The sequence below is a fragment of the Saccostrea echinata genome, unplaced genomic scaffold (assembly GCF_033153115.1).
Source record: "Saccostrea echinata isolate AGI-Se365-2 ecotype Australia unplaced genomic scaffold, CSIRO_AGI_Sech_v1 ptg000013l, whole genome shotgun sequence".
NCBI classification, from domain to species: Eukaryota; Metazoa; Mollusca; class Bivalvia; order Ostreida; family Ostreidae; genus Saccostrea; species Saccostrea echinata.
In genome coordinates this window covers 4,892,614-4,964,702 of record NW_026889762.1, presented here as the reverse complement: position 1 = coordinate 4,964,702, position 72,089 = coordinate 4,892,614, and the positions used below count along the sequence as shown (strand labels likewise).

At 32.5% G+C, this 72,089-nt stretch overlaps 3 protein-coding genes across 4 annotated transcripts; 1 reads left to right on the top strand and 2 right to left on the bottom strand.

Annotated features, from left to right (window-relative positions):
- Nucleotides 1-32,273: 32,273 nt before the first annotated feature.
- LOC133186373 (alpha-ketoglutarate-dependent dioxygenase alkB homolog 3-like) lies at nt 32,274-39,040 on the bottom strand. Its single transcript, XM_061321626.1, has 7 exons — nt 38,854-39,040; nt 38,434-38,468; nt 37,306-37,353; nt 35,737-35,932; nt 35,065-35,274; nt 34,132-34,230; nt 32,274-32,940 (listed from the first exon to the last, which is right to left on the bottom strand). Exons 1-7 carry the CDS (start codon nt 39,028-39,030, stop codon nt 32,866-32,868), a joined length of 840 nt encoding a protein of 279 aa, XP_061177610.1. The 5' UTR covers nt 39,031-39,040; the 3' UTR covers nt 32,274-32,865.
- A 92-nt stretch (nt 39,041-39,132) lies between these two features.
- LOC133186374 (BLOC-1-related complex subunit 5-like) lies at nt 39,133-42,537 on the top strand. 2 transcript variants are annotated; one of them, XM_061321627.1, is made up of 4 exons: nt 39,133-39,212; nt 39,856-40,014; nt 40,500-40,864; nt 41,350-42,537. In XM_061321627.1, the coding sequence occupies exons 2-4, from the start codon at nt 39,894-39,896 to the stop codon at nt 41,602-41,604; spliced, it is 741 nt and encodes a 246-aa protein (XP_061177611.1). In that variant the 5' UTR covers nt 39,133-39,212; nt 39,856-39,893; the 3' UTR covers nt 41,605-42,537. The 2 variants fall into 2 exon arrangements, with proteins under 2 accessions (XP_061177611.1, XP_061177612.1); XM_061321628.1 differs by lacking the exon at nt 39,133-39,212 and adding an exon at nt 39,337-39,389.
- An 855-nt stretch (nt 42,538-43,392) lies between these two features.
- LOC133186371 (uncharacterized) lies at nt 43,393-56,541 on the bottom strand. Its single transcript, XM_061321625.1, has 7 exons — nt 56,461-56,541; nt 47,026-49,336; nt 46,603-46,772; nt 45,607-45,634; nt 45,265-45,375; nt 44,855-44,959; nt 43,393-44,435 (listed from the first exon to the last, which is right to left on the bottom strand). Exons 2-7 carry the CDS (start codon nt 49,319-49,321, stop codon nt 44,239-44,241), a joined length of 2,907 nt encoding a protein of 968 aa, XP_061177609.1. The 5' UTR covers nt 49,322-49,336; nt 56,461-56,541; the 3' UTR covers nt 43,393-44,238.
- Nucleotides 56,542-72,089: the final 15,548 nt, after the last annotated feature.

Below are 72,089 nucleotides of genomic sequence, written 5' to 3'. Positions count from 1 at the left end.
ATAAACACTGGTTTAAAAAAGTGAGGTCAAGGTCAAAGGAAAAGTCAAGGTCAAAAAAGTTGATGCAATTGATAGCTCTCAGCAGTATGTATCAGTATATGAAGTTTGATAAATATATCTTGAATTGTTTATTAACTGATCTAGACACTAATTTCAGAAAAGTGAGGTCAAAGTCAAAGGAAAGGTCAAGGTCAAAAAGATTGATGCAGTTGAAAAGCTTACATCATTATGTATCAGCATATGAGGTTTGATTACAGTAACTTGAATGATTTCATTAAAACTAAGCTAAACACTAATTTAGGCCAAAAGAAATAAAAGTCTTGTTTCCTGCTACCAGCCTGAAAAAAAGGGGAGGGATTTTATTTTATTTTTTTCCAACAGTATTTTTTGGACATGAACTAATACAAAACCAAAATAAACCTGTCAGGTCAATATTATCTTTTAAGATTAAATTTCATGTCTTTCGATGCGCAACTCAAGTGGTATTTTATGAAAGTCAATATTTAAAACATAGAATTTCATGAAATATCACTTGAATATACATTTTTTTTTTCAGTTTTGGAACATGAAATTCCTGATTTTTTTTCCAAAACTAAAAAAAACTTTAGGGTCGGGTAAAAAAATAAAAAATAGGGTAGGTCGGGTAGCAGGAAACAAGACTATTATTTTTTTGGCCTTAAAGAAAAGTGAAGTCAAGGTCAAAGGAAAAGTCAAGGTCAAAAATGTTGATGCAGTTGAATAGCTTACATCAGTATAAATCAACATATGAAGTTTGATTACACTATCTTTAATGTTATCTTAAAAACTGAGCTAAACACTAGTTTAAGAAAAGTGAGGTCAAGGTCAAAGGAAAGATCAAGGATAAAAATGTTGATGCAGTTACATAGCTCTTATCAATATCTATCAGCATATGAAGTTTGATAAAAATACCTTGGATAGTTTCTTTGAAACTGAGTTTTGAACTGAGCTAAAAGCAAAGCGCGACAGAAGGACAGAGGGAAGGATGGAAGGACGGAAGACGGACAAACACTATATGCCATATTCATGGCGGGGCATAAAAAGCTTGAATCTACACTATATGAGGATGTTTCCATATCAAAATGACTAACAAGAAAATTCAAAGAATTGTGGTCCCCTGCTTTCCGTGTCTTAGTGGATGGTATGCCATTTTTTATGGCATATTGTTTCAAATATGCACGCCCTATCATATGTCATTCAAAAGTAATCACCAAAGTTAAAATTTTTGAAAATTAGCTAAAACATCAAGGTCAAGGGGTAAAAAATCATAGCATGTTAGAAACATCTTGTTACAGGTAATGTACATGTCAAATATAAAAGTCCTATCTCTTCTCAATCAAAAGTTATAATGAAATATAACATTTTTGAAAAGTAGGTTAAACTTCAAGGTCAATGTCACAGAGTCAAAAGTCATGATATTGTAACGTGCTGACGCTACACTCTGAACTGCCTGAGTCTGTCAGGATGGTGCAGTTCAAATTTTGAAGTTTAAATTTATTTCTTTTATTATTTAATTCTTTTTTTTCTGACACCAGGTACTATTTAAGTACCAAAGAAACAAAATGAAGAGTCTGCTTCAAGTTCCACAACTTATTTAGTGCAATAGTCCCTTTTAACAAGATAATAAATTAATAGCCTCCTCAAAATAACATGAAATTAATTCCTTTGTTTCTCAATTTCTCCCAAAATAAAATCAGAATTCAAGTAAATTCACAAACAGTACTTTAGTAAAGTCTGACTCAGAGAGAACTCAGAATATGTGACTTTAATTAAATTACTTGCATTAATTAATAAATTGATAAAATTCCCAACTTTCGTAAAGTCTGATTCAGAGAAAACTCGGAATATGTGACTTTAATTAAGTTATTCACACTAATTAACAAATTAATTGATCAGATTTCAAAATCATAGAAATATATATGTGATCAAATCTAAATCCCTAAAAATATTTCCTAGCAATTTCAATTAGCTTTACCCAGTAAAATTCCAAATGAATAAATAAACTCACATCTTTAAAATTATGCTAACCCCACTTGTTTCTCTAAAACCCAAAAGTTGCAGACTAACAAAAATTGACGTATTCGTCATATTTATACCCCGTCAAAATCCGTTTAACCAATTTACTCTAAAAATTCGTCTACTAAGAACAGATTTCGTTTACAGTAAACGGAAAATGTCTCGTGCAACATAGTTCCATTATTAAAACTTTCCAACAAATAAAATTATACAATTTAAATACTACTTTTCATTCAACATCTCATGTATAAAGATAAAAATATTAGTTTGTTTACTTACAATGTCACGTCATGAAATTCACAAGAGGCATGAATATTAATAGAGGTGAAATCTAAAAAACAGCAAATTGACCCGGAAGTAAAGGTCAACCTATGAACTACAAAAAAATAGTAGCTGACAACTTCCTTCAAAAAGTGTACAAATAATGGAATTAAGACAGTGCATATACCCTAACAATATAAGAAATGCATCATATAGCCTGGGAATGAATCAGTAAGTGTGTCAATTAAAGTATTTAATGATTTCCATGAAATGAAACGCACGTGTGACATATCAGTTCGAATTTCCTCAACATAACTAATACGTAAGATATGACATTACAATAATCTAGTAATAAATAAAATTACACACATTAAACTTTAAAAATAAGTACCTGAGCATAATAAAGTATTGTAAAATGCAAGTTTCCCGTAATTTACAACTATAAAACAAGTAAAGTTAACTCAAGTCAATCAACAGCATTTAGGGACCATCTCAAAATATAATGTTCAATATAACAACACAACATAACATTACAATATATTTAGAAAGGTCTTGTCACAGGTAATATACATATATAATATGAATGCCCTATCTTTCGTCTTTCAAAATGATCAATTTGAAATAATGTTAAATTTTTTGAAAAGTAGGTCAAACTTCAAGGTCAAGGTCATGGGTTCAAAAATCATAGTATGTTTAGAAAGTTCTTGTAGGTAATGTACATGTGAAATATGAAAGCCCCATCTCTTATTATTCGAAAGTTATGACCAAGGTTAAATTTATTGTGACAGACGGACAGACTGACAAATGGACAGACTGACAGACAAATGAGATTTAATGTCCCCTAGATCCCTTTCGCGAAAACGGGGGATAATAATACCCTTGCTGTTCTTGAGAAGAAGATTTATGATGGAAAATATCCCCGAAGATGCTTTGTGGCAAGGTTTGTTGAAATTGGCTCAGTGGTTCTAGTGAAGAAAACAAAAATGTGAAAAGTTTACAGAAGGACAGATGGATGACAGACAAAATGTGATCAGAAAACCAGAAAAACTCAAGTGAGCTAAAAACTTATGATCACAAGTACTTGGAAGGAGTTAAAGTATTTGAAAAGCAGTTTTTTTTTCATGCATTGTTTTCAGAAGCTGAAAATATATGACTTGTATCCATGTTGAAAAAACTGCACATTTCAGAAAATTAGTTAATCAAGGTGCTTTGAGTAGAAAAATAAGCTAAACTGGTATAGCTAATTCAACCACAGAGCTTAGTCAATTTTAAGATGCACAACCTTTTCAATTCTTAATCATTCTTAAAATATTTATATCATCATTTCTGATTCAAGGGAGACCTAGAGATATGACCAGAAGTATTATCTGTTGACTAATAAACATGTACATGTATATTGTGTTTTTCAAGTCATTTGTTTGTTTGTTGTTAAATGTCCCTCTTGGGAATTTTTCACTCATGTGGAGACACCACCATTTAAAAATAATGAAGACGTACAAGTCAGATTTGAGGTTAACATTCATTTTAGGAGTTTTCAACAATTCAACAAATAACTCCTTCCCCTTCCCCTTCCCAGACCCCTATTTGTTCATGTATGCAAACTAATACTCTGTTTTGACATGAAAAAATGTGAATATATACAAATAGTTTAATAGTCCATCTCTTTGAATGATTTTCATTCCTAATTCTAGGAGGGTACATGGGTTGACCCAAATTCATGAATGAAATGTCAAGCAATCTTATCATTAATGCACTTTTATTTAATTTGATGTAGTCATATTGTGAACATTTCCAGTTCATTAAGAGAGTGGGGATGACCTCCAGGGGTTCATAACCTTAAATCATTAGATGTACATAACATAATAACACAAGAGACAAAATTATGTATAGTCAAATGGAAAAGTTTTCTACTATTTTGGAGTCACATGATCATTTGTCATTTCAAGGACAGGGAGCGGCTAGGGAGATTGGACCCCCCACCCCACCCCACTCCCACCCCCCTGGAATTTGCAGAGTTATTTAAAAAGGACTATATACTGATTTACAGAAGCAAATAAAAAATGACTTTGGACGCCCTCCCCCTTTAAAAACATGGACCCCACCATCATTGTTTTTATTTTGTTTGTTTGCTTTTCTTTTTTCTTTTTGTTTTTTGTTTGTTTGTTTGTTTGTTTGTTTGTTTTGCTTCTCAGGAAATTCTGGGCTGGAAATTTTTTGACTGAGGTGTGAAACCCCCCCCCCCCCCCCCTGGAAAAAATTCCTGGATCTGTGCCTGTAACTGAATGTAATGTCGACAACGGGAGATAACTCTTCAGAATGTGAAATTCGTCTGTTATGGCATCCGGTGATCTTTGATCCTTTTTTAACTTTAACCTAACCATTTGCATTTCAGATTATTTTACCACAATCTATACCTAAACTTGTACTTACCGACTGTCATAGGTACTGTCAACTTCATGAAATATAATCCAATTAAAACACACAATGAATTAATTCCTACTGACATAGGCCTATGTAACGATGTCTACACCATGTGCAATCCAAAAGATAATGGTAAAACTAGTACTAGTAGGGTGACGCAAGTCCAATGTGATGTAGAAATTTTAAAATGTACACATGTACAGTACAAGGACAAATTTTAAATTATCATTACAAACGATGTTTTAACATAACTTTAATTGCTATCTATGCCTATTTCCAAAAAACAGGCAAATTGTGTGTGTGTGTGTGGGGGGGGGGGGGGGGGGGTGTGTGACAAAATTGATTGTGTGTGGCTTTTTGAGCAGGTTTTTGCCTACCCAAGTACTGAAAAAGTTTGCACCATTTGTTCAATACTGAAAGTTGGCACCTAAGTTCATCAAAAATGCTTTGCACTAAAATAATGTTATTTGATGTTGAGAAAATAAACGTAAAAAGTTCCAATTCTGGGCCAAAAATTTATCCCCCCCCCCTTTTTATCAAAACCTAATTATATAATTTACATCATTAAATGAATTCTGTAATTTCAGACTAGTAATGAATGAAGTACATGTATATGAAATGCGTATGAGAGGCTCATGGGTCACATGGTCACCTGAGCATTTTATGCTCAATTTGACAAATACATGTTTTGTATAAATTATAGAATTATTCTGGTTTTTTCCTTAGTTATCCCAGTTTGAAGAGGTGTGCATTTAGAGGCAAACACCTTAGTGCGGGTATTACTGTCTTATGACAGCATCTAGTTTTTTTATAATAAGTAACTTGAGGTCAATTTAAAATACATCAGTCATGTATCTTAAATTGAAACCTTTGAGGATGCTGAAATCCTCTTAGCACATCATATATGTATCAAACAGGGAAAAGGTTTTTTTGTTTTTTTAAGTTTTTCTTTGGAATAAGTAATAATAGTTGCAGGGGGAAAACAAATCTTGATTTCTATGGGATATCCATACCTGTTTTACTCTTCAGGGTTTTTAAGTTTTTGCATAGCGACGCCAGCTTGACGTCATAACATCATAGTGTAATTTTCTGAAGAAACTATTCATATTTAGAAAGCTCTGTAGGAAAAAAAGTTTGCGATAATAAAAAAAAAATAAATTAAATTAGGAGAGGACATCTTAGACATGTTTTCAAAAAACAAAAAAAAGAAAAATCATCAGATTTGGGACAGGGCCGATTTTGGTACATAACGTACCTTCTTCTTTGCAATTGACATGATACGTTATAAAATTTTATTGCGCAATGATTTACTTTGCATTAGCTGTCGTGTGATCGATAATTATTTTGGATTAGTTTAATTCGCATTATTTTAATTCACATCAATTTACTGAAATCAAAAATGTAATGCGAATTTGTGTGAACAAGGTATTAAATGAGATGCAGTGCACTGAATTTATTACCTTCTTTCTTTTATCAAATCAAGGTTAAATTAAAAAGTCGAGGCCATAACTTGTTCAATGAGAACCCTAATAAAGAAAATATGAGATATCTATGATGCACGGTATGCCCAGGTGGCACACGACGTAAAATGTAATATTTTTTTAAGATATGGATTTCAAAAGTGAACCAAAATTCAGGTATTTCTTTGAATTACAGAAAAAATATTTATGTACTTGAAAAGAATGAATTATTAGGTAAATCTGAAATTGTCAAATATCTGACGTCACTTTTTATGAAATAATAGGAGAGCCTATTATTGAGAAAGATGAAAAAAAGTTGACATTTCACGATGATACATCGCAAATGAATGCCATAAAAAATTGTTCAATCTGGAATAATGCCATTATCGATATTGAGAGTATGTAGAACACAGAAAAATATAAAACTGTTGGCATGAAATATTTCCAATGGGACTGCTAGAAATTATGCACCCCGTGGGCGATCACAACACAAAGACAAAACTTATTTCAACAAGTCATCGACGTTGATCTTCGCAAAACCGTAAGAAAAATAACGGCTGCAATAAGACCACTGTCCAGTGGATTTTGACTTGCAGAGGACATCGAATTTTTTTCGGGATCGGCGTGGTATTAAAGTAGCTATGATGGCATATATTACAGGAATTTAAATTCAGTTTGGTTTTATAATGTGTTTAACGGATGGGCATATCGCCATCAAAAATGCATTGTGCATGCTGGGGAAAACTTTAAAAAAAAATTCTGAAATTCTGGGACATCGCCCAAGAAAGTATTTCTTGCGCCGCGTGACCAAAAGGTGCGTAACTTTTTTCTTCGTAACTTTTTTAATATATGATGAGATATTGGATTGAGATTTGTATACTGTATAATTTAAAGTCATTATTGAATAAAAAGTAAGGACTACAAGAGAATGCATTCATTATTTTTTAATTATGCGGAAAGTATAGTACAATTTAGCAGGAAAAATCCTTGTATTTAGAATTCAATCTTACAAGATGATGATAAGAAAGGATGCTCTGTATGAAATGGTCTGATTTAATTGCCATATGAATCAAAACTTTTGACTCTGCAAAAATTATGTAGTAGTTTTTTGAGCAGTATGCAATATGGAGGATTAGCCCTTATTATTGCCAACATCACACCTTCTCACTCATTAAAGTCAAGATTTAGTAAATGATTAAGACTGTCTTTCTTATGCTAGATCCATTATGACGTCATCATAAATTCAAACTGACTTTTTCCCGTACTTTACAACTATAATAATGAAGCCTTTTTATAGAATTCAATTTCAAATCATGTCAAAAGTAACCCCGATACCTACATTTAATTTAATATCATTTTAAAGTAGAGGTCAGGAAGATACGAAAAACCGTTTCATGAGGGACTGTGGGCAATATTGATACATTTCCTTTTTCTGAGAAAGAAAAAATCTCTGAAATTTATTCCTGACTTCCATCATTTTTCATTGAAAATGACAGCTTAAAATATGTTTTTTCGTTGAGTTTACCTAAATTCATGTCCCGATGCACCTTATTTTACCTAGTTGTATTTGTACAGGATCATTAAAAGAACTCGTTTCTCAAATTTGAGAAATCTGTAGGTACCTTCCATTTACTAGATCTTGACCTTAAATAATATAGCTCATGCTAAGAAAACCAAACTTTGAAGGAAAAACATGTTCTTTGGTAAAAAACAAACAAACAAACAATACCCTTAGTTTTATATCGATCTTGTTCCACGATTAATTTCTGCAAGCAAACTTCTGAATAAACTTGATTTATGTCATTAAAGTGACTGTAGAGGTTAAAAACAGCATGTTATATCCTGCATTTTGATAAATCACAAATTTTAATTGTTCATAATGAATTGGAACAAATATTACTACTACATGTACGTTTTTCATCAACTGCACAATCCTTTCGTAAAAATGTAGAAAAATTTATCATCAATGGACGCAACATTTCTTAATTTGTAACTTGTTTCTATGTTTTAATGATATATACTTTTCTCAAATGCATTTCACCTATGTCATATACTTGTATTTTTCTGATTATTGTACTGTTGTATTTATATTTGTACTATACATGCATAGAGGGCCCCGAGGAAGACTAGTGCTTTGCACTAATCGGGTTACCCTCTTAAAATAGATAAAGTATTATCATTATTATTATTATTAATTGTAAGAAATTAATGCATAGAAATATTATTTTGGAATAAAGCATCATTTTTTATTGATCATAACAATGCAAATATGTCTCATTGGTGTAAATCGTAACGTTGCGGTAAATATAGTATTGATCAAATCACTTATTTAGCAATCAGGAAAAAATAAATCTTAAGCACAAATTGTTTACATGTATTTGAAGTCTATGGCGGTGATGAGCTCTGGTTCACCAAGCAATGGTTTGACTGGAGGACAGGATACAGCTTCTGGTGTCTTCATTGTGAAGTCATGTTCTTCTTCTGTAATGTATGATGGTGATAAGGAAGCAGATAAATGTAAAAATTGTCTTTAGTTTGACTATATTTTAGAGTACATACTGGAAACTCAACTTTCAATTAATGGATGGAAGATTTCTGAATTCTTCTGAAATGATTTCATATGAAAGTGATCTGGTAATTTCTTGATTGTAAAATATCTTCAGTTTCGGATAGAGACTGTTTCACATCAGCAACAAGTTTTTTGATATCATGTAAATGTTTATTCAGAGTATCCCTTCGTTGGCTTCTCATCTCATTGATTTCTACCTTGCTTTTCTGTGTGACAGTTTCATTTTCTCTGTGCCATTCTTCTCCATGTTTTGTGACCTCTGACTCAAGTTTTTCATACTTTCCATCAATTTCAGCTATTTGGGTTTCTATATTGGAAACCTTTTCTTTGATTTTTGAGTAAACTGTTTCTTGCAATCTTTTTCTTTCCTTTTCAATGTCTTCTTTCTTGTTCATTGAATCTTGTAGACTTCTGAAATGATGTTTCTCATGTGTCTTAGAAATAACACATTTGGCACATACTGGAGTGTTGCAATCATCACATTGCATTTCACAGTCCTCTTCAGAATGGGATTTACACTGAGGATGCTTAAGTTTGGATCTTCTCAAATCAAAAGGCAATACGTCATGTTTCTTAGAGGTATCAAAAATGTGCTTCCCAACACAACCCAAACACAGTTTCATGGAGCATAAGTTACAGTACATTTGTACAACTGTGTCTTTACAGAGGTCACACCTGATGATATCCTGGGCACAAAGTTTGAGGTCCATTTTTCAGAGTCTTTAAATGCTGTAAAATTTAATTATTGTAATTGAATATTTGATTATAAAGATGTTGAAATAACATGCTCTGTAAAAAAAAAAAGAGTATGTTAAACAAAAAGAATTTTTTTACCTGCTAAATCTTTTGTATCTCTGAAGGTAACTGAGAAAGGAACTGTGGCAATGTGCTTTAATAATGGTGATAAAACAAGTCATATGACTTTTTTATCATCAGTTGTACCATCTTCTTCCAATTGCTTTTAAAAACGTTGATATTAAAAAGACACAATCTTGATTTTATCTGTCTCAGTGCTGTTCTATTTCTTAATCCCAATTTGATAATATTTACATTTGACTTTTTTATCATCAGTTGTACCGTCTTGTAGCATGCTTTCTTAAACTTTGATATTAAAGATACATTTTATCTGTATCTTTGTTGTTCTGTTTTATGATCTTTATGTTATAATACATGTATTTATATATGTCATTTTAGATTTATTTATGACAAATGCAATTGTGACCTGAAATACACTTTTTTAGAAGTGTTTTTCCAAATTGGTTTTTATTATAGGTGCTCAACAAAGCAAGTAATTTACACAGTGAAAAACTGAGTACAAAATTTCACAGTGTGTGCATGAATTACAGTCTTGTTCTCTTTTGGAGCAATTTCACGAAAAAGTCAAGACAATATTTTGCAACATTCAAACCTTAAAAAAGGTTGTTTACTTAATGAGAAGAGTGGGCATTTATCTTTGTTAACCTTTGACTATTGTGCAAAAGATTAAAGACACTGGAATTCTTGTCTGCCTAGTCTTTTTTGGACATGAATTCAAAGTTTTCTTTTGAAATGATATGTTACATGCATAGGATATCAGTTAAAAATATGAAAATAATGAAGAGTGTCTTCTCATATATCCTGTAAAAAATACAATTTGTGAACAAAAACGCGGACCCCTGAAAACAACAGAAGTGGGATCAGGTGCCTAGGAGGAGGAAGCATCCCCTGTCATCTGGTCATAACTGCTGTGAGCCCTCTGTATTGATCAGGTAAACAGAGTAATCCACACCCATATTAAAATTAGTGTACATACATACATACATACATATATATATATATATATATATATATATATATATATATATATATATATATATATATATATATATATATATATATATATAAATTTCAAAAACAAAATGAAGAACTGATACAGTTTTATTGGGTGTATTAAAAATAAAAATCCAAACAAATCACAAAATATTTACTGCAAGCGCTTTCGCCCTTCAGGCTCTTCAGGCAGTTATACAAATGTCAGGTAGGTTACCTGGTAACGTCCAAAAGCAAAAGTTCATTGTGACGCAATAGATCAAGGTAGCGTAAAGTTGCCGTATTGCATAATGTACAAATATTGCATTAACTTTCACACATAATATACATATAATCTTACAATATGTTATAAAATAAAGTATCATTTGCGATTAACATGTAGATTTGGTTTAAAGAGCTTAATAAAATAGTCCTCTTTCGCCAAACGCAGATTTTTGTTTTCATTTGGAGGTTTATAAAAAGGGAAAATCCTAAATATTCCTTTGCCACATTTTGCAAAATGTTCATAACATGGTGTATTACGCACACTAGGGACTTTAATTTGTTGTTTGTGTATACGAACCTGGGCATTTAGTTTTCCCATTTTTCCAACATAGAATTCTTTGCACGTCGGACAGATTGCACAGTAGATAACGTTTTCGGATTTACAGTTCATTGGTGAGTTGGTTCGAATTTCCATTCCTGATTTATTTAAGTTGGATTCTATTTCCCTCTTCTAAATATGTACACGTTCCGCATCTTGGATCTCCGCATTTTTTAATGGTTGGAATTTCCTCCTGTGTAGTAAAACGGGCCTTGGTTAACATTTTTTTTAAGATTGGGTGCCTGTTAAAGTTAATGCAATATTTGTACATTATGCAATACGGCAACTTTACGCTACCTTCATCTAATATGACGTCACAATGAACTTTTGCTTTTGGACGTTACCAGCTAACCTACCTGACATTTGAATAACTGGCTGAAGAGCCTGAATGGCGAAAGCGCTCGCATTAAATATTTTGTGATTTTTTTTTTATTTCTATTTTATATATATATATATATATATATATATATATATATATATATATCAAAATATTGAAATATCAAAAGAAAGGCTTAATATTTTTAAAGACTTTTTGTTCAACAACCATTCAAAAATTTCTTTTTGTTTTCGAGATATGTAGAATAGAAATATTTAAAGGTTAAGCATAACAGTCCCTTTTGACCTCTTATTACGTAATATATGATCAAAATTTTTTTAATATAAAGTTGCAAATCGTTTAAATGAAAATTTTTGCTTCAGTAATTTATAACAAGATATTGATCGTTAAAGAGTTATAGATGAAAGATGTTTGGCTCCTCTAAGTCCCTTATTTGAGGGGTCAGCCCCTTTTTCTTGATATCAAATAAAAAATCTGGTGATTCTGAATACTTTTCGAATTGAAACTGTTCAGAAGTTTCTTTCCGTTTTCGAGATATGTAGAATAGAAATATTTAGAGGCCAGCCCTAATTCAAGTCCTTAATAGGGTCGTTTTGCAAACATTGAGAGGGTTTTCATATTGTTTAGAACATTATTCTTAACATCTATTTTTCAATACTGCATATTAAGATACTTACCCTTTTCGAGATATAAAGCTTCAATTATTTAGCATTCCGGCCCCTTTTGACGTAATATATGATCAAAATTTCATAATATATAGTTGCAAATCATTAAGATGAACATTTTGCTTCAGTAATTTATGACAGAATATTGATCGTAAAAGAGTTATAGTTGAAAAAAATTAGCTCGCCTGAGTCCCTGATTTGAGGGGACGGCCCTTTTTTTCTTGATATCAAATGAAAGCTTTTATCATTTTGCACAACTTTTGTTGTATTTGTTAAAGAGATATTGTAGAAAAAGTTTTAAAAATTCTGAAATTCTCGATATGACTATTTTTGGGCTATAGCAAGCGTCGACGTGCGGCATTTCCAGTAAAAATGAAATACCTTACGCTCCTTACGCTCCTCTACAGACATACCTGTAGCTCTATCATATCTGGAATTTTCATGTTTCTATCTTAGCAGTTTACGAGAAAATCTGCGGACAAAACGACCCTTGAAAAATCATTAAATCGATATCTCCGGACTGGAAGTGACGTCATCAAAAGGGGGAAAAACGCATAAGGCTCAAGTGATGTAGCATAAGCCCTGAAAGTTTCGTAAAAAATCCATTGAGCCGTTTTCGAGAAATCACGTGCTCAAAATCAGTAAGAAAAAAAACAATAATAATAACTAGAGCAAAGCTCGTTGCTGAAGCAACAAGCAGGTCATCCGTCCAAATCGGCGAAAAATTAAGGACGAAAAAGCAATTTAGTATGTAAAAGACCTGTTCTTCAGAGCATTTGACATTAAAAGCATATGAGACGTATTTAGAGACTTTGATAATTTCATTGCAAGGAGATATTTATAAAGAAAAACTGGAAAATACTTCCGATTTGACCGGAAGTGACGCCGATCGATAAAATGTATGCTTGGACGTCTCCAGTGACTTAAATCATTAAATTTCGTGCAGATACCTGGAAAAATATGCATTTCTAATTACTTTCGGTTTGACTGGAAATGACGTTGGAAATGAGGTTGGACGCTTCCGGTGACTTTAATCACCCAAAGTTATGCATTTTTTGACTACTTTCGGTTTGACCGTAAGTTACGTCGACTAACGTAAAATGAGGTTGGACATCTTCAGTCACTTAAATCTTTTCAATTTTGTGCCGATATCTGCCCAAATAAAACCTTTTATGACCACTCACGCCAACTAGTGTCGACACCTGTAAAAATATGCCATTTTCCGGATTGACAGGAAGTAACATAATTTGACAATTTTTGATGAACTAACAGCTGCCACTTAAATTCTAAGTAACTTTGCTTCTTTAATGTATTACAAATTCTCAATAGTTTTTGAAATATTGAGAAAAAACTTTCGGCCCCTCTAGATCCCTCATTTTAGGGGCCAGCCCCTTTTTGTTAATATCAGATGAAAGATCTTGCGATTTTGCACAAATTTTCTTCTATATCTTTAAACAAATCATTGACATGTAAAGAGATATTCTACAATAAGTTTTCAAAATTTTTGAATTTTCGACATGCCTTTTTCGGACCATAGCGAGCTCCAACGTGACTCATTTACAGTAAAAATTAAATACTTTATGCATATCTACATATAGCTCCACTATTCATGAAAGATTCATGTTTCTATCTAAAAGCGTGTATGAGAAAATCCGCGGACAAATTGACCATACAAAAATCACTAAATCGACGATATCTCCAGACAGGAAGTGACCTCATCAAAACCGGAAAAAAAAAATCAAAAGGTTCAAGTGATGTTACATAAGTCTTGAAAGTTTCAAAAAATCAATCAAACCGTTTTCGAGAAATCGCGTGCACAAAAGCGGTAAGGAAAAAACAAAACAATAATAACTTGAGCAAAACTCGTTGCTGGAGCAACAAGCAAGTCTTCCGTCCAATTCAGCGAAGGAAATGAAGGACAAAATTGCAAATTAGTATGATAAAAACACTGTTCTGAAGAACATTCAACTTAAAATGATGTGAGATGTCTTTTATCACTCAATTGCAAGGAGATATTTGTAAAAAGAAGCCACTGGTAACTACTTCCGGTTTGACTGGAAGCGATGTCGATCGAAGAAAAATAAGGTAGGAAGTCTCCAATGACTTCAGTGATTAAATTTCGTGCCGATACCTAGAAAAATAAGCCTTATCTGACTACTTTGGGTCGGACGCTTCCGGTGAGTTAATTCAACCAATAAAGTGTAGAAAACTGCAAAAATGTGCATTTCCTGACTACTTCCGGTTTTACCGGATGTGACGTCATTAGACGATTATTGATAATTTTACAAGCTGCCACTTGACATTTTGAATAACTTTGCTTCCATTATGTATATAACAAATTTTCAATACTTATTGAATTACTAAGAAAAACTTTTGGCCCCTCTAGATCCCTTATTTTAGGGGCCAGCACCTTTTTGTTGATATCGGATGAAAGATCTTGTGGTTTTGCACAAAATTTTATTCTTGCGTTTTAACAAATTATTTAGTAAAGAAATATTGTAGAAAAGTGTTGAAAAGTTTTAAATTTTCGCTATGCCTTTTTTCGGACCATAGCGAGCGCCGATGTCCGGCATTTTCGATAAAAACGAAATACCTTACGCATATCCACAGACATAGGTTTACCATACCTGAAAGTTTCATGTTTCTATTTAGAGCCTTTTATGAGAAAATCTGCGGACAAACTGACCCTTCAAAAATCATAAAATCGACAATATCTCCGGACTGGAAGTGACGTCATCAAAAAGGGAAACAACTCATAAGGTTCAAGTTATGTCCTGAAAATTTCATGGAAATCCATTGAGCCATTTTCGAGAAATCGCGTGCACAAAATCGGTAAGAACACCCCCCCCCCCAATAACTAGATTACATCTCATTAAGAGCAACGAGTAGGTCTTCCGTCCGATTTTCTATAAGATGAGATTTGATAATGACCAAGATCTTCATTAAAAGATGACGGTAAAAAGATTTCCCTCCTTAGATTCCATTCTGTTGATTTATATGACATAATTTTGAACATCTTTTGTTCAATACTGCTTATCAAAATGTTTTCCCTTTTTGAGAAATTAGCATCAAAGATTTAGCATTTTGGCCCCTCATGGCCCCTAATTACGCAACAGAGGATCAAACATTTACAATATATTGCAGCATATTGTTACGTTAAACATTTTTCCTTCAGTAATTTATATCAAAATATTAATCGTTGAAGAATTACAGATTAAAGTCGTAGACCCCTCTGAGACCCTTATTTGATATGTCAGTCCCATTTTCTTTAAACCAAATGAAAGCTCTTGTGATTTTAACAGATTCAACAACCATTTAGATTTTTTTTCTTTTTCGAGATATGCCGAACAGAAATATTTAGGGGCCAGTTCTTTAAGTCCTTTTTGCAAAAATCAAAGGGAAGCATATTGTTAAGACCATTATTCTAAACATATTTTGTTCAATATAGCTTATCAAAATATTTCCCCTTTTTGAGATATAAAGAGTCAAATATATAGCATTTTGACCCCTTATGGCCCCTAATTACGTAATATATGATCACAATTTTATAATATATCGTTGCAAATCGTTTAGATTAACAGTTTTGCTTCAGTAATTTATAACGATACATTGATCGTTAAAAGATTATAGATGAAAGACTTTTGGCCCGTCTTGCTCCCTAATATGAGGGGTCAGCTCCTTTTTTCTTGCTATCATCTTAAAGCTCTCATGATTTTGAACACTTTTTGTTCAACAACTATTCAGAAATTCTTTTTCGTTTCCGGGATATATGCAAAAGAAATATTAAGGGGCCAGCTCTTCAAGTCCTATAAGGGGACGTTTAGCAAAAATTGAAAGCTTGCATATTGTTAAGAACATTATTTAGATTGTCTTTTGTTCAGTATTGCTTATCAAAATATTCCTCTTTTTCGAGATACATTGCTCCAAATATTCGGCAAACTGGCCCCTAATGACCCCTTATTGCGTAACATATGATGCCAATATCATGTTATATAGTTAAAGAGTGTGAAGATGAACTATTTTGCTTCAGTAATTTATTTCAAAATATTTATTTTTTAAAGAGTAATTAATTAAAGACTTTCGGCTCCTCTCGGTCCCTTATTTGAGGAGTCAGTACCCTTTCCTTGATATCACTTTAAAGCTCTCATGATTTGGAATACCTTAGAGCTCTCATGATTTTGAATATTTTTAGTTCAACAACTATTCAGAAATTCTGTTTTGTGTCCGAGATATATGCAAAAGAAATATTCAACTCCTTAATGGTGACGTTTAGCAAAAATGGAAAGGTTACATATTGTTCAGAACATTATTTTGAACATCTTTTATTCAATATTGCTTATGAAAATATTTCCAACTTTCGAGATATTGAGTGCCGAAAATTTGGCATTCTGGCCCCTTATGGCCCCTAATTATGTAACATACGATGTGCGCGAGTATGTTAAGGCTACACCTAGAGATATCCTACTTGCCTCTACAATATAACGTCATAGTAAGCTGTATGACGTGAAGTATATAAATAATGATTTCTTAATATCTATATTTAAAGTTGAATTTCAAGCCCAAGAAATGAATGGAATCATTCAAAAACATAATATAAACAAAATCTTGTGGTTTTTGGGTGGTATAAATAGCTAAGTATTTATCACGGGGGTTAAATACCAAACCAATGACGTCATAACTATTGATCAAATATTTGCCGAGTGAAAATTAAACGTGACGAGAATTCATGTAAACAAATATATAAAATGGGAGTTTTAAAGCAAATGCCGTGAATGTTATGTGTGATTCATAAGGAATTAAAGATTAAGAACCATGTACGCTGATATTTTCTTATCATGTTTTCTTATAATGAACACAGGCAGTGCTTTGAAATCCCGATCAAACTTTCCTCTGTGGTTCTATAACAGCAAAGTTGCAAAAGTTCTACACTACGCCGCATACTTTTAGTCATAATTTTTGTTTGTATCGAAAGCTTGTATTCTATAGTACTTGGAAATTGCTGCTAGAATCGTGTGATTAATATGAATTGATGACAATTCCTTGATCGTTTGTACAAAATGTAATAATTTTGGTAAGGTTTTATGTGAAACTTTGGAATAATGTTTTCTATGTCGGGAGAGTAGGATTCTAGCAGCACTTTTCATGACCCAGTGATGTTTTTACATGATTATTTTCACAAAAACAAAATGAATTATACCCGGGGTAGTGTTGAACTTTTCACTTTTTCATTAAGGCAATTTTTCTATTTATAGACGTCACGTGATGACGTAGTAGTGGAGTGCTTCTTTTAGCCTAAGAAACAATGACGTCTATACAATGGATTATAATAGTAAATGTTTTATCTATGGCTTTTCCTATTTATCAATGTTACATTTTACGAAAAAAGTCTAAATTCGCCGAAATGTGATCTGGGTACTGCCTTAACATACTTGCGTGAATATCATAATATATAGTTGTAAATTGTTGAGATCAACATTTTTGTTTCAATAATGTTTTACAAAATATTAATCTTAAAGAGTTATTTATAAAAGACTTTTGACCCCTCTAAGACCCTTATTTGAAGAGTCAGCCCCTTTGTTCTTGATATCATCTTAAAGCTCTCATAATTTTGAACACTTTTTGTTCAACAACTATTCAGAAATTTTTCTTCGTTTCCGAGATATTTGCAGAAGAAATATTTAGGGGTCGGCCCTTCAACTCACTATTAGGAACCTTTAGCAAAAATAGAAAGGTTGCATATTGTTCAGAACATTACGTAGAACATCTTTTGTTCAATATTGCTTATCAAAATATTTCCCACTTTTGAGATATAAAGCGTCAAAGATTTAGCATTCTGGCCCCTTTTGGTCCCTAATTATGTAACATATGACGTAAATATTATAATGTATAGTTGAAAATTGTTAAGATAAACTGTTTTTTATAGTATTGTATAACAAAATATTGATCGTTAAAGACCGATGGATTAAAGACTTTTGACCCCTCTTGACTCCTAATGTGATACGTCAGCCCTTTTTCTTGATATCATATAAAATACGTTGTAATTCTACACAATTTCTGTTCAATAAATTTTAAGAAAATATTTATAGTTTAAAAGATATGATACAAAATGTCTCCAAATTTCACTCATGATTTGTGTCCTAAATTTCGATCCCCAGCGAGCTTCCATACTAGGCTATTCAGGAAAATTTGAAAACCCAGGTGCACCACTTCAACATGTCCTCTATAATCGCTTAAAATTTCTTCTCTACAGCTTAAACCATTTACGACTTCTGGATCAGACAAAATGACCCTATAAAAATAGATTAAAGGGCAATAACTTCCGACAGGAATTGGATTTTGAGATTTTGAACAAAAAAGGATCATCTTCATATCAGAACACATTATCACTGAAGATTTCGTGAAAATCGATCTGAACGTTTACGAGAAATCTTCTGCACTAAAATTGTAAAGAAAAAGTGGAATAATAATATTTTCTAGACGCGATCTCGTTGCGAACAACGAGTGGGTCTTCCGTCCGAATTTTGATATGATGAGATAAGAATTTGACTCATATTTTCGTTTAAATATACGGATATAAAAAATTGTTAAGATGAACAATTTTGCTTCAGTAATGTGTAACAAAATATTGATCAATAAAGTTATAAATTAAAGATTTTCCGTCCATCCTGGCCCCTAGCTAATTTAAGAGGTCAGTCCCTTTTTCTTGATATCATCTTAAAGCTCTCATGATTTTGAACAATTTTTTTTGTCCACAACTATTCAGAAATTCTTTTTCGTTTCCAATATATCTGCCGGCCCTTCAAGTCCTAACTGGGGATGTTTAGCAAAAATTGAACAGAAAAGGATCATCTCCAGATCAGAACGCATAATCACTGAAAATTTCATGAAAATCTGTCGAACCATTTACGAGAAATCTTCTGCACAAAATTTGTAAAGAAAAAGTGGAATAATAATAATAAAAGTGAAAAAGAAAGAATACAATACTAGAAGGGTCTTCCATTGGAGACGGAAGGCCATAACTAGAGCAGAGCTCGTTGCAAAGCAACAAGTAAGTCTTCCGTTGGAGCTGTGGACAGGAAGTAGGGATTTTGAGTCAAGGCTCTGCCACATTCTAACGTTACAAGCAGTCTTGTAAGGGGTATCAACCTGCAATGTTTTGCCAGTAGAAAGATAGTAAAGGAGTGAACAGTGTTGACCTTGAACTTGTCCAAATGACCTTGCATCAAGCCATGACACAATCTGGTTATAAGCAAACTCTATCTGGTGTTACCGACTTGATATATTCACACATGTTCTTTCAGACCATACATCTGTTAAAAGATCTAATCCTTAGTGACCTTGAACTTGAATCAAGGCCAAGACACACTCCGCATGATATCAGCTATACCATTTTTTGTGTTTCCGACTAGACAAGTTCACAAATGTTTTTTAGAGGATATATCGAATCAAAATATCGTCTAAAGTTGTATTTTTCATGTATAAGGTTTAACTCATTGGTTTAAAGGTTCAATGTAAATGTTTTATGTTCAATAAGGACACTAAAAAATGGCGGCATCTTTAGATTTCTGTACTGACCTTAAATCTGTAAATCCTATTGAACAAAGGAGTACAAGGTGCATTACGATACACAATCACATCATATGTTCCTTAAGGCAGGCCATACTGTCTGCGTTACAACAAGATACAGAAATATTTCATTCAGTATATAATTTTCTATGCCGATTTCACACGGAAATAGGAAAAAAATGATATTCAAATTAGTTATATTTTTCGATGATCAGAAAAATGTTTTAGAATTTTAATTCCTATCGCAATACACATCTTGAAAAATGTGTGTGTGTAGGGGGGGGGGGGGGGGTTGAGGGTAGGTCTTTCTCTAAGTTTTCAGTAAATTTTTGCTGGAATTTGCCTATGTATGACTGTACAACAACAGAGAGCGGAGAGAGGCAAGCAGCATCCAAATTAAAACTCACATATTAAAACTACAGCAAAAGACTATTCTCAGAAAAAGTATAGGGAACCCCTCCACCCTTCCTCCTCGTACTACACATCTACAGAAAAAAATGCTGACCCCTATCCAGAGTCATGGGGTATATGTTTGAGGAAAGAGTGACGAGAAAGAGGACTAATATCGATTTATATTTAAAATTTGTCTATAAGTCGAGTGAAAATATATATTCCTCAATATTTTTTTCTTTGAGTTCATCCCTTTGATTGTGTGATTAATGTTACTTTCTGTACTGGACTTAAAAAATGTCGACATCTTTGGGTTTATGTGATGGCTTTGAAGTCCGCAGTGAAGATTATATACTATTTTAAATACGATAAATTCAAATAATAATTTAAAGTTATATCTAATAGCGAACCGTCTCCTGTTATCTTTCCTTTAGGGGCGTCACAGGAAAACTCGGTTCTGAATCGGAATACCCTCGCGCTTTATCTAAAGTGAGTAATCTATAAAACATAAACAAATCGCTGTCAAACACGTTGTGAATCATACCTGAAACTTGTCATGCAAGGACAAATTCTTCTACAGTCTACCTGTATTTACGATATTCGTTGACTTAAACAATATTCGAAGAGTTTTTATAAGTTTGTTTGAATGTTTTGATAATTTTAGTTAAACTTTATCGATGTTTATCTCGATTACGTTTCATTTCCAAATAGCGACAAAAAGTATTCCTATGCTGTTGTACAGAAATAACGGATTGTATGGAGGCTCCAAAGAGAAATAATTTTATACTTCGTAACTGGCCATGGAATTATAAGAAGTAAACGTTCTTTTTGAAATTTTTTTCGATGTGTAAACTGTTGACATTTTACTCACAAACTTAACAATAAAAGTGCTTCGCACTTTTATTTAGTTTGTGAGTAATTGTCAAGAGTTTACACATCGATAAATTTTTCAAAAAGAACGTTTAATCCTTTAATGTCCAGACACAGACCCCACAGTATCCTCCAATGAGTGTAGACAATTTCATTAATGATGACGCTGGAGTACACTTTTACACTGGATTTGAAACATTGATTAAGTTTTATTTTGTTTTGAGAATCTTGGGGCCTGCTGCATATTGTTTAAATTATGTATATCGCTAAGTGTCAAATATCAGTGTCCCAGACCAGTTTTTTTATGGTTCGTTGAGACGTCATACTACCAATTTTGAACTCTCAAGACTTTTTGGTGTCTCTGAAAAAAAAAAAAAAAAACAGTTTCAAATGTTTTCTTTACCTGGATTCTTTTTATGAGTAACCAATAGCAAGAAATTGATATATGGCCGTCCAAACACGGTGTAAAGTATTTTCCATCAGACTTCAGAGCTAATTTTCCAAACACAGGAGTAATCATAGATGGTATTGAATGTTCTATTAAAAGACCAAAATTACCAAAATCACAGCAGGCTACATTTATAATTTTAAAAACTGTATTGTTCCATCATATGCATGACTTGAAATGTCTTCAATTACTGCTATGTCTAATTGTACATTTATAAGATAACAAAATAAACAGTCATATATATATATATATATATATATATATATATATATATATATATATATATATATATATATATATATATATATATATATATATATATATATATATATATATGGTTTATAATCATTTACTACAATTACATTGACCTTCGTAGGTTTTGTAGAATACCTTTTCAAGTAGAGCAGGTTTGAAGTAGCTTTCATAAAATGCATTTAAATTGTTTCTCATTTCAATAATGAAATGATAATTTCTTTCAATTGTGAAGAACAGAAAATCGTTAAACGTATACACAACAAACACGCAATTCTTGTTTGAACCTGATAATAATAATTATGTTTTTCATCAAGGAAAAACTTACTACCAGTCTGTCGGATATATGGAACAGTTTTAGATGTTATAATATTGTGTCTTGATACATAGGGGCATTTCACTTCAATAATTGTATCATCATCGATGATGCCAGATCGGGTGAGACAGCAAAATGTTGGGCTTCCAAACGAACACATATTCCACTGCTATAAACAGTTTTTCCAGTTATTTCCTGGTATTTCTTTAGGGTGTTTTTTTTCATATCTCTTTCCAATGGGATGAAGAATGGGATTTGTTGAAAGTTTTTTGCCCTTTTGAGTCAAAGTCTGGGCAAGTTTAACTTTATCTGTTCTGTCCGTTGCTTTACAAATCCTCCCATATACTGATGAGTGTAAACGATTGCAGGGTTCCTCATACCAGAGGCCACTGTTACCTTGGTTTATTGTTTTCAAGTGCAGTTGTCGCGCACTTTCCTCGGAAATTTCTGCTACATTCAGTATCTTCAATATTTGTTGGCTAAATGTATCACTAAAATAGTCATGGTCCAAGTCAAATGCCCTCATATTTGCTGGTTGGTAAATCTGGAATATGGGAGTTTTGCTTATGCCTTGAAAATTTAAGCATACATTCCTAAAATAAGACACATATCCTGGATATTTTTGAAATTCTGGGGATCGTGGGTCATACTGGGAATTACATATTTCATCACAGCCAGGCATATCAAGTTGATTTGCCTTCAGGGGAGTTCCTTTATGTGGTTTTGCACGATGAAATGTTTGTATTCTTTGGGCGCATGTAAGTTCCGTTTTTATAATTCCTCGCTTAAGAAAATCTGCACATGCAACCAACACGGCACATACGTGTTTACAGTGAGCATCTGGTCCTATACCTGCAGCACATTCACACTGACAGTGAACACTTTTGTCATGTCCTAACTTGACATCGACTACATACTTTACGGACTTCATCATCGACGTTTTTACTGTACTTCTTACAAACCAGTGTTCATCATGGAAAGTCACCCTGACATACTGTATAAATCCATCATTGTACATATCTGTTGCTTTCTTGTCCAAAGATTTATTGAACTTTGACAGAAAGGTTAAGATTTCTGAGTCAACGCATCCTGGAAATGTGCTGTCTTTATGTAGATCCTTGTATTCCTGGGGATCAGGGGTAATCATCGTAAATTCTTGCACAGGAACATTGTCGGTTTTTGCACAATGTGCATTTCTTCTGTATGCTTCAAGTCTGTAAACATCAAATAAAAATCCCTAATTTAAGCTTACAACAATCTATTTATTAGTCAGAACTCCTAAAACGTTTAAGCCATGACAATTATGTGTATAGGTTATAAAGAACTCATCATTTTTTTTTATTTCATTCATATTTTATGTCGATGATAAAAGTCGAGGAAATTCGGGATACATGATAAGTCGATAAACGACATTCTCTCGTTTTTATGATGGTTTAAGCATCAGGTTTTTTTCACAGAAAAGTTCAGTAACTAATTTTCTATCATTTTTGTTCTTTTTAATTAAAAGTGCAGTAAGCCCAAATATTTATTTTAAAGGTGCTTGGACACAGATTTGAAGTTAATATTTTCTCAAATTTTCTGTATAATTTTATGACTTATATGTTACTATTAGCATTTCATACTAAAATATAATAAAAATCTTGTTTCATCTCGAAGTTATTAAAACTTCGAATTTCTGGACGCGTTGGATTGACACATCCTTGCGCTTTCACAAATTTTAATTTTATTCTTAATTCTTAAGAAAAGTGGCAATTTTGTTGTGCATTAATGAAAAATATTAAAACTATAACCCAGAAAATTCAGAGTAGAAATGTTCGAAAGCAAAACCCACTCACAGTATTGTAAGTCCGTGCTCAGTAGTGTGTGCAGAGTTTAACAATTGAACACACCCGGTGAATCGTAAACATTAACAATAACAGAGCTCAGAGCTCGTGCCCTGTTTACAAAAACAGTTTACGTTTCACGGGTGTGTTCAATTTGTAAAACTCTGTACACATCACAGAGCACGGACTGACAATACTGGTGAGATGGTTTTGCTTTCGAACATTTCTACTCTGAATTTTCTGGATTATAGATATAATATTTTTCATTAATGCATAACAAAATCGCTTCTTTTCTTAAATATTGAGGATAAAGTTAAAATTTGTGTAAGTGCAAAGATGTGTTAATCAAACGCGTCCCGGAATTCGTAGTTCCAAAAGTTTCCAGATAAAATAAGTTTTTAATTATATTTTCGTGTGAAATGCTATTGCAATATATAAGTCGTGATATTATATAGAAAATTTGAGAAAATGTTAAGTTCAACTCTGTGTCTAAGCACCTTTAAAGGACAAATTCAGTTAAAAATCGAACTTTTGTTTACCTCTCAACAAGCTCCCATTTTCTTCCCGTTTTCTTAGCACCAAACTTTTCTAACTCGTATTGTCATAGCACCATATTTTGATGCCATACTTCAAAACTTATACTTGTACACGTCTGCTTTCTTCCATATCGAACTAGAGAATGATGCTGAAGATAAGCCATCGTTGCCATTGTGATAAGATTTGTGTTGGACCGCATTTTCCTGTGGCGACGTCTATCGGTACAAGATAAGTTAACTCACGCCAGTTCACCATTCCGAAACCTTATTGCACATCTACAGGATATCACCAATCATCTTCCGGGGCCTTTTTGTATAAAAAAAAGTCATTTTTCGACCCCCATTTGACCCCTTGGGTGAAAATGAAAATTCCGAAACCTTATTGCACATCTACAGGACACTACCAATCATCTTCCAAAAGATGATTAGGCTACTGCATAAAATGTAAGAGTAGTTCTGGGAACCAGGGTCTTTTTATATAAAAAAAAAAAAAACGTCATTTTGACCCCCGTTTTGCCCCCAGGGTTAAATTGAAAATTCCAAAACCTTATTTCACATCTACAGGACACCACCTATCATATTCCAAAAGATTAATTGAATTCTGCTTAAAATGTAGGAGTAGTTAGATTAAGAAGAAAGTGTGACAGACGGACGGACATGAGTAACAGCAATATACCCGAACTTTCTTTAGAAAGTGCGGGTATAAATATGATTCAAGGTCCTCTAAAGTCTTGGAAAGTTTTGGAAAATTTGGCATTTGTACCCCATAAATTAAAGTAAAAAAATAAATACATTTCTTGGAGACTTCAGATTTCCTTTAATTAACTTAATTTTAAATATCAATTCTTAAAAATTAGCATAAATTGAAATAAGAAGTGATCTTTGATGTTATGCAATGATAGTACTGGCATATAATACACTATGTGTTATATAACAATTGAAGTAAATAAACGATCTAAAATACATGCAATATAAGTATTTTAAAAATGCATCTTTATTACCATTTTTTGTACTTAAATATGTTGTAGAATTGAAGACATTCATGCAATATAATATTTTATTTTTGTCTGGATCATTTCCACCATTTAAAATAAGTATATTTTTCGTATCCTTCTATCTGACTTTCAAATATTTAAAAATTGCTTGTCAGCGTGGAGAGGGGGGCATTCGTGTCACATGGACACATCTAGTTTTATAATTACGGGAAAAATTATAATTTTGGAAAAATCTATGTTAAAAACTTGATGATTGACTGAAGTGATAATTTTAATTAATGATTATTTAAACTACACTCTACTGTTAAAATAAATGAAAAATTAAGATATTTTTTTTTTCAATCACCTGGTAACATCCTCAGAGAAAGTTTGTTAGGAATATTTTGATTCATGACGGTGATTTCCGGAAAAATATCTACAACTTATTTTTTCTGAAATTTTACATGTAGGAAATTCATAAATGATTAGAGGGTAAGATGTGTTTAGCTCTTAATTTTTAAACAGAAAGTGATTGTTTATATAGAAATATCAAGAGTTGTTCCCTTGAATCGTGATTTAAATATATGTCAATATCAATTTAATTTCTTTTCGTTAGCATAGGTGAACTTTTTTATTTGTAGAGTGTTCGATATGTTTTCACTTAAGCGTATGAATTAGATATACGCTTTAATATGTGAGTAAAAATGTCTTGGGTATTTAAACAATTGTTTGCTTATTCTATTCATTCGAGTTCATAATCAGCTAGAAAATACAATATTTGAAGAAAATCAGCACGAGCAAATTACAACAGAGAGAAATAACGACGGTAAAACGGATAAAGAAAATGACAGTGCTATTTCTATAGAAGAGGCCTTTTCCTTATTAAACGACGAACGGGCTCACTTGAGACAGGAGATTGAGAATAGAGTATCAGAAATTTGCAGGAGCTTTATTCTTAACAAAACGGAAGACAAAAAAACTTTCAAATATACTGGTTGCAAGACTCAGTTTGATTGCTGAATTGGATTTGGTAGACGAATACTTGAAGTTTTTGGAGAATTGAAGACGCAAAAGAAGATATCAAGTCGGCCAGAGACAAATTGACAGAGAAAAATACGCAACGTGCGTATTGCTGACAATTATGATTGGGATAGACTGGACGCGTATTTGGGCGATAATTTGGTGGATGGTCCTGACGAGGCAAATAAACTTAGGAAAGCAGAGTCCATGGCAGTCAAGCGTAGAAAGGAGAAAGCTGACAAGAAGCCATACGATAGAAATTGGGGCGCAATTATGCGGAACGATCTTTTTCGTCTCAACAATCCAGAAACTAGCAGACAGGATTTCGGTCAGTACACAGGAAACTTTATTCGCCCGTGGTCAGCACCGACACACGTTAACACATCTAGATTCCCCTTCGCTAAACCCACAGTCTGTTTCTATTGCTTGGAGGAGGGACACGTGTCAACCCATGGTTGGCATATTCTAATTCGAAAAGGGCGAATTGTTCTAAGGGCACGTTGTTGTAGAGGCGAACTCTCAAGCATTCTCGCGCATGCGTAGCCTGACGAAAGCCCATGGCATCCGGTTTAACCTCACTTATATATTTTCTGCGTGGACCTCAGGGTCCACGCAATGAGCATTTTTTTCTGACATATGTAAATGTAAAGCTGAAGTTAAGGGCAGTGTTTGAAATGTTAAAGGTAGATTAAGAGAACATGTATATTTTTGAAAAAACGTTCTTAGACCTAGCGATACAGTGTGCAATATTGTTTTTTCTGGATATATTGTACCTTTTTATCAGTATCCTGAAGCTAAATTGTACAGCAACAACAACTCAGCAAAGCAGCATTATGGTTTTGTAAGTAACAGCATTGATCATGTTGATGAATTGTTGAACAAGAGCATTGTTATAAAGGTTAATGACGTTCCGCATGTGGTAAATCCTCTGACGGTTTCGGTAAATGCTAAAGGTAAAGAACGCCTTATTTTGGATTTAAGGCATGTAAATCAGTATGTTATAAATTCTAAATTCTAAATTATAAATTCAAACTTGAAGGTGTGAAAGAGGCCTTAGACTTTGTGCAAAAAGACGGTTTTATGTATAAAATTGATCTGCCATCAGGTTGCTATCACATTGATTTACATCCTTCAGTGTACAAATATTTTGGTTTTTCTTTGAAAGGCTATTTTTATGTATTTACTTCTTTACTTTCGGCTTATCCTCAGCGCCATTTATTTTTACTAAAGTTCTGAGGAATTTTAAGTCAGATTTTGGAGAATGCAAGGTATTTACATTATTGTTTATTTGGATGATGGATTTGGTTTTGCAGATAAAGTTATGCAAATTGTGAGTGTTCAGCTGTATAAGACACATTGATTAAAGCTGGTTTTGTTATAAATACAGAGAAGTTAGAGTGAATCCACAGAAATCTTTGGTTTTTGTGAAACATGCATGAAGTTTATTACAAAAAATCAAAGTAGATGATCTTATTCATATTAGTCCCCTACCGGTGAAACTGGAGGGGGCTATAGGTTTCCTCTGAGTCTGTCCGTCCATCTGTCCGTCTGTCTGTCAGTCTGTCCCACTTGGTTTTCCGCACTTTTTTTCTTAACGCTTGCAGATATTGAGTTGATTTTAAGTATGCAAGTGTATCTTGATGGTTACAGATCAAGTTTGCATTTCGTTCAGCTTCAAAGATTTTTGATGGAATTATGACCTTCTCAATTTTTCAGGGTTTTCCGCAATTTTTTTCTTAACACTTGCAGATATTGAGCTGAATTTTGTTATTTGACTTTACCTTGATGAGTTATAGATCAAGGTTGCATTTCGTTCTGCTTCAAAGATTTTTGACGGAATTATGGCATTTTCAATTTTTAATGGAACCAGATTACACTTACCGGTAGGGGACTAGTATTGCTAATGCAATACTCTCAGAATGCTTGTTGCTATAATAGATGATATTGTAGATAATAATTTTTTCACATCTGCAAGAGATTTAGCAAAAATTACAGGAATTTTTTTTTTTTGTCATTTTCTGAAAGTTTGGGTTCTGTGTGTAGGTTCTTGACGCGGCAAATGCATTTAGTTACTTGTTTCAGAAGATCTTGGAACACAGTTTTCAAATTAAACAAGCATTCTGAGAGTCTTGATCTAAAACTAATCAAGTTAAAGTCACATACCAAAAATCAGCTCAATATCTGCAAGCGTTTAGAAGAAAATTTGCGGAAAACCCTCAAAATTTGAAAAGGTCGTAATTCCGTCAAAAATCAATGAAGCAGAACGAAATGCAAAATTGTTCTGTAACTCATCAAGATACACTAACATACCAAAAATCAGCTCAATATCTGCAAGAGCTTAGAAAAAAAGTGCGGAAAACTAAGTGGGACAGACTGACAGACAGACAGACGGACAGACAGACGGACGGACAGAGTCAGAGGAAACCTATAGTCTCCTCCAGTTTCACCGGTAGGGGACTAATAAAGAAGCAAGTGTAGAATTGAATTTTTGGAAAACAAATTGTAAACATTTACCTTTTAAGAAAATTTTCAATAATTATGTTTTGCCAGATAAATTGCTTTATACAGATGCAAGTGACCATGCAGGAGCAGGATACTGTGTGGAAATTCTGGGGGAAATTGTACACAAGAGATGGTCAGAAGAGGAAGCACAAACCTGTTCCACCTGGAGAGACTTAAAAGCAATTGAAATAACTATAGAAGCTTTTAAGGTAGAACTTGTAGGTAAAAATGTTAAACTACATACAGACAATCAAAATGCTGCGAGAATTATTGAGGTTGGAAGCATGGAATAAGAATTACGTATTCTTGCATTTTCTATATTTAAGATTTGTATGTTGTTCAGAATATCTTTAGAAGTTTGTTGGATACCAAGAAATAAAATGTGATTGCGGATTTGTTGGATACCAAGAAATAAAAATGTGATTGCGGATTTTTTCAACAAAATGTACGATGCAGATGACTGGGTGTTGATGTTAACATCTTTCAATTGTTTAATAAAAGTGGGGTCCTTTTACTTGCGATTTGTTTGCAAATTCCTTCAATTTCAAGGTAAAAAAGTTTTATTTAAAATTTGCGGACAGTATGTCTGCTGGAGTTGATGCTTTTACATTTGATTGGAAGTTAGACAATAACTGGGCTGTTCCTCCGGTTAGATTTGTTCCCGAAGTAATAGCTCACTTGACGGCATGTAAAGCTAGAGGGGTGTACATGTTGGTTGTACCTAAATGGACGTCATCTCCCCTTTTGGTCAGGTATAGTAATAACAGATGGAACATATAAATATTTTGTTAAAGAGTATGTTGAATTCGAAAATCTTTCAAGATCTTTTGTCAGAGGTTCACAGTGGAATAATGTTTTTCATGAAAGAAAGGTTGCTTTCAATGTGATTGTAATGAGAATAGATGCCAGTAGGAGATAAAGTAGAAACATTTTCAGTGCGAATTCAAGTTTAAAAGTGACTGCTAATTATGAGCTTATATACTATATGTTAAAGATTTTTGGCATCTAGGTGAGTTTTTATATGATATTGAATATGTTTGACACATCTACGTGTCTTATATAACTCTGTTTTACACGGCTATGTGTGTTGTAAATGAAATATGTGGAGATAACGAACAGTATTCAATGTTCGTTGGCAAGCAACAATTTGTTGGTTCATGGGGGACATAATTTCGTGGGTATCTTGTATAAATATATATAAAGAAGATTCAATGAATAAATATGTTGACAAAATAATTGTTCGTGGTGATGTAATTTGTGGATAAGGGTGACCCATGAAATCCACTAACATTGATCCCCCACAAACTTCAATATTGATGATTCCACAGAATTTGAGTCTCTTTGGCAGATTATCAGCTGCTGCTACAGAGAAAAAGGATTTTCACTACTTTAAAAAGCTTTCTTGTTTTGTTTCACATTTGAATGAAATTATATGAAGAAAAAAAGAAACAGAAAACCAAATGAATCCAAATTTTCTTTATTTTTCAAAGCTTGAAGATTACAGTCCACAGCTATTTACTGGCTAGATGGACAATAGCAAGTTGCAAGACAGCAACTACAAGGACTCTTCTATTACAATTAAAATCCAGTTTTCTTATTTTGTTTTACATTTGATTGAATTTTTTTGAAGAAAAAAAACACAGAAAAACCAAACCAATATCCTATATTTATTTAAACTTGGAAGACCATGCACAAAAACTTCCCCCATTTTGACTGTCCTTCTACAAGTTCAAAATTGTTATACCAGCACTCTCGTGATCTTGTGTTAAAGATATCGATCAGTTTATAATTAATATTAATTTTTTGAATGACGGAAATTTTACTTTTTTTATTTGCTTTTTTGTCCAACATCATTTACGAGAATTTTTCACTCATATTGAGACCCCACCACATGCCAATATTAATGGAGGGCTTCAAATTTTGACCTATACATGGCACTGAGGGCCATTGAGCAGTGAGGAATCTTTTTTGTGCCAGCACCTACTGTGACACGGGACCTCTGTCTCCATGTCCCACAGTGGGATTCCAACCCAATACGTAAGGATCAACTCCTTACTCTGCAACTCTGTAGAATCTGGAGCTTAATTTCAATGAATCTAAAGATATTACATAAAAACATTTCAGAAGGTACAACCAACTCCTGTCTATTCAATGCTTTAAAATAGAAAGTGACTTCACCTAGCATCAGATTTTAACATCTGATGATGCAAATACATTTGTTTTTCCTTGCTTGCTGGAGAGGCCTGAGAAGATGCATTTAGATATAGTTAATGGAACTCCTTGTAAAAAGCTCTTTGATTATAGGCATAAAGTGGTCTACAGCTCATTTCCTTTCTAGCTACAAAGAATTTTTGACTATGGTAAGAAATTCATCAAATTTATTTTAATATTCTACAAATCTTACAAGAAATATGCCAACTATACATGTTCTAGTTTAAAAAATTAACTTAATTTTTTTAAAGATCAGAGTTGCATTAATGCTAAGTTGCTACAAAGTACATGTAGCAAGAGAAAGAAATTTAGAAGGCATTGTAAAAATATTTTATCCAGAAAAGATTTTAAAGGCATTGTAAACTGTCTTTTAAGAATAAATATAAAACAAAAAGAAGCATGTGGTTTTCAGTACCATTCTTCTTGTCAATGATAACTGCCTTGTCAATCTAGCAAAAAATTAGGCCCAACCTCAAACTAATTGCAAAAGAAGCTATTTCCTGAAAAATGAAATGTAATATTTACACAATATACAAGATATAAAATCCAACAAAATAAAATGATGAGAAGCATAGTTTTGGCATGGATTATTTACCATTTATTTACTATAGAAAAGGGACATAACTCTGTAAATCCATTGCTTGATGAGATAGTTGGAAAAAAAAACCTTAAAAAGTCCATCCTTCATGAAAGTGTAACTAAATGTGAACAATTCTGATATCAATTAACAGATCATTTATTCACATAGATACATGTACATGTAATATGAATTTGATATAAAATTGAATTGAATATGTATCTAAAATTGTTATGATAAAAGTTATGTCCCTTTCCTAGTAGTTTACTCAGAAAACCCCAAAAGTAATGTTTTCTTCTATTCCTATTTTGGTCAGATTTTGACCACAGTATCACATATTTTTTGAGTTGTCAAGTTACATTTTTCTTACAATTTGTTTGATGCTTAAAAATACACTGACTAGACAGTATACATAATTAAGCATAACATATGCAAACACATTTTATTTTTTAACTCAATTCAAGGTTATGCTGACACTCAGAATATATATTAAGTTCAATGATAATGTAATACTTCTAATATAATCACTATCATAATGTTTATATCGTAAGAATTCTGAACCCAATCCCATTTAATACATCAACATTATAATAAAACTCGTCATCGCACGTCATCATAAAACTATTACACTGTAAATGCACACCCACACTAAAAATCATTTTTAATTTTCCTAACAAAGAAAATAAATAATATATTGTTCACAAAAGTATCCTCAACCTGTGAGAAAAGTTCACAACAAACAGTGGGTATAAATACATGTAACATTGATTTCTGTAATTCAGCCAATCAGAAGTATTCATGTATTTTTAGTGTTTAATCATCAATTCTGAAAATAATTTAGCATACCCATGAGATACATTCTAAAAAGTTCCTAGTTATGTTTTTATTCAACTATTATAAAAAGAAATTTCATCTATGTTCTTCTTTTTATTTTTGAAGTAAAACCCTTTTTGTGAATTTATTATCAAATTTAGCCTAGAACCATTAATACTATGAATGTTAATTCCTAAAAAATGTGTCAAAATCATCTTTTCATTTATTTCAATTGTTTACAAAAGGTTAAAAAAAATTGTGCACCTGTAATATTTGTTTCAGTCATAAAGGTTTTTTTTTCTGCATAGAAAATATTTTGCATTTAATGTAAATCTGGAAATATTACAGAAAAGAAGACATCACATATCTTTCTCTGTTGCATATTTTTCACACAAAGGTAAGTTCAATGTAGAAAAATTCTGAAGATTCTACTCTGGGTAAATTATTCTAAATGTTAAATTAATCCTTGGTCCTTTGTCGTGGTATTCTCTAGGTATTCTATGCTGAAAATACAGAACAAAAGAATTGCAAAATACATGTGTAATTTTTTTCAGAGTATAACATACGAATTTGTCAAGGACTAAGAAATGAACAGACCAAGCTTGTGTGTTAGTATTTGTGCGATCATTGCATTTAGTTTAACAAAATGGTCAAAGGGCTACAACTGTCATCTGAGTCACCATTCTGTAGTTTTTGATGAATGAGACACCTTATGTGGGCATCAAATTAGAGTTCATAATTTCAGCTTTTTCATTTACAGTAATTGTGACATTCTTACGGAAGTGTATTAAGGCCTAAGCAGTATCTTTAAAATTAATTTATTAATTTGTTTTAATAAATTATCAATTTGTTAAAACAAATTAATAAAAGATACTGCTGAGGCCCTAATAAGCTTCTGTACATTCTTGTACTTTTGAATAAATTTTTTTTGGTACAATTTTTTTTTCAACTATAGCCATAGCCCCATCCTTTCTTGAGACCATACTATGAACAAACTCATAGCTACATTACAATGGGGTTCTTTCATATTTATGTCTAATTGTGGCCATGCATTTTATCTGATGTTGTTTTAATATCCCCAGCCCCTAAGTCAAAGGACTGTAATTTCAATATGGCAATGTATGTTTTTGACTTACAATAAGACTCATCTACTCAGGACACCACTGGTTTAAGAAACATTCACTGACTGTTTCTCAGGCAAAACATATTTTAAATGACTTCTAAACCCAAAATAAATGTTTGGTTCTTGGGTCCCACAAAAACGGTCTGATTAAAATCAAACCTTTATTATCTCCTTTTTTTTTTGATTGTCGCTTGCATGCAACAATCAAGATAAAAAGGAACTAGTAATGTTTCATAGAAATGGCCAGATTGGACAACATTTGGGATGAGACAACATTTTAAGCATTTGAATTTACTTAAAGGGACCTAAGCAAAATTTCGGAATACAAAACATCCAGATTAGACAAGTTTCACTGTATTATGGCCCTATTGCTGTAACTTTGTCCTTGTCCAAGGGACCCTGACTTGAACAAACATGTAATAACACTATGTGGGATTGGTAAGAAATGTAACACTAATTACATTGCTACATGAATTACATTGTTACATTGATAACATTGTTACATCAATTACATTGTTACATTAATTATATTGTTACATTAATTAGATTGTTACATTAATTACATACTAACCTGCCAGTCTGTTTGTGATGCCCCCTCCATTATAAGAAGTGAACCATGCATCAAGGGAACCTTTATGTGCTCCATGTATGTGTAATCACCATTCTCCTCCTGTAAAGTTTACAGAAGGATGCACAGTGCTTACAGTATTAAGATCTGATGAGGCAAAACAATACAAAGTGCACTGGAAGGGGTGTGATTTAACTAAATGAAACTACATGTACACAATGCAAATTCAGTCACAAGGTGTGACCTGAACATTTGTATCTCCACTGGAGTAAAGTTACCTACTTTTTGTGTTGTGAAACATCTTCCCCTAAAGAAACATCAACTAAAAAATTTGATGGTCCTAGACTGCACAGTATGCAAGATATGATCAAGACATGATATAATTATGTATATTCATGAAAGTTCCCAAATGAGCCCATAGTGACCTTTTTGGCGGTTGTGACACACCTGCCCCTAAAATGCATAAATTAACAAGGTTTGGTGGTCCTAGGGATCTCAGGGATTGCAGGATATGATCCAGACATGATTTGACTGTATTTAGACATATACATGTAATTCCAAAACGAGTCATGGTGATGTACTTTGGGTCCTTACCCCCCAAGATGCATACACCGTGACAAAGTTTAATGGTCCTAGCCTCAAAGAAAACAATGAATGATGCAAACATGATTTGACTGTGAATAGCCAAAATACCCAAAATGAGGCCCTGGTAACATACTGTTTATTTGTGACACCCTACTTCCAAAGATGCATTTGTAAACAAGTTTTGTTGGTTTCAAGGCCTCACAGACACAGAGCTAACAGACAGACAAACTGACAAACAGCAAAAAGCTTATACCATAAAAGATGGGTGGCTGTACATTATATAAAAAAGAAAAAGAGGTACATACATGTATAGCAAATCATGTACATGATAATTTGCTAGCAAACACTTACAGGTGGAGGTTTCTTTCTGAGTTCAAAATTTCTAGTATCTCCAAAGGACAGTGATGCAATGGTTGGCTCTGGCCCCAAAGAGAGTTCGTCATCAGAATGCCAGGCCACAGAATCATGGCCATCACGATACAGGTTTGCAAGCATGGAATTGAAGTGGATCCCTGTCACTTCCTCCAGGCGTTCCTTCAGCATGATCAGAGTGGGATGCCACTGTAAACAGAAGGATAGAAATGATAAACAAAGTGTGTTAGTGACACTCAATGAATGAGGAGATCAACCTTATTCTAACCAATCCTGCAGATAACATGGATATTAGCATCTAAATTAACAGTAATGGTATGATGGGAGGTTTGCTGCCATTGTAAGGACATTTTCACCATACTGTAAACCAATTTTAATTTGCTTACAAGAAACATCCAAGAGATTCCAAAGTTTAAACTACTTTTGTTTGCGAATATTTCTTGTTGTGAACCTATTAGTCTATTGTGTATTTATGTACCATGTTTCTCCCAATCTCGGTAATAAACAGTGGTGGAAGGATTTCAGGCAGACCATTTGTGAATAAAAGATGACTCGAATAATAGCTGATTTACAGTATATATATAAACAAAATTGAAAAGCTTCTGCAAAAACTTTCATAACCAACCCTGAGAAGACTTGTGATATCTTTACCTCTGGGCAAGCCTGATGAGTGAGCCCCGAGTAAGAGTATGGAATATCTCCGTACCACGCCGTCAGCCGAGGTTGTAGGAAAGATTCACCTGTCTTCTTCACATCTGTCCTCTGTCTCCATGGTAACTCATGATACAGAGTATCGTAAATTACATTTGCCTCCTCTGGGTCAATGAAGATCGGAAAGAACCTCAGCCTATAAACAGAATGGACGTAATATACACAGTCACTGTATTTGTATTAATTATTAAGAAAGCACATGTAGTGCTGTAATGAATTATCAAATGACCAGAGGCCCATGGGCCACAATTCTCACCTGAGACAGCCCTGCTGATACTGAGAAGAAGATTTTTGCATTTATTTTTTCTTCTTCTATATTAGAGCCATGATTTTAACAAATTTGAACCTACATTACCTCAAGATGCTTGCATATTATATATAATATGAACAGCATTCCAAAGTAGTTTTTGTGGGAAAAAATTAAAGATTTTTCCCCTACATATTGCTATGTGAAATTTTCATTACAACCCTTGGGGATTCTTATTCATATCTCTTGATCTGCACTTCCTGAGGATAGTTGCATATATTTGTAAATACATATGTATGACCATTCATGACCCTTAAAGTTATTGATTGAAAATAAGATTTTAAAGGATTTTTTGGTAAATATTCCCATGTAAAATTGTGATCCCCTATTTGGCCCCACCTGAACTACTGAGAGTATAACTGGAACAAACTTGAAGCTGCAGTATACCTGAGGATGTTTTCATAATAATACATGTATTACCAATCATGACTCACCCCATTCCTGGAGACCATGAAATGAATAAACTGGAATCGACACTGTATAAAGAAGCATTTCCCTAAATGTTGTCTTTTCTAATGCAGTTGTTCTTGAGAAGATTTTTAAATCATTCCTACCAATTTCAACTATTTCTTGATTATCTCCCCTTGAAAAAGACTGTGGCTCTTTATTATGTCAAATTGAATTCTCTGCACTCAAACATACTCTATACTAAGTTTGATTGAAATTGGCCTGGTGGTTCTAGAGAGGTTGATGAATATGTGAAAAGTTTATGACAACAATGATGACAGAAAATTGACAAATTTTGACCAGAAAAGCTCACTTTTCAGCTCAGGTTAGCTAACAAAAAATCTTGCAAAAAAATTTGTTAATGTATCACATTACAATTTGCAATTCATTTGAAATACAAAATTATACATCTCTGTGTAATATATCACTTTAAAATTGGTGCAACTGTGAAGGTTTATTGAAGGAGGAGATGCATTCAAAAGAAATTTCATTATAATATACAGTCAAACCTTGTTACCTCAAACTCAATAGGACCGAGAAAAAACTTTGAGATATCAGAGGATTCGAGATATCCAGGGTAAAATACTTAAAGAATAAGGGGTTGGGACTTCAAAATCACTTCGACATATCCATGGTATTTGAGGTATTAGTGTTCAAGATACCGAAGTTCAACTGTATTATTCTGTTTATAATTGTAATCATAGCTACACCATTAACATCAAAAACTGAAATATGTTTCTTGAATAACCTCTCACCTGGCTACTCCTGATGGTTCAGTGCTGATATCATACACTCCTGCTTTGCTGAAACAAATTTAAAACTGTCAAATAATTGAGTTATACTATTGTAAGTCCACTACGAACACTAGGAAAAACATAATGCTGCTGTGTAACAGTCCTACATCGACGTTAACCTAGCTACAGTAGCTTAAGCTTCAAAGTTATATCAGAAATTGTCCTCACTTTAGCAATACCTAAAACATACTGTAACAGGAAAGGAGAAAAATGCAGCGGACCAGACCGGGATTCGAACCCGGGCCCCCTGAATCTCCAGTCAGGTGCTCTACCAACTGAACTATCTGGCCAGAAGCGATCAAACACGTCTGACCGCCACAATACTTAAAAAATTATTTTTTTATCAATATTACAAGTATAAATTATGTATTTTGAAGACACAAATTCAGGTTCATTAAAGACAGGTTTTTTAAATGTCAAATACAAGGCATAACACATCACCCAGATGTGACAGAAAGGAAGAATATGTGATAAATCAGTCCAGGAATAAACTGTTCATGCCCTCAGTCTAAACCTTTGATGTGTTTTATTAAAGCTTTTAATTACAGCCACCAGCGAATGAATCTTTCTTACTGAATTCCCCCTTTCCCCACAAAAGGGACATAAAATCATATGCTAGGTTCATCCGGCCCTGTAATGTTTTTCACACTGTCCATACCAGGGCAGTTACCAGCTCAAAATGTAACAGAAAATAAGAAAAATTTTACCACCAAGAAATTTACACTTAGAGAGCCCCTCTGAAATCTTCACAGGTGAATAGATTTCTATAATGGTTAAAGTGGACATTACCCTGGAGAGCTCAGTGGTTAGAGCAACTGACTAGAGATGCAGGGGTTCCGGATTCGATTCCTGGTGAAGCCATACATTTTCTCCCTTCCTGTTACAGATTTGGTGTCCTGACCAGTCATGAAATCTAAGTGACTGCCAGCCACAGATATTTGACATAAATGCTTTAACTTAATCTTACATAAAGTTTTAACCTTCATCTTCTCTAATTTTTAATATTAATTTATAAATAAATAATCATGATTAAAAATATGTTCAGTGAGACATGCACTAGTGTATTAATTAAAACCCTTCTTAACTTACGTTATTGTCTTCTCTTGTGGAATAACTCTGTTATCCTTTAAATATAGAAAATTACATCATCATTTATAAGTACAAATTAGACAAATATATACACCCTCTCTGTATAATTACATTTTAAACAGTAAAAAAAAATGGTCAAATGACAAAAAATTACAATAGTAAACTCTTCCAAATATGTACAAGGGAAAAAGTATTACATTTCTTGGAAACTTGACCATTGAAATGGAAACACAATGTAACATCCATGTGATTATAAGAACTAGAATCACTATAAAATTGACATTTGCATCACATTGTACCTCTGGAATAAATGTAAAGTTAACAGTCACAAGTCTTTCTCCTTAATATCATTTATTGAAATATTTTATCGTTTGATAAATTTTATCCAAGTTGTGAAAATATAACAGTACAAACAGAGACCTCTTCTGGTTTTTCATACACGAACTTGCGTTCCACCGGCTGGTCGACATTTTTCCCTAGCCAGGCGGGTCCTATTGGGGCTTTAGGCTTATCCCTGTCTGAGCGCACGTTTGTTGGCGCCGCCCACCCGCCCTGGACACGGGCTCTTCGCTTTTTGGCACTGTTTGGGGTACTCATGCCATCTTTGGTAATGACCGGATGTTGACAAAAATAATCACTATGATGACGTCAAAATAAGTGAAAAAACCTGAGACGTAAACTGACGAAATCCGTATGGAAAAGAGTAGAGGAAACTGAGGCTTGATTCGGGATGAAGAATGTAATAATAATGCTGTATGACTTACACCAGTAACTTATAAGTAGGTACTCCCATAACACTTTTCTGTGTCATTCATTTAACAGCTGGTTTGATTGAAACTGAATGGCGAAATTTGTTATACTGCCGAATTTTCTCTGCTTAACCACAGAAAGAAGAAAAGAAGCAAGATACTTTTCTATTTGAGTTAACTTAGCTGTTCTTCATGTGCAGATCACAGGTACTAATGTACAGGTCCGTACTTCTACGATGCAACCCCCCCCCCCCCTTTAATCATTTTTTTTTATCAATCATTACATTACTTAGATACAAATTTTAATAACATTCATTACCCCTATATACATGACATACATATTACAGTCTTCTTGCAGCAGAAAAGTACAGTATTTTCTTTTTTATTTTTATTGGGAACCAATAAAATATGTCATATAAGAGCAATATTTTCCAAAGGCAGCTGAGGAATGGTTGTTGTTACCCTCCCCCTCCCCCTCCCTACTGAGAATTTTTAAGACACAATAACCATGATAACTTAGCAAATATACATGTATATATTCCTAGTCTGTGACAAACCAATACTTCGATATATGAAATCATTTTCTGTTTTTGTCAAGTTTTAGATATTGCTACATGTACTCGTATATATTACATGTAGAATCAAAGGCAATAAGAAATTGGTCTTTTTTCAGCTGAGCTGTTGTTGTACATTTAACTGAGAAGTGGCAGAATGGGGGCAGACCACAGTACTCAGCAGCTCCCAGCAGGTGCCCCAGGGAGTTCCCTACGGTCACAGAGAGATGAGGATATCCCTTACACATCCTACGCCATCAGTAAACCTATAGATTCTAGTAAGCATATAAGGTGCCAGAACCAGAAAAAATTGCATGAAAAGAATTATTCACTTCGTACAAGTAATATATTCCACTCTACATGTATATACACATTTTATAAAGAGAATAAAATTGATATAGCTATTGGTTAAAAAAAAACTGTACATAAAATTTTAAATTTAACATCATGCACTACTGGTTTGTGGAAAAAATACTGATTCAAGGAGATTAAATTTCATGGTTGGTAGACGTACAGTGCTTTGTAAATTTAACATTTGAATTTCATGGAGAACATGAATTTGTGGATCTCTTCATAACACATAACCCCCATAAAAAATGGTTATTTCACAATACCTTTGTAATTGTATATATGTATGAAAATCATAGCTCTGCTCTGTACATGTTGGATATGTTTTGACATTATTTTTGTATTCCCATTTTGCAATAGTATGTTTATTTTCATTATCATTGAGAGCAATTATAATTTTGATTTGATATTACAGATTCTCCCAGGCTCTCACCTCGTAATGTCCCATCATCAGCCGTGAAATCCAGACCACCAAGCCAGAGAGAAAAAGAACTGACAGAAACAGGGACCCAGAAACATGACATCATTGTCGTAGCCGACGGCAATGTGATCGAGAAAGATCCTGACCCAGAATTAACAAAACTAAACACCATTCCAGTGTTTTATCCGATCATGCGTGGTTCATTGAACATTCCCACCAGCTCTCGTGACCTTGACCTTTTAGATAAGATGGGTCATGAACAGTTGCTATTTTTGTGTGTGAGGTACCAAGAACATTTAAAACAACTGGCTGAGTCTGTGACATTTGACCAGAATGCTCTGTGTGTTAGAATTAAAGAGGTAGGGGTCTATGGAACTGATCTTTTTTCCTGAACATTATTTAATGCATTTATTTTTCATTCCCTGACCTTTCTTCATTTTGAGTTCACTTCAACCTTATCAAATATAAGTGCTTCTGAACCCTTAACTTCAGAGCAGCTTTTTATATAAAGAAAGCTTATTTCATTCAGTACAGTTTTAGAATATAATTTGTATACAACATCAATATTTGGTGATTTTAATGACCAGATAATACTGTATTAAGCAGTGTGTACTAAAATACTTTAGAATTACATGTAGATATTCATGAAGCACATCCCTTAAGAAAAAAACTTGATGATTTTTTTTCACGTCCATTTAAAATAATTGATTGGTGTTTACTATATTTTTCGGAAAAAAGTTCCTCCTGCAAAATTTCCATATTCAGAGAATATTTGTATTCAAAACCTTTTGGGTCGAATCTGTGAAAGTCAAAGGAAACTTGTATTCTCTTTAATTGATTTTAGATTGATTGTGCAATACAGTTTTTACTGGGAGTGATGCAGGACAAACAAAAGAAATACAACAAGCATGCCGACCAGTTTCAGCGGATCTCTGAAACGCTCTCCATTCTTAACCGGGTCAAGGACAGCATGCAGAACCTGGTTCCTAAGATGGAACGTCTGAACCAGATGTTGCCACCGGAGGACCGACTTGAACCACTGAGTCTGAAGAGCCAGTTGTTAGAACGGGATCCTGATGAGGAGCAAGGGAACCAGTAAAATGTAGAACTAGTTTATGCAGAACTGCAGGACACTTTTATGTTTATTGTTTCTTACCCTGATAACTTATTTTTTTAATGGACTTAAATTTTAGTTCTTAGTTGTTTTGAAACTTTAATTTATAATTTGATTTTCTAGCTTCCTTTGGAAGGTTTGATATTTATTTATTATGGAGAAATTAGATATTTATCAAGTGTGAGAAACAGAGTGTTCAATTTATCACAAGAAACAAAATTGCTTTCAATTGACTGCTTTATTTAGTCTAAAAAGATGATTTCACATGCATACAATTGTATTTGTATTTTTTTTTCATGTATATATTCTTTTTAAATTTACTGCAATTTTTATATCAAGTCTGTATCTAGATTATTTACATATATCTTAGAGATATCACTGTGTGATATCCTTTACAAGTGAGAATATATAATTACAATATATGCATATAGTAGTGATATGCATTTCCACATTCATGCCCTGCCAGGTACAATGTAATGATCAAGGCATATAGTGTTACCCCTTTCCATCTGTCACAGTTAGTTGTTCAAACTTTTTTCCTTTGAATACTTCAATAAATGCATGTTTATTGATCAGTTTTCAAGAGAGTTATTGCCCTTAGACCTTTGAAAATTTCTAATTTTTGACTGTTGAGCTGGTATATAATGGGCTAATTGTTGGTGTGTCTCTTGATTTTAATGAGTTAATTATTAAGGTAAAATTTAAGGACAGTTGATACCAAAAAAAAAAAAAAAAAAAATTAAAAAATGGATGTATGGATTGATATTCATATTTTAGAACCTATTTTTAATTATTTATGAATGATACAAACATCAAATTTAAAAGAAATAAGAAATTGTAAACTTTCTGTGAATTGTTCAAAATTTTTACCTTTCTGCCATCACCCTTATAAAAATATACAACTGTATATTACTTTATATGACATATTTGCAAAATTTTTGAATGAAGAAGTAAAATCTATGTGGATGAACTCATTTTTGAAAAAAAAGTCTGTTTCATCTTTTCTTTAGTTTCATACATGTATTTATTAGCCAATGTTCAAGAGAGTTATTGCCCTTAGACTTCTGTAAATTCTACTCATTTACTTTTTGGCTGAGCTAATTTTTAATATGTCTGTTGAAATTGATGACTCACATATTTCATGTTTAAAATTTTAATCAATCTTCAAGAAAGAAAGTGCCCTTAGATTTTGAAAGTTGTTAATTATTCACTTTTGTTGTGTTTGTATTAATGAGCTGATTTTGTTATGTCAATTGATATTGATGACTTGTAGAACTAATTCATGAAAACAAAAGAATCAATATGATGACATTATATTTAGTTTCATTTACACCCATCGATATCTTTACTTCATTTGACTTACAAATCTTTAAACATGAATGTTGGAAGGGGGGGGGGGGGTGGGGGGGGGCTTTGTGTGACACTGAGCTGACACAAATTTGATGGCTTGACTCTACTCTTTTTGTGGAGGATTATAGAAATGTAGTTGTGTATAATTAGACTGGAAATGTTGTGATACATGTTACATGTCAGCTTTATATAGAACTTTCCTCTAGTCACGTGAATTTACAATGTATTTAATATGTTAGTGTAGTGTTTATATTTTGTTCAGGCATTTCTCCTGTAAAATACATTAGTTTTTAGGGTAAAGAAACTTTTTCAAATGATCAAAATCCAGAATTCTTCATTGGTTGTTCTGTTTTAATAATATGATAAAACTTCTGAATAATTTGTAAATGTATAAACACTCAAGTTTCAAATTTGTATGTTTTTTATTGATATTAAAACATTCAATACATATACAGTGTATTGCTCCATGTTATTATGCTGGTTCAGGCATAAGTATTTTTGGGTATTTATTTCTAATTTCCCTGTATATTTTCAAACCAAGATCATATGATATGTATGATACCTGTGTAAACAAAGCATATTTAAGCAGTAAAATACCACATATCCCAAATCACATTATTTAACATTTAAATATAGCAATATAATGTAATCCATGAAAACTGCATGTTCCCATAATGATAACATTCAACACAGTTTCATGAAATTATAAAGTAGAAAATTGAGATCATATGCAAATTATATAGGTCATCACAATGCTCAATTTTTTTCATTGGTATTTAAATTTTCGCAGATGTTAAGTATGACTCTAAGATGTATCAGGGACTTGTGTACATGTCCCTGCATGTGCATAATGACTAAAATTTTCATGCAGTTTCTTCTTTGAGCAGTTGAGAGTACAAATGAAGCAAAATTGAACACTGGAATTATTTTTCTCTTACACATACAATAAAATCAAATCTTGGAGAACAATTGTTTATATCATTTTGTGTATAATTTGCAATGAAAACCAGTATCAGGACAAATAAATGTAGCTAAGGCAGGCATGAACAAAATGCTGCATTTGCTTTTTGCTTTGTTCTGTTGCTGAGGCACACAAGATCAAAAAAGCTGTTTGCATATGATTTTTGAATTGGTCTGTGTCCCCTTTTGGAGTGTGGAAGTAATGGTGCAGTTGGTCTAATTTTGTCTTGGACTAATTCTTCTGAAACCAGGGACATAAATAACATAGTTATTTATGTCTATGTTGAAACTAGTAATGTCTTATGACTTTTAAGAAAAGTAGGTCTTGACGGTTCCCTTTATAATGACATCACAAAGGATGCACTTCCTAACAGCTGGTGCACATTCCTTGCAGCAGACAAGATGGCCGCAGGGTAGAAAAGCCATTCCTACTTCCTGTTTAAAACAGACCTTACACAGCAATGTGGACTGCAGGAACGAGAACTCTGTCTGGAGTGTTTGAAGTTCTGCAATTAAAACCTCTAGAATTTGACAAGTGTCATTCAATAAAGGCATGCTACAAACTTTTTTTTTTCCTTCAAAAATCATGAAAATAACAACTTACGTCATGTTTATATAGTAAAATTATTAAATTTAATCACGAAGGTTTTATAATTTTTCATTCAAAGGTTCACAATCATTGTCCTTTACAGGTAAAGTGATAAAAAGTTGTATCATTCTATTGATTTATAAGAGCAATAACAAAAGGTTAGAATATTGAAACCATAGAAAGTTTACAATTTCTTAATATTTTAGAAGTTTGAAATTTGCATTATTTACATCCAAAATAATCCAAACATATGAACTAATCTATATAACAATTGCTACTGTCCTTAAAAAGAATGTTAATTGAGATTTTTATCCACATGTTATTTATATGGATTACCCTCTGGTTTTTGTGATAATGAAGTACATGTATTCTCAGGACTTTCACTATCTTCTTCCAGAATGTCAACCAAGTCCTCGGCCTTCATCGGTAATTTGAAACCAACTGGAAAAAAGTACATTTCTATTCAAAAAAATGGGTTTACTATATCATATTTGTCAATTAATGTGCATTTAAAAAAAACAGGTTATGTTGAACCCATTACCATTAAGGTTGATTGGCCCTCTGATAAGAGAGATAACTCTCACAGAAATAAATTATTATTCTTTTATAAAATTGAAAAGTCAAAAATTAATTTCTGTCAAATTTTGCCCTTCTTGGTGTACTGAAATTGTGTTCATTTTTATCATAGATTTATTTTCTTTGGGAGAATCATTAGGCCAGATGATGGACCTTAATATAATCCTTACCCCTATCTCGCCTTTGCTTCCATGCATTAATGGCAGACTGGATTCTGTCTCTGGGATATCCCTCTTCCTCAAGAATTTCAAAGATTAAGTGGTTTTGATCTGCTCCTGGGACTGAAAAGATCGCTATGATAACATGCTGTACATATAAAACTTAACCATGCTTACCCGTCATTGAAATGTATTTCAACCAATATAAAAGAAATAAAATGGATTATTTTCATTGGTTTACATACTTTATAAAGCTTTTTGTACCATGTTTTAAAAAGACTGGTATAAATACATGTACTGTCATTTGTGTGATGTACATATAATTAAGTTGTTTTAAATGTAATTATATATTACCTTCTGACTCAGTCGCTTGAGCAAAATCCTGAAAAGCAAATATTAAAAGTTAATAAAACCAGAATAAAATTGGATGACAAATAACACAACAGTAATCAATTAAAGGAATACTACTGTTCGGTAAGTAATACTAGCATACATTTAAATAAGCAGCCTTTTTTCAGAATTGATGATGAGTACTTTTCTCTAATACTACGTAACGACGAATTTCCGCCTCACTGACTGGTTATAACAAATCATAGACATATCTTTTTTTTTTCTTTTTTTTTTTTTGGAGGGTGGGGTCGGGGGAGGTGTCCATAACTATCTTGGAGTCAAAAAACAAAGCCCAACATAGATCCCTATATACTGTGTATGTATTTTTTCAGGGAGATAAAATATTCGATCCATACTTCATGCACATTTTTTTTAGCATTTTAAGGACGTTTCCACTTTTCGAATGGGGTGCAAAGTCACTTTTAGGGTAGAATATACCATGTCAATTTATAACGCGCCCATTAAATCCATTCTTAACGACTTATAAATTGCTTTATAATTGGATTTCAGTGCAAACTGAATCTTGGTGCTAGTTTTCGAATCCTCCGCAGAAGTATGGAGGCTTGATCAGGTCTAAAAATGGGCGTGGCATGTAATAAATATCCCCCCCACCTACAGATAAAAGCAGACTGGTTACACCTCGCAAATTTTCTTTTAGGCGTTTAATCAGCTACATCATATACCTTCCCCTGATGTCCACTAACGACGCCCAGTTTCCAATTTAAAACAGTTAACTTTATGTTCTTTTCGTGTTACTGACATTTTTCATCTTTATTTCGTTGTTTTATTGATTTGTTGGATTCTATGTCTATTTATTGGTAGATTTTAAATCATATTTAGCTCACACCCTTTGGTAATAACAGCAGTTCGGACCCACTTACCTCGGGTTTTAATGACTGTTAGAAAAAGAAATTTAGAAGTTTATTTTTTTTAAAAATATAAACATTGTTTATTGCTTACATCAGTCTGGGAATTACGCTGTACAAGAGAGACGTACTCCTCTCCTTTAACATTTCTTAAAAAAGCACACCGTGGGAACCACTTAGCATGTTCTTCCCAAGGAACATCACTCCTCTCCCAGTTCCTCAGTCCGCCACCACAAAAGAAACACCGCACATAATCGCTTACACCTTCAATTGTGAGTGAAAAATTATGATCAAATCAGCAGTCACTAAATACATATATTTCATAATCAAAATATGATCGACAATCGAATGAAAGTACTAGTAATGTTATTTGTAGGAAGTTTTCCATTTTTTTAAAGTACGATTTCAGAGATTTTAGAAATTTTTCATCCCTGTCAAATGCAAAACATATACTGGAATATATTGAGAGAGAGAGAGAGAGAGAGAGAGAGAGAGAGAGAGAGAGAGAGAGTCATACCAACATAAAAATATCCAGCCTTGGACAGCTCTGTAGGTGATTGTGGTATGTCCTTTGACCATCCTTCAAAGGAGGATATCCTTTTGCTTAAAATGGCATAAGGAGGAAACTTTGGCTTTTCCCATACAATTCCTAGCGGGTCTAATTGAGATGAAAGTTTTTGTTTATATGCTTGTGCAGTACTGGTTGAGGAGCGCTGTGTTTCTGTATTACTTGATGTGTTTAATCTTCCTTCACGAGGAGAATTTACAAGTCGCTGATTTTGGGATTCATTATTTTTCCTCTGTTTTTTGACTTGTTCGTTTGATGCATCCAGCGATGTTGACGAAAAGCCTTCAGGGCTGATACTGAAATTTTCAGCCCTTTGTCTGTCCCCCTGCCCACTTAACCGAACGCCCTCGATTTCCCGTAAGATGGAACTTGCATTGTCTACATCATTGCCATCCCTAACTTGTGGTAAAGAACTTCCATGGTTTGAATGATTGTTTACCGAATTATTCTGAACGGGTGAATGTTGCGTTACCCTCGCTCTTGATTCACCGCCATCTTCTGCAATGTTTTCTTCTAAACGATCTATTCCGAAAAATGGATCGACTTGTTGCGGTTCATTTTCCCTTCTTCTTGCTGGATGAATAGGAACATTACTACTCTCCCTTCCAATAGCCACAGGACATTCTGGAGATAACTGAAGGTGTGTGCGACGTACGTCAGAATCAAGCCGCCAATCACTGTATTTACATTTGCAATAGAAACAAGTCGTCTCAGAACCTCTACCAGTATAATAAAATCCATTCTGAGCTAAGTGAAGAATAGAAACCCCTAAATCAGATGTCGGATATGAATGAAAGCTTCTTATCCTCTGCCATTCAAAACGCATAGGGTCTCCAAGAGCTTCCTCAGATTCACTTTCAGTAATATTTATTCTGTGTAACGGATATGCAAAAACTAACTCTTGTATTGAAGGGACGTGGTTACTGTAGTATAGAATTTTGCGAATCAACTGAAGTGACTTTTTAGGAAAAGTTTCTAACGTAGAATTTGATGTCAGATTGCTCAAGAATCTATCGGATAAAGACAATAGGTCAGCCTGTGATAAATCTGATGAAGAGGATTTGTCTGGTGATGTTAACTTTCCAAAGGTTAGAAGAAATTTCTTCAGCATCTTTTCTAACTTTTCAGGAGATGCAGGAAGACTAGTTTTGCTCTTTTCTATTTTATATTTTTTACGTTTTGTTCTGTTGTAAAGTCCTCCATCGCTAGCGGACATCGTGAAATCATTATTCAATTCAGATGGCAAAGTTTCATGGTTTGAAAAAGGCTTCCTTACAAACATTTTTGGACAGGTAAGAACTGGACCCATTTCTAACACCATATAGCATTTAGTCTGTGACAAAGAGGAACATCCATTAATGCTTTCCATTTTTGGAAAGCCATTACCAAAATTCGAACCTTTATTCTTCTTTTGAGGCTTCGATGTCTGAGTGCAAAAGTCATTCTCAAGCTCTTTATCTGGAAGAGTTCGACAAATCAGAATAGGCCCTCTCTCTAGTAACAAGTACTTATGACACTTTATCTCTGTTTTCGTCGATTTGTTTTGAGGCGATGACTCCAAAGCAATACAATCAAATGAAATGTCACTAAGGGGATGACTTCTAGATATTATAGAGGGACTGTGATATTTGTTTTGGGTAAATTGCTTAGGATTTATGTATTTCTGTGGAAGAACAATGCAAACTGGACGTAAAGAGGGCATAGTCCTTGTACTCTCTTCATCTTGTTGATTTAGGACATGATAACATTGTTTTGATCTAGAAATATCAATAAACTGACAATTGGTATTTGATGTCAAACTCGAAAGACTCATAGAAATTGTTCTCGAATCAAATTCACCAGAATAATCCAAGAGCGTGGATTCAAAACTCTGAAGAATTGAACCAAAATCTGTCGAGAAATTTCTACAGTTTCTCATGGACTCCATTTTAATTTCAGGTGTGTATGAATCTTCGGATAATTCATCATCAGCGAAAATGTCTGACATATTGAGATCTTTAAAACTTTTGCAATCTAACTCTTCAATATCTTGGCTGAGCTCTAGAACAGAGTCTGTTCTCTTTGATAACCCACTCTTGTGCATTGTCTGTTCTTGCTTTTGAGATGTATTCAGTTTTAGACTTGATTTCCTCTTTGAGATGATATTTGACTTTGGCTCCATTGGCAGAATGCTCGAACTTCTTTTAAAACTGTTCACTCTTTTCCTCATTCTCTTTGCCCAATTTATAATCTTTATAGCACCCATATTTCATTTGTTTTACTGTAACAGAAAAAAGAATATGCTTAATGTAACCATGCAATAAAATGACCATGAAGTAAGATGAACATGAAAAAAGGTGAAGACAACACACATAGGAAATCCTATGAACAAAACATGAACCCATGAAAACACCAGAGATGAGTTCAGCTGCCTAGGAGGAGTATGCAGTTACATCCGCCCAAAACCCTCTTTATTGATCAGATAAACTTATCTGAATTCAAAATTAGTACAAAAAATCGGTAACAATTTAAACCAAACACGTCAATCGAAAATCGAACCAAAAAAGGACTTTTTTGTCATTAATGTCATTCGAACGTTAACTACCACAGAGTTTGCGGAATGCTTCATTTAAACGAGATTGTCGAAAAGTCTGTAACTCTAACTTATTCGTTAGCCTGCTTCACTTAAAAAAAATTAATCGTACTAAGAACATTCCCCTCTTGCTAATCGAATCATGTAGTTGGAAGACAAAGAAATAATACTGAGTTGATCTTGGAATGATACTACATGATCATGAATAGTGGAAGTTGAACGATGGAAAAACTAAAGTCCTTCCGTTTGTCATATGGTTGTTCATTTCCCGATCGAGAGAATTCTGGATTGTTGGAATATTTAAGACCTGGTCTCCAATGACTATACAGATGTTGTTTTAATATCAACTACGGAGACCTTTCTGTAGAATCAGAATGATTTTAACAAAGTAATTTTGTAGATGACCAATCACACGATATAAAAATTTCCGAGTTTTATTAATTTTGTATTTAAGAAGTTCTCTATGATGTCAAAAAGCCTGGGCTGGGATTCATAAAACTTTTTAGTGTATATTTTAGTTAAAAAATCACTCAAGTTATTTTTTTTATTTAAGTTCCCTAAGTATTGCTTAAATTTGGTAGAAATCCTTAGGTGTAATTCATAAACATACTAACTGCTTAAGTATTAACTTAAAGTTTTAAAAGTGTTCTCAGAAGGTGTCTTAAATAGTTAAGAAATACTTGTTTTCTTTATTGAAAGGAAAATAATCATGCCCAGAAAAAAATCTTAATATTTCATTAAGAAACCATGCTATTACATCCAACTAAAACCTCTTTTTGTCTTTGAGATAATTATCAAACTGGTAAGATGTAATATTGTGCAATGTTGATGACATAGTACATTTCACTTGTGATGTAATACACATAGAACTAAATACCTCTATCACAAAAGAGCTCGTTTTTTGTTCGGGAATTCTCATGTGTTGCCAAGGTGACTTGACTTAAGTGCTCTAATTTTCTCAGAATTGAACTTAGCTAAGAATTAGTACTTAATTTATATGACTATGACTTATGAATTTTTTCTTAACTAAGATTTTTTTCAGTACTTAAGTACAACTTTTAAAAAAAATCTAAGAGTGCTTATGAAGCTTGTCAAATGAAACTCTTAATTTGCAGACAACTGTAGTTTGATGATAAAATAACGTGATAACAAACAACAAACAAACTCAAAGTCCATTGAAACAATACAAATCGGGAGCAGAACAAACATGGACCTCTAAAATCATCAAAAGGAGGGATCAGATGCCATGGAGGAGTAAGCTTGATGTAATGTCGAATAATAATTTTTATTTTGGACTGTTTGTCGTTTAAATCATATCATCGCATTATGAAGATTCTGGCTTTCTGAAGTTTTATGATTCCGGGGTCTGGTGTCTAATAAATCACGAGAATAGTTGAATAAAGTATAGAAAAACCATGGCTTGATGGTATTGACTTGGGAAAAGATAAATGATTTCAAGTACTATTGAAATTTGCTTACAGGAGTATTTTTTGCACATATGCAAGCAAGACATGCTTACACGAGACTCAGTATACAATGTATTTACACATAATATGTAAATAATTTGCATATTAGTAAAGCTCGCCGTATAAGATGAAATATTTGCATACATGTTTGAATAAACAAATTTGCACCTTCCACTGACTGAGGTGTAAATGTGCTTACGTGAGCATTTTTTGCAATACACATTTCCCCTCTTGCGATTTTCCAAGACATTCATAGTTTAAAATCAAAGTTCTATTAGATGTTCTTAGATAGAAATAAACACACATAATCAGGAGTCTTGTATATTTATCAAATGAGGAAAATCGTGTTTTTTTAAAGAAGAAATTATCAAAAATATTTTTTAGCTGGTATTTCGAGTTGTACAGGATTTACAGGCATCATAAAATCGCACAAACGTCCTTCAGTTATTGCAACTCTTAAAGTATAGAGGGAATAAGAAAATAAAACTCAATGCCACGTTGCGATTGTCCTTAATCTTACATTCTTACATTCTTTGTCCATTTTGACAAAGTATCCAGATCTTTCTTTAGATCATAGCCTGATGTACTCTTCGACGGAATTCATAATAGAAATACTTTCGGTCAGCAACGAAATGGGCACCAAATAAACATTTTTTTTTTGTTTTAAGCTGCATGCATATATCATCTCTGTTTTGGAGTTACAATAATGTAATTTTTGCAAAGTATGAGTTTGGCTTCAATCCGTGCGCATGCAAAAACTTATATAGGTAACTTTCAGAAAACTTCATTGTTTCAACGTCTTTGCTGTAGGCAATTGCTTTCAAATTGGTATCTGGGATTCTTTTTTTCGTCCTAATTCAATCAAAAGGAATCTTTAGGGATTATGAAATTAAGCTTTTAATGAATACTCAGGCTGTATTGATATCTATAAAAGTGTGCCACTCGCTATTAATAGATGCAGGCATTCCCCAATCTTATTTTTAAACGTTAAGTTAGTTCAGTCAACTTTAAGAAACAAAACGTAAACAAACTGATTGTCTAGGCAATGGCAAATTAATGAACACTTGTAAATATATCTCATTTTCTATAATGATATGATATATTTATGTCTAAAGAAATATAGAAATGAGAATAATTTAACGATCAACAATAATTTTTTTTTTCGATTCTGCGACGTATTATTTTCTTCAAAAGATTTTCAAGAAAATTGAGTGATACTTTCTGACAAAAAAATTATGATCTGGAAATAATCAGAGAAAAAAAAACTTACACAATTTTTGGATGCTAAAAAATCTTGGTTTTATTTCAAGTAAACTGTATTGCTAGAAATGATTCTTGACACACTTCCAAGATTGCATGACTGTGTTTGGCTAACTGTGATGGGTTATAAGGTTGGCCGATGGTTGGCGTTGAGTAAACAGCGTTGGACCAACGTTGGACCAATGTACATATTGTAACTACATGTATGTCAATCTTCTCTCTAGTATCCAACCATGTTTAGATTTTTACGTTGGCCAGACGTTGTTTCAACGTTAACCAACTCCGATTTGCAATACTTCTTTGGGAATGTTGGGATTCTAAAGTAGGTCCAACCTTTGTAATAATCTCTAAACGAAGTTGTTTATTTAAAGCTGTATGCCACAGTACTGACCCAATGTTGGCTCATTTTGTTTATTTCCTCAATAGTCATACTGCGAACTAAAGGATGATGTGCATATTAATTGGGAGCATTGCAATGGGCCAACGTTGGTCCAGTGTGTGTAATACCAGTAACAAAGACGATTATTTAATTTTGTAACAGTAATAGTACATTAGCCCAACGTTAGCCCAGTGGTAGCATAAGTGTTCCCTTTTTAAGAGTGTTTATATTGGTCCAGTGTTGGCCCAACAATCGAACTGCTCACCGGGGATAATAAATGTTGGTTCAACGTCGACCCGACACATGATATGCTGGCATGAAAGCATTAAGTGATGTTGACCAAATGCTGATCCAGAAGTAAATGTTGGTGTGAAATATGGCTACTATACGGTGGGCATGTAATGTTGATCCAACGTAGGTCAAACCGAGATAATTTGGCATAAAACAAGGCCACTTTATTTTGGGCAAACGCAGGTCCCACTCTGTAATGTTGTCATAAAAAAGTGGTTACTGTGCTAAGAAACCTAATGCATGGCGGATTTTCTTAAAATCTTAAATGAAAAAAAAAAAATTTTTTTTAGATACATCAAGGATTGATAAAAATTACTCATTTTAATTTTGATTTTAATGAAAACGAAATATTAGTCCAAATTAACCGAACTCTATGAAAAATCATAAAAAATTAACATATTAAATAATTATCAGCATTAGTTATGTTAGTAACGTGCAAAAATTGAAAATATAATTTTCATTCTTCACAATAGATAATTTTTAGAATCTATAGTTCGCCTCATAGAACTAAAGTGCTGTATTCTAAAGCTCCAAATTATAAGTGGTGAAATTCTCTAGATCAGCAGTTGACTGGTCGTTTTCCTAGGAAACGGGTATCCTTTTCAGCTCGGTTTCGCGAATTTAGAGGGTCACATCTTATCAGCTACACACTTGAGCAAAGCATACATTTAAATGCAAGAAAAATAAAATGAATTATTTGAGCCCTTGAATTATAAGTACAGTTAAAATTTGTTATTGGTAGTAATAATGATTGTTTGCAAATATTATTATACTTGTTACACGTCGAACACCTATGCTTTTATTTCTGATCGTTGATTTTAATATAAAAGTAATTTGTAACAACGCAAAATGTAATAACAACAAAAAAATATATATTTTGTCTTTTTACATTCTGCCTCGAGATAACCGCAGAATGTAATTATGCAGAATGTAATAATACCGTACCTTTTAGATTATTATATTCTGTGATATATATATATAACATTATGCATCGAGGTCAACGCAGAAAGTAAAATCGCAATATGTAAAAACCCCTACTTTTTTGACTAATATATTTTGCTTTATTACATTTTACATCGAAGTTAACGCCGAATGTAATATTGCAGAATGTATTGATCACTTTTTATCTCCACAAAAAAATGCATTTTTATCGAATGTGGGAATATATTGCAATTAATGAATTTTCCCTATGGAAATTTAATTGACTATCATATCCAATATATTCTTTAATTTCACGTTTGTAGACGTTGATCCCGAGGTAAAGTTTATTTAACTAAATATCATTATCCTTGTAACCATAATTTCGTTATACTTCAAAATGTTTTTATATAAATCCATTAAGATCTACTTTTATCTACGGTTTTACGTCTCGGGAAATAGTTTCTTCCTGAATCTGGAGGGATAAGATTTTACTTCTAGTAACACAAGTAACTATTTCAATTGGCGTTAATAAAATTTGTGTTAAGGAACACAAAATGTGAATGAACTAATGTATTTATAGCTTGAATATAATCTAGCATTGGTATATATTTGAAACATGCGAAAATGTGATTAAAATAAGTCTACAATAATAACATAATTTTAACATTTCATCCATAGAGTAAGATATTACATTTTGCGTTAAGCTCGACGCAAGATGTAATATCACAAAATGTAATAATCCAAAAAAGTCTGTTTTTACACTTTGCGTTGACTTAACGTTAAATGTAATAAGGCAAACTGTTGTAATATCAGTTCATTACATTTTCCTTTATTATTACATTTTGTAACAGTGCTTTCATGAATTAAAAGGATGCCATTCTATAAGGCACTGCGATAGTGACCTTCAAATAAAATATCCGCCGTCTTCAATCTGATTCGGGTGGCAGTAAGTGATAGTGCACTATTGCAACCACTATTGAAATAACGTTCACTATTGAAATAATTATTTCAATAGTGGTTGAGAGTGCATTTCAAAACCAAACACAGGTTGTAACCACTATTGAAAAAACGTTCACTATTGAAATAATTATTTCTCTTTAGGTTTTGTTTTTAATGTCTTGGGGAGTAGGCGTTGGATTTACTATCCATATTTGTAGTGTAGGCAAACCCATGTATATGCGAGAATTTATCTCTGTTGTATATTTTTTTTATTAAAATAACCATATTTTCATCAAAAAGTTGTGCACATAGATGTCAGTCATCTTTTTTTAATGTAGATATTCTAATTTCTACAATTATGTGTATCTATTATCCTTTTCTTTAAAATCAGTCGCAAAGATGAACAATATTTACCCAGTAGCTTAAAACTTGCATGTATATATATTGATTGATTGTCTGTAAGTTTTCGCTGAGTCGGCCAGATTCAGTGGAAGCTTGCATATAACATTTGCATGCTTTCAATTTAAGGTACGTCAGTTAAATCAAAAATGTCCGTGTATTACTGGTAATTTATAGAAAAGAAAGGAATACATAAATTTACACGTCATATATTAAACTCAATAAATATCATATATTATGTTGGACAACGTGATGAACAATTTATCCTCATATTTTTTCAATAGTGGGGTTATTTTCAGTAAGGCTTGCAATGTGGTTTTGGTATTGAAATCATTGTCAGCAACTATTATAATAATTATTTCAATCACTACTGAAATCCTTATTTCAATCACTATTGAAATCTTTATTGCATTCCAAACCTCTATTGAAATCGTTGTTTCAATAGTGAACGTTATTTCAATAGTTGTTGCAACCTGTGTTTGGTTTTGAAATGCACTCTTAACCACTATTGAAATAATTATTTCAATAGTGATCGTTATTTCAATAGTGATTACAACCTGAGTTTGGTTTTGAAATGCACTCTCAACCACTATTGAAATAATTATTTCAATAGTGAACGTTATTTCAATAGTGGTTGCAACAGTGCACCATTTGCCACCTTTAATCAATTCTATGGAATAGGTGTTAATGTGAAAAAAAAAACCCCCAAAAAACAACAAACAAACAAACAAAAACAAAAAAACAACAAACAAACAAACAAAATAACTCTTTGCGTCTTGTTCTTATTACTCATGTTTTATGTGTTTGTTGTGTACCGTAATTCCTATTTTACCGATGCGGATGTGCAATAATGGTAGTAATGCTTATTCTTATTAAATGTAAATCATATACGGTACCAATTTTGAAGCACCAGATGCGCATTTCGACAAATTATCTCTTCAGTGATGCCAAAATGTTGGGAATCCAAAATATTTAAATAAAATTCAGTAAAAAAAAAAACAAAACAAAACAAAACAAAAAAACTTTGAAGAGCTGAAAAAGGGGGGTGACAAAGACTGGAGCCAAATAATATAAGCAAGCAGTAAACACTTTGCTTTTCTAATACATGTACCTGCCAAAGTTATTATACAAGAAATACACTTAATCAATTAACTTACCAATTTTAAAAAGAATGAAGATAAGTGTCCATTAATGTCAGACACCACAATGAAAGTCTCACAGATTCACATTGGTTCAAATGAGATAATATACCACATATATATGTACATTGTACATTATATAACGTATATGTTAATGAATGGTAACTTGATAGGACGCGATCCAGTGGCACGTAGAATGAAAACTATTTATAAACTATTGATAAACAGAAAAAACCCGAGTCTAAAAATAAAATAAAAGTAGGAAGTGTTTAATATTTGTTTAACCTTTAAAGACCATTTATATTGTTGGTATTTTTGTCATGATTCCATTCTCATTTATCAATAGTAATAATAAAAAAATAATAATAATAATAATAAAATAATGTAAAAATATATAGATCACATGCAAGGCAGTGCATTTTTTATATAAATGAAAGCACTGCAATGGCGGTCCTCAGGTATGACTTCCTAGAAGGAGTGGCAAGCTTAAGGAAAATCAAAGTACTGAAAGTACTACTACGAGTTGATGGTATTGATTATATAATGTTTAAATGAGTTGAGGTCTCTAGTCCATATATGGATTATGTGATATTATGTGCATTGATGAAAACTATCGCTTTAAAATCCTTTCTCTTTGTTTTCTTTGATTGATTGACTGATTGTATGTTGTTTTACGTCCCATTAGAGAATTTTTCACTCATATAGAGACGTCACCATATACTGGTGAAGGGTTTCAAATGTTGACCTTTACTCGGCACTCGGGGCCATTGAGTAGTGAGGGATCTTTATCGTGCCAACGCCCACCTTGACACAGGGCCTCGGTTTTTAAGGTCTCATCCGAAGGACTACAACTTTCACTTCAAAGTGCCGAGCGCATGGCGAAGGAACAGTTGCTACGCATTTTTTATCAACTTAGGTCAGTCGCGGCCGAGATTCGAACTCACGACCTCCCGATCACGAAGCGTTGTTTTCTTTGAGAAATAAAATTATATCATTTTATTTATATCTTTTCCATCATGTATTTTTAATAGGGATGGCAATTTGTAACCGGTTAACCGATTACTCGGTCGGAACGATGGCAATCGATTAGAAAATCTGTAATCGGTTAATCGGAAAAAATAAAATATTTGTTAAATTGAACACATTTTTAAAAAATTTATTTTAATAAAAGAAATCTCTGCACAAAGGATGATCATTTAGGATTTAAAGGATATAATTTGGACATACATGTAATTATGAATCTCCAGATTGAGACCGTTGAGTAATTGGTCAGTTTACGTAGTGTTAATTAAGTACTGTGAAAACACTATGTCGTTACCCCGACTGTCCTGTAATTCTTTAATGACAATAATTGAATCATTGAGCAGTGTGAATTGGTGTGTTTGTCGTTTTCAGTTTTCCATCCAATTTACTTGTAATTTTTAAACAAACATTGTAAATTAAGGGCTATATAGAGTTCACATGTAGTTTTGGTTATCATAGTAAAAATGCAGAAAGAACTTTTATGACATCTGCTCTGGAAAATTATCAAAGATTTTTTAGGGTTTTTTTTTTTTTCATGGTTTTCTCAATTTTTATTGTCGACTGAAATTGAAATAAAAAATATGTACCGTATTTTTCTGATCCAGAATCAAGACTTATGGAATGTTTTAACTTCTATCGTCTTATTTGGGTCTATTTGTGTATATGGACAGAGCTATACTTGAAAAGCAATTGTCAAGAAAACGTGAATTTTGATACGATTAACCGGTTAATCAGTCGGAACGTCTTGCGGTTAACCGGTTAGCAATTCTGTAATCGATTGCCATCCCTAATTTTTAACATGTATATATTTTTTTTAATATCTACTGGAATGTATAATAATTTATCACAAATCGAACCTTTAAACATACAAAACAAATAATACTAAGTTAGTTTTTGGATTTTCCGTAAAATGACAATGTAGCTTGCATTTAAATAATTTGTATTTTTACAAAATATTAAAGGATACCACCATCGAAATGGTCACAGAGCACAGACTATCATCATTAAAACTACCGAGAACAGTTTTTGGCACTCGATATCATTTGACAGAAATATCATATATCAAGTGACTTGAAATTTCAAATAAGGAAAAATGGCACAACTCTTGTAAAATCATATTTCAGAATTAAAACAACTAAGTAGACAAAAAAAAAAAAAAAAAAAAAAAAAAAAAAAAAAAAAAAAAACAAGAAAAAGTTTTAAACACATATCTCAAACTAATAGGCCAAACCTACAATAGTATTACAAGTAGGGAATTATTATTTACAAATAGCGCAAATTGAATTATTTCATCAACATGCTCATTGAATATTTTTTTATTGCTTTCTTAAATTGACAAACAATTTGACATTTTTAATGCACATCAATATGTTCCAATTCTCGTGATTAAGCCAGTCTTAAAATTCATATCTTTTACTTTCATTTATATGTATATTACATAATTCAATTTTCTTGATTTAGTTACTATTGAAATTCAACTCCTTGTCTTTCAAAATTTACATGCATATTTGGTATTTCAATTCTCTTGATTTAGCCACTCATTTATATGTATATTACATAATTCAATTTTCTTGATTTATTTACTATTGAAATTCAACCCTCTGTCTTTTATGATCATTGATATGCACAATAAATATTTTAATTCTCTTGATTACGCTATACTCTTGAAATTGAACTTCTTTACATTTAACCGAAATGGTCATTTTATATGTCATTTCGTTTGGTTTAGTCACTCTTGAAATATAACTACTTGACTTTAATTGATATGCACATTTTATATATCATTTCTCTCGGCTTAGCCTTTCTTGAAATTCAACTACTTGACTTTCACTGATACAAGTATGCACGTTAAAAAATTTCAATTCTTTCAGCTTTTCAACTGAAGACTTTAAATTTATCACAATGGCATGATATTGACTATTTACATGATCTATCTACTGTTGAATTAATTTGATTTCTTGATCTTTTCACATTTATAAATATGCATTTCACATTTAATTGATCATTAACACCCACTTAATTTTTTTTTGTTTTGTTTTGTTTTTCTTTTTATTTATTGCCTTCAGTACTATTAATTCACTCTATAACATGGCCAGCATCTGATAGCAAAACACAGCTGGACATATTAAAGAAAACACTTTCCAGTGTTGTGCCAACAATTAATGAGATAAGAATCACAGGCGTACGTGTTAAGTGACCATTACTGTATTTAAAGCTTGCTGTGAAACAGATCTAGATTGTAGAAGACAAGGTTTTAAACAGGGAAAAAGAAATTGGAGCACAAAGTTGTCCGCTGCTGAAAAAAATTTCCCTTGAAGCAATTGAAATCTTTTTTTGCTTGCACAAGAAATAAGAACTTTAATTTAAAAATTGTTTTACTGGTACATCTCATTTCTTTGAGATTAGTAGTTGGTTTACTGTGACCTCCTTTACTGCAAACTTCTCGCTTTGTTTACAATCATAGGCAGTGTTCTCTGTGTTGAACGATTTATCACTAGCGCGGGAAACCTGCTCTGTTCACTAGCATAACAGCGCAAGAATTAGTTTATTTATATACCACCGGCACGTCAATCTTTTAAAAATAACCTGGTTTGTACAATGTTCAATTTTGTGAATTTTCTTTAAAAAATTGTTTTCAAAATACTTCTTATTATATAAAACATTTATTGATATATAAATCAAAATTTTGTTTGCAGGATATGTCACTTTTGTTGACCGCATGTCCCTAACACTATTTTCTTTTGCGGATGGACACAAATTCCAATAAAATTGATAATAAATATTTATGTTTATAAACACTTCAAAGCATATCAGGAAACATATTCTTGTTCTGTAGATAATGAAAACTGTAAATAAACCAATATTATACAAGAACCCGAACGCAAAATACTCAAATGAAAAAGTGATTAGTTTCGATACATTGGGGAATCCCTTACAAGTCACATAACATGAGTTGATACCATCAACTCGTAAAAAGTATAATTTAGGTGATTATATTCCACACCTCGGCCTTCTCCGTCGTTATCAGCAGAATATGACTATGAGCTAATTATAAAATGTGAATATTAATGCCTTATTTTACTTATCTTTGCAATCGAGCAGGAGTCTCGATTTGAATTTACTGTGGGTTTTTTGTCAACAAACATTGCCACTTTACCTTTAATCAAAGAAAATGGTGAATATATTCAATAAGAACCTAATGCTCTAATGTCAATTTCTTGAAATAAGGACATGTATGTCTTTAAGTGGTAAATAATATATGTAAATTTGTTTATGTTATAAAGCAAACATTCTATGTATGTTTGATTACATCCCCCGGACGAACTTTTCAATCGCTCATCCTGGAATATCTTAGATGCAGTACCTGAAACTTCACTCAAATGTCTTAATTATTGATTATGAAATATAAAGGGATGCAATTTACACTTTTTCTCTACTGCTTCGGAATGCATATAATTTTCGAAAAAAATATTGAAATAATATTTCATAAATCTACAAATGGTCTGAAAAAAGTATGTTGACAGTAAAGTTCAACATATTGCAAGCTAATTCAAGAAATTTATGTTCTCAACTTTAACAATGTTTAACAATATGCATCTCTATGACCTTGACCTTTGACCTGACATCAATAAGGAATATTTTAAATATTATGTAATTATGGAAGTGAATCTGGAGACCATTCTATTGGATTTTCTCTCTTGTTTTTAGCTCAGCTGAGCTTTCCTCACCACCCGTTGTCCGTCCGTCTGTTTGTAATCTTTCCACATTATAAACTTCTTCTCAAGAATCACTTGGTCAATTTTTACCAAAGTTGGTAGAAAACATTTCACAAATCTTTACAAAGGGTCAAGGGGATGAAACTGTTAAAATAAAGGTCCAAGCCCCCATTCTAAGGGGAGATAATAAAGAAAACACAAAAATAGGGTGAGTCAATTAAAATATCATATTCTCAAGAACCACTGGGCTAGAAAATGTGAAACTTATGTGCAACCTTTTCTGAGATAGTTTACATTCTAAATTGTTCAAATTATGGCCCCCGGGCTAAGAGTGGGGCCGCAATAGGGAATCAAAATTCAACATTGAAATATAAAGGAAACATCTTTAAAGAACCACTGGGACAAAAAAAAATCGAGCGTTGTGGCCCATAAGCCGCTTTTTTAAAGAAGTCATCATCTTCAGTTATAACATTTGGCATTCATGTTATGCGATTGATTTTCATGTAATTTTCACCATAGGTTTTAACTGCTGCAATTACACTCCATGTTTGTTAGAATAATGCTTTTTAGCTCACCTGAGCCGAAGGCTCAAGTGAGATTTTTTATCAAAATTTGTTGTTTGTCTGTCGTCGTCGTCATTAACTTTTTTATAATTTTATCTTCTTCTCCAGAACCAATTTCATCTAAACTTGACACAAAGTATCCTTGACTAAAGGGGGTTAAATTTTGTTGAAATGACGGATTACGCCTTTTTCCAAGGGGAAATACTTAAGAATTAGTAAAATTTAATATCATTGTTTATACATTATAGGTTTGAACTGCTGTACACTCCATGTTTGTTAGAATAATGCTTTTTAGCTCACCTGAGCCGAAGGCTCAAGCGGGATTTTTTGATCAAAATTTGTTCCTTGTCTGTCGTCGTCGTTGTCGTCGTCAGCGTCGTCTTAACTTTTTATAATTTTATCTTCTTCTCCAGAACCAGTTTCAACTAAACTTGACACAAAGTATCCTTGACTAAAGGGGGTTAAATTTTGTTGAAATGAAGGGTCACACCTTTTCTTAAGGGAAGATAATTTAATGTCATTGTTTATAAATTATCTTCTTAAAAACCAGTTGGCCAAAAAATATTAAACTTATGTGGAAATATCCTCAGGTAGTGTAGATTCAAGTTTGCTAAGTTTGTAAGTTTAGCCTAATTTAATTTTCCGATTCACTGATCATCTCATATTCTCCAGTTTTTCAAATTTCTGTAGCCATGCAGCAATAAATTCACAACCAAAAACCGAGTTAATTTTTTTTTCGCTTTATTCACCAAAATATATTGAAAGAAATTAAAACGTTTTCTATTTGAAAAAAAATAATGTGTACAAAAAATATCCACAAGAAAATTTGTATATTAATATATGCCATCTGTTGGATATTATAATTAAGAGAGTAAGATTTCTTTGTTCACTACATCCTGTTATATATGCAATACTATGTTCTTGATGCATTTTATGTTTTCCATTTATTAAACAGTATGCAAAGAATAAACCCATATACATATTCTCTCTAATGTGAATCAGTTGTTTGCAGATTATATGTATATTTCATAGTATATTTTAAACAATAAAATGCTTTCTTTTGTTGTTAGTACAGGAAATAATGTCACAGCTGTTGCAGAAAAAACATAACTACATGTAGCTTTTTCTGCAATAGCTGCGACGTTAGTTCTCATACAAACAAACAGAGAAAAACATTCTATTGTTTATATTTATATAAAAACATTTTAAGTAAAATTAAATATGTTAAATTTTGTGATTCAAATTCATTTTGATTGTTGGGAATATTAAAATTATCTAAAAGGGACATATGATTTTGAAGAATATCCTCCTTAGAAAGGGAGGTATGGGTGTAAGTTGGATTTCCAGCCGTAGAATTAAATCCCAATCTTCTAAAATACAATTCAAACAAGCATTCTGAGAGTATTGCATTAGCAATACTAGTCCCCTACCGGCAAGTGTAATCTGGCTCCCGTAAGAATTGAAAATGCCAAAATTCCGTCAAAAATTAATGAAGCGGGACGAAATGCAACCTTGATCTATAACTAATCAAGGTAAAGCCACACACCAAAAATCAGCTCAATATCTACAAGCGTTTAGAAGAAAATTGCGGAAAACCCCTAAAAATTGAAAAGGCCGTAATTCCGTCAAAAATCAATGAAGCGGAACGAAATGCAAACTTGATCTGTAACTCATCAAGATACACTCACATACCAAAAATCAGCTCAATATCTGCAAGCGTTTAGGAAAAAAGTGCGGAAAACCAAGTGGGACAGACTGACAGACAGACAGAGGGACAGACAGACAGAGGGACAGACAGACAGACAGACAGACGGACGGACAGACGGACGGACAGACTCAGAGGAAACCTATAGTCCCCTCCGGTTTCACCGGTAGGGGACTAATAATGAGCCTTACAAACAAAGACTATGTTGTTACCAGCTTTGTCAGCTGGGACCAGTACATACTGATCGTGTAATCTATGTAATTCCTTTTTCACATCTGAATTATTAAAGACAGAAGAATAAATAGTTTTCATACATCCCCTCAATCGCTTAATGCGAGATTTCAACATCCATCTGATGCTCTTAATTCATTCTGACTTTTCATGTATAATAGCAATTATTATAATTTTAAAATGTGAAAAAAAATTCCTTGAATTCAATTCATTCTTAGTGTTGCTTAGTAACTACACAATTGTCAATTTAAGCTGATTAAATCAACATTTTAAAAGTTGAAATTTTGTTAATAACCCTTATGGTTTGATTTGAAAGACCACACAGAAAAAAAGAGGAAAAATACTTAAGAATTACATGTAACTTTTCTTTTAGAATGGCTACAGTGCAAAATATTTGTGACTTGCTAAATAGTGCAACAATATTAATGTACAATGACTTTGCTGCGTTTTAACTGCAACGCAACAAGCACAGATGTAAAAATTAACATTTAATACTCACTAAATGCCTTTTTTCTTTTGGCTGCTTTTAAACGATCAGAGTTTTGCTCGTCCTAGATTTTTTTTTTTGTAAAATATGATTTATATCTTGCATGTTGACATACTTTTCTTGCATATTGACATAATTTATCTTGCATGTAGGGGAAGGAAAATGCCACCATGAGATTTTTTTTCACTTGAATACTTTTATTAAAGAATATGTTTACCTGATAAACTAATAGCTCATATAATATAAACCCGAAAAACCATTTTTAGGGGCCGGGGGGGGGGGGGGGAGACAAGTTGCTATCCTTCATATATATTAATGACTCCCCTTACCTTTTTTTTTTTTTTTTTTAGCAAGGATCCATGTCTAGGGGGGATCTGTGTTTCTATGCAATTGGGTTCGGGGGCCCACGTGTCTTACTAACACCCCCCTCGCTGGCTAGATCAAGAAAAAAATATTTATTTTAGACATATTGCTAAAAATCATTCTCGAAATCGTTAACCGGTCAACTTATCTTGCTTAAACAATATACAATGTATTACAGTCAAAGTTAAAAACAGTCCTGTCTAAATGCAATAAAAGGGATGCAGTTATTAGTCATAAAAAATTATAGAAAGCTAAGTAGATTGATTACAGTCGGGAGCTTTTGCATTATAATGTTGGCTTAATTGAAGCAAATGTACATGTATTGTAAACATTAACATGATTTCTTTTCCATGTTCTTCTTTATTTTATCACCCCTAAAACGCAAAGGATCTTTGAGGTAAAAATATCAAACATTTAATTCAGAACAAACAAATTTTACACGCTGAAGTTGTTAATCATCGCTACATTGTGCATATTTAAGGTGTAGGTCCAATGAACGTGCAAAGCATGACAGAATGAGAGATTGGCGTTGCTACAAAAAATGGATAACATTATATAAAGAAATATGTGTATATGATATCTTTCTGTGATGGCATTTCTTTGGAGATCATCTTTATGGCTGGTATTATTTGAAGTTCTGGGCTTCACTTTCAAACAATGTCATTTTTTCTACATGTAATATCATTTTTTGAATTGACAGCCTGAGAAAGGTGTTGTACTACGTTTCGTTGATTTGGGGACCAAAGTTACATAATTGGACATGTGATGATGTGGAAAATACTGAGAATTGAAACATATGATTCCGAGAGGCTAATACACTTTAATTTTTTAAAAATTATAATCTATATTTTAATACTTGACAGAATTTTTTAAACATTCATTTGAACATAATATGTAAGTTTCTGATAAACATGAGCTGCACAAAAATATAAAATTAACTTGAGCCGGTAAATTCTTTTAAAACCCCAATGGTTGATAAAAACCACCCTGAAAGAAATTATTATAAAAGGAAAACCACAACTATAATAAATCTTCCGTTTGGGACAAAGCGTCACTGCTGGAGGGCATTGAAAACCTAAACCAACAATGCTATCAGGTATAAAATCAATATTGTTATAATGTCATTACTGCACATCAAAACAATTAGCTGTTCATTGATACCAGCCCTTTACAATTTTACAAGGTGTATGCATTATATTTCATTCAGTACATAAACAAGATTTCAATGATCTAACTGATTTGGCAAGTGTCTGCTCTTTTCAATATCTGTTTACATCTAACAAATATTGCACCTGTTTATGTTTTGTACATATTCTCCAAAGCACCTGATTCGTGTGGTGTATATATTTTCTTTCTTTGCAAGAAGTATTTTGAGATAACTTTTAAAATATCTGTATAGAATAGACCTTCAACAAAAGATTAAAATTTCAGAAGTGTTATTATTGAGTGCAGTTTTTAGTCTAGCCTGCTGCAATGAATTGTGAACGCATCAAATAAACGATGTTGTTGAGTTATTTAAAGATTTGAAACCTTAACTGTCTTGCACTGGCTTTTGAACGTACTTTTTCGTAGATGGCCTTATTCGTTACAACTGCAACAACATTGTGTCTTACAATGGATATTTTTTATTACTATTCAAAAGTCTGAAAAAAATATATCCTGGGAGGTTATGATCAAAGATGATTAAAAGGATAGCAGACAGTAACAATAGCCAAGTTGGTTTTCCCGACTGGGAAAAATATGGGAATGAATACCCAACCTGTATAATCTTAGCAGGCTCGAAATCATAAACACAGATTTAATTGTATACCGAATGATCATTTTCAAAGTTCTGATCTTCATTATTAGAGCACAATTTTATATACACAAGGCCGCTAAAATTATTGCATTCTGTTATTTTATGTATTCAATACCAGTTAATCTTAGAACACACCCAGTTTTTTTTTTTTTGGGGGGGGTCTAATAGAATTGAACGTTCTTTTTTGTAGAGAGCCCTGTTTGTTACAAACGTAACAACATTGTGTCTTACAATGAATATTTTTTATTGCTCTTCAAGGTCTTTAAAAAATATATCCGGGGAGGTTACATTTCAATTATAATAAAATGCAAGAAAGCTAAATAAGTATTACATAAAGTTATTACGGTATTATTATCGTCTCTAAGTGGCATTCTAGACATATTAGACACAAAGTATTTTTTCTAATAATGAGAAGCTGTTTGAGATGACTTGTCATGTGCTGACAACCTTTTGCGTGTTAAAGAAACGTAAGTATTTTCCCAAAATATTTCTCATGTAATGCATACCCATCTTGGTCTTCTCAGACCATATGACAGCGTCATTTTTATAGAACTGTGATCAACTAAGAAACAATGAATTTTGTTTGCAAGTGGGTGCTTACAAGGGAATTTTCTGAATCAGTACCCATGCACTGCAATAAGTTCTTTCGTTAACTAAAAGAATGATATAGATGTTCTGTTCCCCATTTGGTATGTTTACCTTGAATTTAAGCATGATATCTGTGCGTTATCTTCACATTTCATCTCTGCTGATAAATCAGTCATTTCCCGCAAATGCTGACGAATGATATATGCGAAGACCTGAAGATCATAATAAGATCTTTTGAAGAAAAGAAATTGCTAGCATCAAATAAGTTGAATATATGAGACGTTCACAGTAAATACTATTTAGCTTTTGCTTAATAACGCAGGTCTTTCTTACTTTAAAAACATAAAATAATGACGGTGCAAAATGATAGTAATATGAACCCAGGAAACATTATTTTGCTCGATTAATTTGATAGAAAGTTTAAGATAGAAGGTATTTTGCTAATTTTTAAGTCTCAGTGAGTTTTGATATGAGGTTTTGAATCTCTGTTTTGCACAATCTATATAAATAGTTGTTTTCCAGGTACACAACGATCTATATAAATAGTTGTTTTCCAGGTACACAACGATGATAACCAACAAATAAGTTAAATTCTTTTTTTATTTAATATGTATACTTTCAATATATCAAAATTACACAGGGAACCAAACTTGGATGTTTTCTGGTTTACATCTGACTTCCTAATGATAATTAAGTAACTTTAAGGCAGTACGAAATACACTTGTAATAAGTTTTAACTCATCTCTTCTTTAAGGAGGGATTCTTGTCTGGTTTCTGACTAGATGAAATATTCAAAGTATATTTGCTTATATGTTTTATATATCTAGATGTAACAGATTTAAAAGATAATATTTTTCTTTCCTCATCACAATTGTATAACTTTAAAGAGAAATGGTAAACTGAGTTTGAAATCTAGCAGGGACTATATTTTTGGCGGAATGGCGGTGTATGAAAATATCTTCTACTATGCCTCTCAAAATAATTATAGAAAAATGAATTTAGTTATAATTTTTACACAATCTAATACTTGGAGAAAATGTTTAAATGGACTAAAGTTTTAAAATATATCAAATAAATATGATTTTCCAAACAAACTACAATTATGTTAGCTTTTAAAACTTCCAATCTAAGTTCAGATTTGAGCCAAAAATCCGTAAAAAGTGTTTTTCTCTCTTAGTAAACGGTCAAAACTTTTTGTTTTTGTATCATTTTGTATCTTTATGTGACAACTTTACCATATATGAAAATAAGAAAAAATTAAATATAGGAAGCATATAAAAAGAACTAAAATATCTTAAAATTTTAAGAAAAATAGAGAAAATTCGGATTAGCCAATATCAATTTTAATTAAATCATTTATGTCAATTTGGTAATATCATCTTATAGACCCTGTATGATATTATCTCTTTATGCAAAAAGAAAAACATTTAATTTATTGAAATAGAAGTAGGCATCGCATGATTGGCATCAATAATTTTTTATTCTTAATGTCCAGGGAAAAGGTACTGACCTTGACCTGACCTTGCCTCTAATATAAAACGGTCAAATTTTAATCTAACTGATACCATCACTTAGTGATATTGTCTTCTTGATTCTGTGAAAATTTCATTGATTTTTAAATACAAGAAATAAGTGATCTTATGAGAAGAATCCCTCCTTAAAACAATAGAAAACAATAACTATAATGTAAATTATCAATTATCGTTGTAAAAGAAAATGATGAACTATGACATGTATTTGCCCTTGAAATTGGAGGCATCCAATATATTGTACATTCGGTTGATTACTTTTAAAAATGGTTTTATGTCATTTATATGCGAGTTAATTGCAAGTTTGTTAATAAATGAAGTGTAGCGTTTGATTATTTAATAGTAAAGACTCGATCTTTGTAGAAATTCATAAAAAATATCCTTTCTTATGTATAATAAAGACAAAGATTATATATAGGTAAAAAAAAAGGTCAAATATTCGAATGTCACTCACTGATCCTTTTAATTCCTTTTTGAATTTTAGCAACAAAATATTTCATTTATAAACAGCATGACAAATATTATATTACTTCAATAGTGGTTGAAAATGCATTTCAAAAGCAAAACCAGGTTGTAACGACTACTGAAATAACTTTACTGTTGAAATAATTATTTCAGTAGTGGCTTGGAATCATTTAAAAACCCAAACCAGGTTGCAACTACATATTAATGAAATATCACTCACTATTAAAATAAGTATTTCAATAGTGAGTTTTATATTAAAAACGGGTGAAACATTGCAACCACTACTGAAATAAGAGCTTCTAAATGTACTGAAAAAATATTCTTGTACTTTTTTTATGCATGAATAATATCCTATTACGTACATGTGGGATAATGAACCTGTTGAAGATTATTTTTTCACAGCAAAATCGGTATACATTTATTCTCCTTCTTCAATTAGATTTATTTATGAATATTTCGTTAACAATAGAGAATTAGACTTCCGTTGATAGTGTAAAAATCAATTAATCATTATTTCTATCAGCAGTTGGTATTTTGAATGGTGTTTTATTGAAATAAAGACCTATTTTGAAATAATAATTTCAATAGTTGGCGTTATTTCAAAAGTGGTTGCAAAAGACCTATATTAAAATAATTACTCAATAGTGATTAAGAATGCACTTAGAAAACAACACCACATTGTAAATACTAATGAAAAAATGGCCCCAACTGATATACGAGTAATGATTTCAGTAGTGGTTATAATTGAGAGTGTATTTCCTAAACAACACTTAATCGCATCCACTAGTGAAATATCAACCATACTGAATTATTATTTCATAAGTGAACGTTATTGCAATAGAGGTTGCAACCTGGTTTTGGTTCTGAAATACATCCTCAACAACTATTGAAAAAAAAAATCCCTAGTGAAGGTTTTTTCAGTAGATGTTGCAACCATGTTTTAGTTATGAAATGCATTCTCAACCACTATTGAATTAATTATTTCATTAGTGAACGTTAATTCAGTAGTGGTTTCAACATGATTTTATAATTTGAAATACCTTCTCAACCACTGTTGAAATATTTATTTCATTAGTGATCGCAACAGGCTTTTTATTAAACACTATGGGCAGAAATGTATTGGCAATTTTCTTTCAGTAACACCTTAAGAAAGTTTTGTATATTAGAAGAAAATAATAATAAGTTAAAAAAAAAATTAAGTTCTGCAAGTTTTACCCTTGCTGTCAGTCCTCAAATTTATTTGGTCATCCATTAGAGCTTATTGACACGAAAATTATTATCTATGAACTAAGATGTAGTCTTACTTTTTGGCCAAGTAGATTGTTTGCATTTTCTAACTACATAAAAGAGATTCATATTTTTTCTTAGAGCCATGTCCTAATTAATTTTGATCTCTCTCACACTCAGTAAAAAGAAGTGCTCTTCATTCCGTTCCTTCATTTTGTTTCCTCCATGAGATTTAAATGCACAAAAACTTCAATAGATATATCAGTATCAATCAGCATAATGGTATAGAAAATGTGACATTAATTGCAGAGATTATCTAAAGATTTTATCTTATGTTAAGTGTTAAAACCTTTAAATCTCTGGCCTCGTTTATTTCTTCCGTCAAAGTCGCTGTTCAATTATTCCTCACTTTTCAGTATGTCTAACACCCATGAAAACCTGATGTCTCTTTGCCAAATGATACACATCCAAGTTTCTTATCAGACTAAATGTTTTCTCAGCTTTCGATCCCCACTGATATTTGATATCTTGATGAGATCACTAGAACCTAAAAAAAGTCAGTAAATGCTATAAAATGTCACCTCTCATTAAAGGCGGAGTGGAACTGGAGCTATAGTTAAGTAATCTAATCCGAAATAAATGCCATTTAATTGTGAGAAATGATTTTCATGCCTAAGCTTTGTGAAAAATAAAAACCATGTGAAAAATTACTTGCCTTATTAGTGTAAAATAATTGCGTGCTGTTCAAAAAATGAGATTCTGGCCATCAGCACTAGGACCAGGGTAGGAGAATATCATTAACAGATTGAAATTAGTATGGTCGTTAAGAAGTTGTACTCTATGATTTGTTAAATTAAAAGACTCTGCCTTTCTTCTGCCTAATTTTTTTTTTATCCTGAGATACGTTACTGACATAGGGATTTATTAAAAGCATTTTCCCGAATTTTCATTCGCTTCAAACTTTGGTCCGTTTAGATTAACTTTATAGACAGGTATAGAAACCAGGCGTCAAATAAAAAAGAAGAAAAAAATAAAAGTAAAGTAAAACTCAAAAGAAGGTGGAAAAAGGAAGGAGGAAAGCAGAAAAAATTGCACCCTAAAGCAAAAAAAAAGTTTTACGTGCATATTTCTTGTTCGGTATCCCTGCGCAATGACCTTCAGACATTGAAGGGTCGATCCCGATGTCATGATGTAGCACATTATATTTATTTTCTTGATGTAAATTATTTATTGATGCAATGTTTATTTTGATGATTTTTTACGGACCACCCCTTCAGATGAATATTTTTCTTTTTGAAAATATCCGATCGTCGAAAAGTGATATTTGTGGGTAATTATTTCAGAAGAGTAGATAAAAAGACAAGTTAAATAATTTGATTTTTTCTTTAGACATAAGCACACGTATACTTCATTAATCTGTCACTTATAAATCAATGTATAGTGTTTAATTAAAAATTGAAAAACAAGTCTCAATGATAATTATTTTTTGCGTTTTTTTTATTATGACACCCCCTCCACCTTATCAATTTAGCCGATGTTCAGCGTATTATATTATAAAACAACCTTCCCTTTTAGTATAGTTTTATGTTGTGTCTCATATTTATTTTAACTTCACTAATTCGACATTTTACTCTATGTACGACCTGCCACCAAATAATTTATTACTTCAGTCTCCGCGGCTGGGTAACGCGATGGTTATTATTAATTTTTGCATTATATATTATAAAACATAGGTAATCAAAGATTACGAAGCTCATCTCGACGAATGTTATCTTTAAGTAAGGCAAATTTCACAGCATATTCATGTTTTAGTTAGTGTTCATCCCAAGATCAAGGTATTATTAAAAATACATACCTACCCGACATTCTATAAAATCCGTTGAAGAGAAGAACAATAAACAGTATTTATAATATCTTGAGATGAAAAACTTGTGTTCAGTTTCATCAAATTT

Bases quoted from the DNA above. Each gene is read 5' to 3' on its own strand.
- LOC133186373 (XM_061321626.1), bottom strand. From the start codon at position 39,030: ATGAGTACCCCAAACAGTGCCAAAAAGCGAAGAGCCCGTGTCCAGGGC. The intron at 38,469-38,853 runs GTCTCTGTTTGT...CTATATTTAAAG, and splicing joins TGTATGAAAAACCAGAAGAG to GATAACAGAGTTATTCCACA. The intron at 35,933-37,305 runs GTGAGAGGTTAT...TTCTGTTTATAG, and splicing joins GAACCATCAGGAGTAGCCAG to GCTGAGGTTCTTTCCGATCT.
- LOC133186374 (XM_061321627.1), top strand. From the start codon at position 39,894: ATGGGGGCAGACCACAGTACTCAGCAGCTCCCAGCAGGTGCCCCAGGG. The intron at 40,015-40,499 runs GTAAGCATATAA...TTGATATTACAG, and splicing joins CAGTAAACCTATAGATTCTA to ATTCTCCCAGGCTCTCACCT. The intron at 40,865-41,349 runs GTAGGGGTCTAT...AATTGATTTTAG, and splicing joins TGTGTGTTAGAATTAAAGAG to ATTGATTGTGCAATACAGTT.
- LOC133186371 (XM_061321625.1), bottom strand. From the start codon at position 49,321: ATGGGTGCTATAAAGATTATAAATTGGGCAAAGAGAATGAGGAAAAGA. The intron at 45,635-46,602 runs GTAAGCAATAAA...TTTGCTTTTCAG, and splicing joins AGCGTAATTCCCAGACTGAT to GATTTTGCTCAAGCGACTGA. The intron at 44,960-45,264 runs GTAAGGATTATA...ACTTTTTTCCAG, and splicing joins GAAGCAAAGGCGAGATAGGG to TTGGTTTCAAATTACCGATG.